Source organism: Silurus meridionalis, chromosome 24 (genome assembly GCF_014805685.1).
Source record: "Silurus meridionalis isolate SWU-2019-XX chromosome 24, ASM1480568v1, whole genome shotgun sequence".
Classification (NCBI taxonomy): domain Eukaryota; kingdom Metazoa; phylum Chordata; class Actinopteri; order Siluriformes; family Siluridae; genus Silurus; species Silurus meridionalis.
In genome coordinates, this window is record NC_060907.1 from 19,168,326 (window position 1) to 19,240,414 (window position 72,089).

The 72,089-nt window shown below is 40.7% G+C and overlaps 5 protein-coding genes across 5 annotated transcripts in view; all 5 read right to left on the reverse strand.

Moving 5' to 3' along the window:
* Window positions 1-7,197: 7,197 nt before the first annotated feature.
* LOC124377968 (GDP-L-fucose synthase-like) lies at window positions 7,198-19,555 on the reverse strand. The gene is made up of 9 exons (XM_046837390.1): window positions 19,498-19,555; window positions 11,241-11,355; window positions 11,026-11,154; window positions 10,683-10,756; window positions 9,787-9,920; window positions 9,185-9,316; window positions 8,160-8,239; window positions 7,916-8,015; window positions 7,198-7,487 (listed from the first exon to the last, which is right to left on the reverse strand). The coding sequence occupies exons 2-9, from the start codon at window positions 11,286-11,288 to the stop codon at window positions 7,432-7,434; spliced, it is 753 nt and encodes a 250-aa protein (XP_046693346.1). The 5' UTR covers window positions 11,289-11,355; window positions 19,498-19,555; the 3' UTR covers window positions 7,198-7,431.
* Window positions 14,790-19,645, reverse strand: LOC124377967 (GDP-L-fucose synthase-like). Its single transcript, XM_046837389.1, is given in 10 exon segments — window positions 14,790-15,396; window positions 15,471-15,570; window positions 15,654-15,733; window positions 16,551-16,682; window positions 17,578-17,711; window positions 17,891-17,964; window positions 18,174-18,302; window positions 18,403-18,514; window positions 19,498-19,544; window positions 19,547-19,645. Coding segments are annotated over 10 exon segments (963 nt in total). The 3' UTR covers window positions 14,790-15,340.
* A 17,615-nt stretch (window positions 19,646-37,260) lies between these two features.
* On the reverse strand, window positions 37,261-42,912 carry LOC124377964 (GDP-L-fucose synthase-like). Its single transcript, XM_046837385.1, has 10 exons — window positions 42,759-42,912; window positions 41,502-41,650; window positions 40,969-41,083; window positions 40,748-40,876; window positions 40,410-40,483; window positions 39,943-40,076; window positions 39,321-39,452; window positions 38,673-38,752; window positions 38,405-38,504; window positions 37,261-37,953 (listed from the first exon to the last, which is right to left on the reverse strand). Exons 2-10 carry the CDS (start codon window positions 41,648-41,650, stop codon window positions 37,898-37,900), a joined length of 969 nt encoding a protein of 322 aa, XP_046693341.1. The 5' UTR covers window positions 42,759-42,912; the 3' UTR covers window positions 37,261-37,897.
* Window positions 42,913-47,037: 4,125 nt separating this feature from the next.
* LOC124377899 (GDP-L-fucose synthase-like) lies at window positions 47,038-54,574 on the reverse strand. Its single transcript, XM_046837271.1, has 6 exons — window positions 54,478-54,574; window positions 53,485-53,511; window positions 52,928-53,059; window positions 47,765-47,844; window positions 47,582-47,681; window positions 47,038-47,505 (listed from the first exon to the last, which is right to left on the reverse strand). The coding sequence occupies exons 1-6, from the start codon at window positions 54,572-54,574 to the stop codon at window positions 47,450-47,452; spliced, it is 492 nt and encodes a 163-aa protein (XP_046693227.1). The 3' UTR covers window positions 47,038-47,449.
* Window positions 54,575-67,296: 12,722 nt separating this feature from the next.
* The window catches only part of klf7a (Kruppel-like factor 7a), a 19,587-nt gene continuing 14,794 nt past the window's right edge, over window positions 67,297-72,089 (reverse strand). Inside the window, exon 5 of the mRNA XM_046837019.1 lies at window positions 67,297-70,114. Coding sequence (XP_046692975.1) covers window positions 70,063-70,114 — 52 coding nt within the window. The 3' untranslated portion in view covers window positions 67,297-70,062. The remainder of the gene's footprint in view (window positions 70,115-72,089) is intronic.

Sequence of the window (72,089 nt, forward strand, 5' to 3'; positions counted from 1 at the left end):
TTATTTTTCCTCAATTTATTTTATCATTATTATTATTATTATTATTATTATTATTATTATTATATATTATTTATTTATTTAGATGGTTAGTTAGTTGGTTAGTTAGTTAGTTATCAAACAGGATATTTGAGTATTTTAAAAATATTTAAAGGGAAATCCTTTTTTTTTTTTTTTTTTACTTTTTGTGAAACCACCTACCCACCCCCCACCCCAGCCTGTCCTTCCAGTTCAACAGCTCTTTCTGCTCCAGGGCTGTAAATCACCTCGAACTTAAACAGCTGAAGTGCCAGATACCACAGATTGATCTCTTTCATGCAATAGAGCAACTAAATTGGGGGTGTGGTCTGAACAGAAAGTAAAGGCCCAACGCATATGACAGTATCAGAGGGTGAGGAATGCCTGTTTGATTGCGAGAAACTCTTGATATTGCTGTATTGACCTCCTGCACCGAGAGCGTATAGGTGATGTTCAACATCGGGCCCTCCTCCCCCTCCAGCACCTTGGACAACACGGTCCCCTCCTCCCTGGACTGGTTATGGTGCTCCCTTTTTACTGAGATCAGTCAGTGGGCTGGTGGCATATTTAGGTACAAGACTTTGATAATAGCAAGCCAGCTCCAGAAATGGTCTCAACTCCTTTTTTTTTGGTCTAGGGCAGGCTGCAATTGCTGCTTTTTAGTTTTGTGGACACACCTGCCCATGACCTAAGTGGAAGCCCAGATATCGTACTTCCACCCTTCCAACTGTACACTACTTTGGGTTTGTAATGAGTCCTGCCCACCTCAAGGTTTTTAGTACCGCTCATAGGAGTAAGTGCCACTTAGGTGTAAGCACATTGTCATGAATGCCTCACTGGTATATGGTATGTTCCAGCTATGTTGGCGTGGCCTATGCTGAGTTGGGAATCCACCGATCGATCCCTGTGTTGTGTTACAATGAAGATAGCATCCGTTTCCCTTTTTTTTTTTACAAAGATCCTCTTGCGAATATGCATCTGTTTGCTGAACCTGTTTTCCAACAAGGGCTTTTAGTTTGAGTTCATTTAATCTAAAAGTTTAATATAAAAGTTCCTAAACACTGAGCCAATTGGATATGCCTAAACCCGTTTCTGTTGCCCCAAGCATGCTATCAACAAATCCAAAAGTTCAAAAGCCCCCAGCCAGTCCTTCCAGTTCCAACAGCTATTTCACTGGCTCTACATCATTAGCTGTTCAAGGCATTCAAATTTATATGAAACATCTTAATTTATTAAAAAGAAAAAGTGAAATGTTAAATTGCTGATTCTAATTAAGTGCCAATAATGTATTTGGTTTTACTCTGTAGGAAAAAAAAAAAAAAATGTTTATACATAATTTTTAAAACAATTTGTTGAATATAAGTTTACCAGTTTTATTTCTGTTTTAAGAAAGTCTGAAGTTTTCACAAATTTATTTTAATAAACAATAGGTATCTGTGTAAATGCCTTCATTGTAGCTAGAGGTATAGGTACATTCATGCAACATATGGAAAGTACAGAACACAAAGCAGACATGTTTAACCACAGGTGATCAGCCTTTAGCCTCAGGGTGTTTCTTAAGGACCTTAAGCACCAGACATTCCCCCTATTTTTTTTTGTTTGTTTTAAAAAGCGTTTCCTATATAGGATCAGGCTATTGAAATGTATTTGCTGTGCCAGAACAATAACCAGCAGATATAAGGGGGTAAAAAGGAGAAAACTAATGTATCCAAGACAATGTATTGAACGGAAATGCACGTGTCAAATGTTTGCTATGGGATGATGCCAAACCATGTGGTGTGAGGATAATTGTGTTTACATTGTGTTACTTCTTCTTCTTCTTCTTTCGGCTGCTCCCATTAGGGGTCGCCACAGCAAATCATCCGTCTCCATACCACCCTGTCCTCTACATCTGCCTCTTTCACACCAACTACCTGCATGTCTTCCCTCACCACATCCATGAACCTCCTCCTTGGCCTTCCTCTTTTCCTCCTTCCTGGTGGCTCCATCTTCAGCATTCTTCTACCAATATAATTCATGTCCCTTCTCTGCACATGTCCAAACCATCTCAATCTCGCCTCCCTCACCTTGTCACCAAAACATCCTACATGTGCTGTCCCTCTAATAAACTCATTTCTAATCTTGTCCATCCTCGTCACTCCCAACGAAAACCTTAACATCTTCAGCTCTGCTACCTCCAGCTCCACCTCCTGTCTTTTACTCAATGCCACTGTCTCTAATCCATACAACATCGCAGGTCTCACCACAGACCTATAAACTTTCCCTTTCATTCTTGCAGATACCCTACTATCACAAATCACTCCTGTCACTCTTCTCCACCCACTCCACCCTGCCTGCACTCTTTTCTTTACTTCTCTAACACACTCTCCATTACTTTGCACTGTTGACCCCAGGTACCTGAACTCCTCCACCTTCTCCACCTCTTCTCCCTGCAACCGCATCACCCACTGCCCTCCCTCTCATTCACACACATGTACTCTGTCTTATTCCTACTGACTTTCATTCCCCTTCTCTCCAGCGCATATCTCCACCTCTCCAGGCTCTTCTCAACCTGCTCTACTCTCACCACAAATCACAATATCATCTGCAAACATCATAGTCCAGGAGACTCCTGTCTGACCTCGTCCGTCAACCTGTCCATCACCACTGCAAACAGGAAAGGGCTCAGGGCTGATCCTTGATGCAGTCCAACCTTCACCCTAAACCAGTCTGTCGTACCTACTGCACACTTAACTGCCGTGACACTGTCCTCATACATGTCCTGCACCACCCTTTACATACTTCTCTGACACACCTGACTTTCTCATACAATACCACAACTCCTCTCTTGGCACTCTGTCGACGCTTTCTAAATCCACAAATACACAATGCAATTCCTTCTGTCCTTCTCTATACTTCTCCATCAACATCCTCAAAGCAAATAAGGCATCTGTGGTGCTCTTCCTCGGCATGAAACCATACTGTTGCTCACAGATGGTCACCTCTTCTCTCAGCCTGGCTTCCACTACTCTTTCCCATAACTTCATGGTGTGACTGATCAACTTAATTCCCCTGTAGTTACTGCAGGTCTGCACATCTCCCTTATGCTTAAAGATCGGTACCAGCACACTACTCCATTCCTCAGGCATTCTCTCCTCTTCCAGAATCCTGTTAAACAATCTGGTTAAAAACTCCACTGCCATCTCTCCTAAACATCTCCACGCTTCTACCGGTATGTCATCTGGTCCAACCGACTTTCCATTCTTCATCCTCTTAATCGCTGCTCTCACTTCCTCCTTACTAATCCTATCTACATCCTGCTTCACCAACTCCACATCCTCCAACCTTCTCTCTCTGTGATTTTCCTCATTCATCAGCTGCTCAAAATACTCCTCCACCTTCTCAACACACTCTCCTCACTAGTCAACACATTTCCTCCATCCTTTATTGCTCTAACTTGCAGTACATCCTTCCCAGCTCGGTCCCTCTGCCTGGCCAATCGGTATAAATCCTTTTCTCCTTCCTTAGTGTCCAACCTCTTATACAGCTCCTCATATGCCTTTTCCTTGGCTTTCGCCACATCCCTTTTACCTGCTGCCGCATCTCCTTGTACTCCTGCCTACTTTTCTCATCACTCTGTCGATCCCACTTCTGTTTTGCCAACCTCTTTCCCCTAATGCTCTCCTGCACTTCCTCATTCCACCACCACGTCTCCTTGTCTTGCTTTCTATTTCCAGATGTCACACCAAGTACTTTTCTAGCTGCCTCCCTCATCACTCCTGCAGTAGTTGCCCAATCATCCGCACCTCTTCACCACCACCAAGCCCCTGTCTGACCTCTTCCCTGAACCTCACACTACACTCTTCCTCCTTCAGTTTCCACCATCTTATTCCTCTTTCAATCCTTACTTTCCTCCTCTTCTTCTTTGCCTCCAAAACCATCCTACAGACCACCATCCGATGCTGTCTAGCTACACTGTCCCCGCCAACACCTTACAGTCTCAATCTCCTTCAGGTTGCATCTCCTGCATAGCACATAGTCCACCTGTGTGCACCTTCCTCCACTCTTATCGTCACCCTATGATCCTCCTTCTTCTTAAAATACGTGTTCACCACTGCCATTTCCATCCTTTTAGCAAAATCTACCACCATCTGCCCTTCCACATTCCTCTCCGTAAAACCATACCTACCCATCACCTCCTCATCACCTCTGTTCCCTTCACCTACATGCCCATTAAAGTCTGCCCCAATCACCAATCGTTCTTTCCTAGGTACACCATCTACCACTTCATCTAATTCACTCCAGAATCTTTCCTTTTCCTCCATCTCACAGCCAACTTGTGGAGCATAGGCACTGATGACATTTATCATCATCCTTCAACTTCCACCTTCACGATCATCACCCTATCAGAAACTCTCTTCACCTCTACTACACTCTTACTGTACTCTTCCTTCAGAATCACCCCTACACCATTTCTCTTCCCATCCACACCATGATAAAACAGTTTAAACCCACCTCCAATGTTCCTGGCCTTACTCCCATTCCACTTGGTCTCCTGAACACACATCATATCTACTTTTCTCCTCTCCATCATATCAGCTACCTCTCTCCCTTTACCCGTCATAGTACCAACATTTAAAGTACCAACCCGAACCTCTACTCTCCTACACTGCTCCTTTTCCTGCCATCTCTGTAGATGTTTTTCCTCCTCTCCTTCTCCTCCTTAGGCCAACAGTAGCCCAATTTCCACCGGTACCCTGTCGGCTAACGATACCTGTGGCGGTCGTTGTTAACCCGGGCCTCGACCGATCCAGTATGAAATTCTCATTTGTGATCCGCATATTTGATTTGGCACATGTTTTACGCTGGATGCCCTTCCTAACGCATCCCTCCCCATTTACCTGGGCTTGGGACCGGCACTAAGAGTGCACTGGCTTGTGCCCCCCTAATGGCTGGGTTGTTTACATTGTGTTACACACATTCCATAAAAAAAACAATTGTTTGTTTACATTGTAAAGGTGAAATATAGAAGATTACCACTGTCATGATGTGTAATGTGTAAAGCAGACTCTTTGATAGCCTCAGAGAAGGAAAAAAAAAAGGAGTCAGGTGACAAGTCAACCAGAGAACCAGCTTTATTTAGCTTTTGTTTTTATTCTCTTTTCAGTGATGTCATACATGCGTGCACACACACACACACACACACACACACACACACACACACATATACATACAGCTCTTGTCATGCCCCCAGCTGCCACATACCCCCACCGACCTCATAAATGAGAAGCGTTGTGTTTTGAAGGGCATCCAGCGTAAAACATCGGGCAAAGCAAATAAGCGGACCCCAAAATAGAAATTCATACCGGATCGGTCAAAGCCCGGGTTACCAACGAACACCACAGGTATCGTTAGCCAACAGGATGGAATTTGGGCTACTGTTGGCTAAAGAAGGAGAAGGAGAGGAGGAAGACATCTACAGAGACAGCAGGGAAAGGAGAAGTGTAGGAGAGTGGAGGTTTGGGTGGGTACTTTAAATGTTGGGACTATGACTGGTAAAGGGAGAGAGGTAGCTGATATGATGGAGATGAGAAAGGTAGCTATGTTGTGTGTTTAGGAGAACAAGTGGAAATGGAGTATGTGGTGAAAGCCAAGGAAAAGGCATATGAAGAGCTTGTATAAAAATTTGGATACTAAGGAAGAAGAAAAGGATTTATACCGATTAGCCAGGCGGCGGGACCAAGCTGGGAAGGATGTGCTACATAAAGAATGGAGATGGAAATGTGTTGACTAGTGAGGAGTGTGTTGAGAAGATGAAGGTAGTATTTTAAGCAGCTGATGAACGAGGAAAATGAGACCGAGAGACGGTTGGATGATGTGGAGATGGTGAAGCAGGAAGTGGATAGGATTAGTAAGGAAGTGAGAGCAGCAATTAAGAGGATGAAAAATGGAAAGTTGGTTGGACCAGATGACATACCGGTAGAAGCATGGAGATGTTTAGGAGACATGCAGTGGAGTTTTTATCCAGGTTGTTTAGCCAGATTTTGGAAGGTGAGAGGAAGCCTGAGGAATGGAGAAGGAGTGTGCTGCTACCGATCTTTAAGAACAAGGGTGATGTGGAGACCTGCAGCAACTACAGGGGAATTACGTTGATCAGTCACACCATGAAGTCATGGGAAAGAGTAGTGGAAGCCAGGCTGAGAGAAGAGTTGACCATCTGTGAGCAACAGTATGGTTTCATACCGAGAAAGAGCAACACAGATGCCTTATTTGATTTGAGAATGTTGATGGAGAAGTATAGAGAAGATCAGAAGGATTTGCATTATGTGTTTGTGGATTTGGAGAAAGCGTATGACAGGGTGGAGAGAGGAGTTGGAGAAGCCGAAAGAAGAATTTGGATAGAATTTGAAGTAATTTTATTTCTGTTTATCTAGATGAGAATTACAGTTGTCTTTGAGTGAGTTCAGTACAACATAGTAGTATCTAAAACTGCACTGGAAATAATCATTATGGGTTTAATACTTTTGATATTACATTCCATTTTTTATGCTACTCTAATATTTTGCTGGGGGCTGGTTGATGGTGAACTGAGAGCAAGCATTTGCAGGATTGCTTCTGGATGTTTTTTCAAGTGCGTCAACCATGAGTGTATTTTTTGTAAGTTATAGATGCCAACAGTTTTTCTCCCTTATTCTGTAGGGGTTTGGTTCTCCGATATGGAAGTGATGGATTTTTGTGAAATTGGATAAATGTATCCCCATATTTTGGTTATCCAGTTCCCATTCACTAGCTAAAAGTATACAATTACCAGCCAACCTGAACTTATCTGTTTGTTTGTTTTAAAAAAAAAAAAGTTTTGTTTGTAACAGGTTTTAAAGCAACAAATGATTCCAACAATGCTAACTGCATTTGCATCTATAAAAATAGCTTGAGTATTAGAATGATTCAGGTGCTGAACTGGCCTGCTTGCTGTCTAGACCTTTCACCATTTGAAAACCTTTCGGGCATCATGAAATGAAAAATACAACAAAGAACACCCAGAACTGCTGAGCAGCTAGAATGCTGTATCAAACACACACGAGATGAGCTAAAATGGTTGATTCTCACACTCAAGAAATGTCTGTCAGTTAATAAATAGAGTTTACCCAGTCATATTTCTTCACACTTTTACCTCTTTCTATGGCAAAAAAGATGAAGCCTAGATGGCAAATAAAGGTGTTTTTTATTATTACATTAATGAGATTACAAAGCCCCATCAGATAGATTTAAAGAAAAATTTTCATATGTTTTAAATTAAATATCCTAAGATCATATGCATTTTCCCCCCTTGATTGTAAAGAATAAAACAGAAAAGTGTTTACAACCAATTTAACCCCAAGTTCTGGTAAAGTGTAAAAAGTGTAAAAAGATCATCACTTGGTGGTTTGAGCCGAATGGTCATCTACGAGCGATGTTGTAATTATCAGCAAACCAATCACATGTCTCCTTCACAGCTGAGGAAAAGCACAAGTAAAGTCAGAATCAATATCTGCCTTTGTGCATGAGTACGGGTGTGGTGTTTGTGGACGTTAGGGTTTATGTTTGGTGTCTTTATGGGTGTGTGCTTGTGTATTTGTCTAAGTTAGTGTAGATTTGTCAATGTCTCCAAAAACAATTCCGGGAAAAGCTAGGAATGAAGTGAGGATGGAGTGAGGAAATGATCTTGTTGTTTTCAACTTAATAATCAAATGTCAGCTGTGCATGTGTGTATGAAAGCAAACAGTAGCACTGAAAAGTGAAAATGTTAAAAATGATATATTTTTGAGTTAAAGCAAGCATGCCTACTGTCTCCTCATTTCCCTCATTTATTTGTCGGTGTAAATGTTTAGTGCTATTTGCATACATTGTATATTCTGTTGGTGGGTATGTGTGCAGGTTTTACCTGTATGGAATGGAGTGAAGGTGAAATTAGGAAGGTAGCGTCTCAGTTTGGTGTTACTCGCCGTTTTCTTCAGCTGACCGTCTGATTTGCTTGTGTCATACTGAACAGGTAAAGGCCAAACTGTGTTTTTCTCACTTCTGACTCACACCCACACCCACACATAAACCCACTCACACACACACTCTCTTTTTCTCTTCCACACTCCATTCTCACTTTCAGTTTGTATATGTAAATTAAAGGATACAATCACAGGTCCCGTGAAGCCGAATGCTTCTATAATTGCATTGACTGCATTCTTAATGGTTATCTCATCTTCTTCTCCAACTGCAAACAAAACGGTGTGTGTGTGTGTGTGTGTGTGTGTGAGAGAGAGAGAGACATTAAACAATCAATCAAAAAAGGTCATTAAAAGTAATTTTAAAAGACACATGCTTTAAAAAAAAAAAAAAAAGGAAATAAAAAAAAAATTTTTATTTTATTTTAAAGGTACCTAAAAATATTTTAAAGCTTGTTTAAAATAAAGTGCGGAAGCACATTGCATTCACAAAGATAAAAAAACAAACAAACAGCAAGAATCCCATAATTATGACTTACTATCTTTTAATTATGGCTTATTATGAGATAAGTGCGGCAGTCTGTGGCAGGGGAGCATTTTAGCGCTTGACATCGAATCTGACGTTATTGCATTCTTTGCTCGAAAGCGCCTCATTGCGCAACCAGTGAGATGTAGCAGCTATCATATGGTTTAGCTTTATGACTGGATATTAGTTAAATTAGCTACTGGACATTTCCCCACTGACTGCCCCTTCTGCTAATTAATTTAGTTACGGTAAATCTTGCTTCAGTTAATAGATACGGGGCGTTAACTATTATTATTATTATTATTATATTTTAATATTGACTACTAATATATGTTACACATTCTGACTGTCCACTTGATAAAATGAACTTTTATCAAGTGGACAGTCAGAATGTGTAACATTTATTACAGGAAAGGAAGGAAGTGTTCATTAGACCTGGAAGTGCTAGTATTGGGGTGAAGGCTCCCTCTGGTGAGGTGGAGGAGGAACTGCAGCTGGAACTGTTACAAAGTCTAGTACAAATGACCTTTTGACCCTTTAAAGCCTTCTAGAACCAATATTTTAGGTTTAAAATAAAAGGCAGTGATTGGAATTTTTTTTTTTGAGTGACAGTAAAAAGGTCCATATTTCTACACACACACTTTGTGTTTCTCATCTTAGTGATGTCTTGTGATTCGTGTATCAGTACCTGAGAGAATGATGGGCTCGATTTCCTCATATTCTCTCAGCACCCACACAAAAAGACGAGCCACATCGAGAGAGAAGATGAACTGACGTAGTCCTCTACCCGAACCCCAAACCTGCAGAGCTGTTCCGTCCCCTAAAAGACACAACATTACACAACAGTTTCATTACTGGGTATCCACTTATATGCTCTCATGATGACTTTTTTTTCTCAAGAATTACATGCTAATGTTGTTACTGCTACCCTTTTGTGAAGCTCCACATTACTGGTTGACTCAATATTCACACCACGTGTGAGGACACAAATGTCTTCCTATACTGTTATAACTTCCTATACCTCACCACAGACAGTGAAGCTCTACACAAGGCTCTATTCATTCCTGGCAGTGTTGTTTGTTTTAGTTTGTGCCTAACCTGACCTGGATAACCTCACATAGCTAATCTAATGTAGCCCAACCAGACCTGACTGCCACCTGTATAAAACCTGGTGATCTGCGCCTTGTAACATGACTTCTATTTCTTCTATTGGGTGCTGATACTAGATACATTCTACATATTGTTTGTTTGTGTGTGAGAGAGAGAGAGAGAGAGAGAGAGTTGTATTACTCTTTGCTTTGTAGGTTTTGTGGATGAGTGCAGATAAAACGTGACCATGCTCAAGGTGGAAGTTGTCATATGGGCCAAAGATATTTGTGGAAATAATCGCCGTGTATCGCCGTCCATACTGCTGAAAACAGGTTCTACACACACACACACATACACACACACACACACTTCCATTTTGCTGACCAACAGTATTTTCCTTCAAAGTCAGAGCTTTTTAAAAATTCCTACCAATGGAAATGAAACTACCCGCCAAATAAACATAGATAGTGAGATGCAGAGGTGGGCCGTCACCACTGGTCAAAGCCTTCTCTGCTGGCCTAAACACTATCAGAAGCACTGACCTACATTTACAACCTAAATTCTGATATTTGTTCCATGAAATTGTATAAATTTATTCCCAACAGTTTCTTCTCTTCATTTCATAGTGTTTCTCTCGGCTGCACTGCTTCCAGTACGTGTATGTGGATGTTAGATTTTTTTGTCCAATCAGATTGTGCTGCCATGTCAATCTAATCTGCCCAGAGCCTTCATAGTCAGTACTGTTGGCCCTTTTACCATAGAGAATATTATAAATTGATCTTTTTACTTTAACCAAGATTTTAAATTTGAATTATTTTTTTTATATTTTAGTCATGTTATTAGACAAATATTGATTCTGAACTGAGACTTAACTGGGTTTCTTGCTTTAGTAAAATGGTCTTCACCCTCCATATGTGAGACGCCTCTCTCTCTCTGTATTGCCATGCGTTGGTTTATTGCGCTTTTGTATAGTATTGATGGTTTCTATAATTGTGACGCAATAGTGGTGGTATTAAGAGGTGGATTAAGTCGGGTACGTCCCCACTGAAGACCCAGGTACCAAATGCACGACCCACCACTGGTGAGATGTGACAAACCTGTTATATAAATCAATTATCCTCTTGGCATAGGAGTAACCTGAGTTTGACTCATGTGGAGGACCATCATGGATCTATGAACAAAATCATTCAGTGTTAGATTTCACACTTTGTTCCTGCTGCTGCAGTCATAAAGATTTATCCAATATATCTATATCTAGAGTTTTATTGAACAGGGATCAAAATCTACATCGGCTGCTGTTGTTAAAAGCACCATATGAGTGAATATGGATTATAATAATGATTAAAGGGGAGGAAATATACATTAAAATTTTTTTTATATGACTATACTTATATAGATTCTGTACAAATCTATGTGCCAGTTGTGTGTGTATGTGTGTACCATAGTCTCATCAATCGGGTAAGAGGTTTTATCCGGGAAAATGCATGTGGACAAAGACGAGACGACTTTCTCCACGTCAAACTCGTGAGCCATGTGCAGCACGTTAATATTCATAGCCATGTTTTTCCTCTAAAACAAAAACAAAAAATATGTCAGCTAATTATGTGTATTTCTGTGTGTATATGTGTTTGTCTGTCTGTGTGTATGAGATTTACCCAGAAGTCTAGGTTCTGTTTCATGTGCATGAAGAGACTGCCCACCATTGCTGCGAGGTGAATAACATGTGTGGGCTGATATTTCTCGAAGATGGCCCTCGTCTCAGCTTCGTTTCTGGAGTAGGTGCATGAAATATTATTCATAACTCCATCACATCATCACTTTCCTTTGCATTGTATCAGTACTGCGCGATACAACAACGATAAGTCTGATTTGTGAAGAGGTTTTTGTAGAAGAGTCTCTGCCACTAGTTGGGGAAGTGATAGTTCAGTGGTTAAGATGGTTGATTTCTGCTTTAAAGGTTGTGAGCTTAAATCCCAGAATCACTAAGATGCCACTGCTGGGGCCCCACCCTCAACTGCTCAGTTGACAAATGACAAACATGTTTTTCTGGATCAGGATGTCTGCCAAATGCTGTAAATGTTATTGATCTGCAATGTTTGTGAATGCTCTTGTTCTAATATTATTCTATATTGTCAGGAATCTGCCTGCCACGCCTCCTTCAGAGGCTGCCTTTGCCGCTGCGCGCTCCCAAGCACGCAGCGCAAATCGCACACAGCTGAAGCACGTTATCCTCTCATTTCCTGCCACCATATAAACCACTCACTCACCCACATTCCGGGTCCGTTATTGTACGTTCATGCGTGGTCGTGCAGGTTCAGGCTGTGTATTCGCTTATGTGCTTCTCCCGCTGCGTGCCTTCTTCGCCCGGACTCCTCGCTCACTCCACGGCTGCGTTTGGCTTCTCCAGCGCACCTCGGACTACCGACGCTTCCCCGTCGCTTCCCTCCGTGCCGCGCCTCCTCCATAACGCACCGTGGGTAATACAAGTGAACTGCCGTTTGCCGGATTATCCCGAACTGCACGGGTGTTTTGTGTTGGCTCTGCCTTTGTTCTAATAAAGTTTCTGTTTGCCGTTACTCCGGCTTCCGCCTCTGTGCCACGCCTAACGTGTATATATATATATATATATATATATATATATATATATATACAATATAAATCCTAGTCCTGTCTATTTGCGATAAGTAAACAATAGTTACCTTTTCTAATTGAGGATGTAGAGAAAAACTCACCAGGTGTGCCAGGTGTGCTCTCAAATCCTGTGGTTGTTGTGGTTGTTATATTACACAATCCAAAATTCTCAGTCGAAGACACAATGAGTGCACTGAAGGGTGCAAAATTAATCAAACCCTGAGGAAAGATGTCAAGTCTGTTGCCTCTGGGAATTATGAGTCCAAAAGTTGGATACCTCCCAGACAATCTGTGTGGGTGTGGCTGTCGCTCACACCATTGAATACAAAGCAAGGATCTGTTTGCCAAATTAACTGGTTCATATGAATCAAACAGAAAGATCATTTGTTTGTTTCAGCAACAGACACATACAAGCTGATGTAATTTGATTAAATGTTTCTGTCATGTAAAAAAAAACAGAACAAGTACCAGTGAATACAATTTATCTTCAGTTCAGAATATGTCTGAAATATTTAAAAATGTGAATTGTATCTTTGTAGTATACAGGAGTAACCGCTAGGTGTCGTCTTATCTGTGTTGTGCTCATCGTTCAAAAGTCAGTTGAAGGCAAGAAAAGCACAATGATTAACACTAATGCTCATAAAAATAATTCATTTTATATATATATATACAATATAAATCCTAGTCCTGTCTATTTGCGATAAGTAAACAATAGTTACCTTTTCTAATTGAGGATGTAGAGCAAAACTCACCAGGTGTGCTCTCTGTGGTTGTTGTGGTTGTTATATTACACAATCCAAAATTCTCAGTCGAAGACACAATGAGTGCACTGAAGGGTGCAAAATTAATCAAACCCTGAGGAAAGATGTCAAGTCTGTTGCCTCTGGGAATTATGAGTCCAAAAGTTGGATACCTCCCAGACAATCTGTGTGGGTGTGGCTGTCGCTCACACCATTGAATACAAAGCAAGGATCTGTTTGCCAAATTAACTGGTTCATATGAATCAAACAGAAAGATCATTTGTTTGTTTCAGCAACAGACACATACAAGCTGATGTAATTTGATTAAATGTTTCTGTCATGTAAAAAAAACAGAATAAGTACCAGTGAATACAATTTATCTTCAGTTCAGAATATGTCTGAAATATTTTAAAAAATGTGAATTGTATCTTTGTAGTATACAGGAGTAACCGCTAGGTGTCGTCTTATCTGTGTTGTGCTCATCGTTCAAAAGTCAGTTGAAGGCAGGCAAGAAAAGCACAATAGACATGATTAACACTAATGCTCATAAAAAATAATTCATTTTATATATATATATATATATATATATATATATATATATATATATATATATACAATATAAATCCTAGTCCTGTCTATTTGCGATAAGTAAACAATAGTTACCTTTTCTAATTGAGGATGTAGAGAGAAAAACTCACCAGGTGTGCTCTCAAATCCTGTGGTTGTTGTGGTTGTTATATTACACAATCCAAAATTCTCAGTCGAAGACACAATGAGTGCACTGAAGGGTGCAAAAATTAATCAAACCCTGAGGAAAGATGTCAAGTCTGTTGCCTCTGGGAATTATGAGTCCAAAAGTTGGATACCTCCCAGACAATCTGTGTGGGTGGGGCTGTCACTCACACCATTGAACCAAGACAAAGCAAGGAATCCATTTGCGGAATGAACCGGTTCAAATGTACTTTTTTACTGCATGAAATCTGGCTTGAACAGTTCCTCAACCTCTGCTCCATTCACCACTTTTTTGCAGCTCGAGAAAAGGGAACTTTGGATTTAAGTAGACCATAGACATATGTTATATTAACACACACTTCACCGTTCCACTCTACTTTGTACTGTGTGATGTTGTATATTCCTTGAATTGTCCACATTGTGCATTTATGCCCTTAGGTCCTATCAACATTCATTGTTACCCCATTTTTTAGCTTCTGGTTTTGACCTGGACTACGATTATAAGTCGAGTATGTAGATAATTAGAGGTGTAGATAAAGGTCATACATCATTCTCAGATGTGTGTCTCTTACACAGACAGCTCTCAGACAGACATTGTCTATGTAAACTAATTAAAGAATTGATATATTTCTGTTACATTACTCTTATTTCTAGGATTTCCCTCTGAGTGAAACTGATAGAACGATCCTGTGCAGGACAGTGGCCACGCTTCTCCACATTATTCAATCTACTGCCACTATTATAAAAAAAGACAATCAATTCCAGGGAATAAAATGCTGAATGAAACAAATAGTAAATAGAACAAACGAATAAAATGAAAAGGCCCCCAAATGAATGTGTTTTGGTGCTAAATATTGCTCAGCATTTGCTCGCTTTTGCTAACAGCCGTCTTTGTTCTGTTGAGTGATACTCTGGTCCTTGATCTTATGTTTTAAGCTTTCTAGGATTGCCTTTGTATCAGCTGATGCGTTGGATTTTTTACCTCCACCTCTTATAAATACTACAACAAATGTATGAATGATTAAACAAAAGAACTCATTTGTACTCATGGGGAACAGTGTGTAATCTGTCATGGTGAGCACACAATATCACACTCGGTCATCGGATTTGAGGAAAGGTTTTATTAGAATCTTGTTATACAGTGTAACAAATAGTAATTGTAAAACCCACACAGGCCATTCCAGACTAAAACCTGGCACCTAAAGGCTATTGCTATGTTATCATGTATATATATATTGATATGTTACATCAGCTGCCATGTTTCTCCAAGTTCACCCCTACAGCAATTTTACAAAATAGAATATCAGTGAATATCAGTTCAGAAAATGAGACATATAGTTAAATCTGTATGAATCTGTACAAATCTGTTTGTGTATTATTTAATAATCACATAATTCCCACAGTTGTCCGATTGACTGCATTTAATTATCCAGACACCACAATGATTTATAAACAATACAATTTCTAGGGTTAATGATTTTTAGATGATATAAACAGAATAATAAGGCACACCAGTTTGAATTTAAATCAATTTGTAAAACAATATCCTGAGATTTTATGGAAAACTGTGGCTGAAGCGTGTCGACAGGTGCTTCACGTTACATGCTGTAAAGTGTGAAGAACGTGTCACTCATCAGTTTCAAGCTGGACGGTCATTTGCGAGCGATGTCGTAATTAGCAGCTAACCAATCACACGTCTCCTTCACAGCTGAGGAAAAAGCACAGGTAAGTTCAGAATATATAGCACAGGTAATATCCATTATATTGTGTGTATGTTTTTACCTATATGGAATGGAGTGAAGGTAAAATTAGGAAGGTAGCGTCTCAGTTTGGCATTGTTTGCCGTTTTCTTCAGCTGGCCATCGGGTTTGCTGGTATCATACTGAACACATCAGTCAAAGGCCATACTTGGTATTTTACTGACTCTTACACACACACAGCTTGTATACACGAAGAAAAAGATACAATCACAGGTCCTGTGAAGCCGAAAGCTTCCACAATCACATCGACTGCAGTTTTAATGGATATCTCATCTTCTTCTCCAACTGTGAACAGAACAGTGTAAGAGAAAGCCAGAGTAAGCAAACAGGGCCAAAGCTTAGTATTATACAAGCCGACTTGCAAAATTTAAAAAGAAATGATATAAATTCAATACAGGTTGGTGCATCCAAACAGGAAACTTTGGAAATAGGAGTTGGTGACCCCGGAGTGTCGGCAATTGTTTGGAACCAGTTCAAGGTCCTTAAGAACTCATTGCCGTTGGTTATAATGGAGCAGTGAAGTGGTTTTCAACTAACATTCGATGTGAAACCTTTTATAAGAATGGTGATAATGTGAGTGCTGCACAAAGGGAATTTCAGCATCCCTACCAGTTACGATGTCATGATTATGTGTCTTCTGCTAAACTCAAAGATATGGGTTCAGCCTAAAAAAAGTACCCAGGTGGTGCTCGAACGGCCCTCACACTAGAGAATATCATACCTGTTTGATCTGCAATCGTGAGGGGCCCTCGCTGCTCCATTCCACAACATGCATTACTGTGGTGTTGAGCTGTTTCTTCTAAATTATGCAACCACGTTTTTATTGGATGAGCAGACGAGACATGATCATGATGTACTCATGGCTCGTTGTGCACCACTCCACTGCTCCAAGGAGTTCTAAACGAGGTCGCACTAGAAACAATTGCTGAAACCCCAGGGTCGCCAAGTTCTAGTTCCAAAATTACCCCTTTCCCTGCGCCACTCTGAGTTTTAAACATGTTGAATCCAAAGCAAAGTATTAAACACATACGAAGCATAAGGTCTGTCATTTAAAAGAAAATTGTACTTCTTGCGTTATGTGTTCCCGAGTACACATGAGTACCTGTGAGAATGATGGGCTCAATTTCATCGTATTCTCTCAGAGCCCACACGCAAAGACGGGCCAAATCTACAGAGTAGATGAACTGACGTAGTCCTCGACCCGATCCCCAGACCTCCAGAGCTGTTCCATCTCCTACAACACACACAATAACACAACAGTTTCAGCATTACTGTGTATTCATTAATCAGCCATGGCCAGTCTACCTGTTCAAACCATGGCTGTTCATCAGGGATAAATACACATTGTTCACCTTAACTGTTAAATTCTGTAAAGCTGCTTTGAGACAATGTCTGTTGTGAAAAGCGCTATAAAAATAAACTTGACTTGTCAAGTCCACAGAGTATAAACACTGTGTACTTATGAAAAGCCCCTAACAGTGATTACGGATGGCACGATACACACAGATAAGACATCACCCGGCTTATCTTAATCTATAATCATGAATAAAACTGAAAACTGGCCATGATATCACTCACATCATCATCTTGAATGCACACAAATACATCCCTTTAAATAAAGTGACAAAAGTAAATATTGGTTTCAAATTGAGACAAATAATTAAAGGACCAGTTCTCTAAAACCTTCTCTCTTAATCTGCTTGTGTGTCATCTGATAATCACATAATTACCACAGCTTTCACTGATTGGCTGCGTTTCATTCTCTAAGGATCATAATGACTTTTCAACCAGGCAAATCTCTACTAATGTGGCCCCAGAAGAAAAAGCACAGATTGCAAATCAAAGGTTGATGGCAACCAGCAAGTGACAGCTTATTTTGCACCCACTGCTGGTTTGATACCTGATCGTGTTTTGCCTGTTCTACTTGCAACACAAAAGTTCTCACCTGACTGCAACGCTTCTACATAACTTCCACAGAACTTCCATGGAACAAGAATGATAGCTGATTGTCATTCTGAAGACAAAACAGTCCAGATGTATACATAATGAGCTAACTGTAAGTCGCTGTGGATGAGGGCGGCGTCATACATTTGTTTGTCTAATCAGTTTGTCTTGACAGTTTGTCTTACTCTTCGCCTTGTAGGCTTTGTGGATGAGTGCGGGTAAAACGTGACCATTCTCGAAGCTGAAGTTGTCATGAGGGCCATAAATGTTTGTGGGAATAACAGATGTGTACCGCCGTCCATACTGCTGAAAACAGGCCCTGCACATAAACACACAATATTAACTCAGTCACACTTCTAGAAAATAGCCTACTGCAAGGTAACCACAAAATCAACTAATGAAAACCTTTAAGGTCAAATGCTGAAACTGAAAATCCTTCCATGAATATTAAATTAACATTCTTACAGGAGGTTGTTAATACTTTGAAATTGATCAAACCTGTTATGTACATCAATCATCCTCTTGGCGTAGGCGTAGCCCGAGTTCGATTCAGGAGGAGGACCATTATGGATCTATGAACAAGATCGTTTGGTATTAGATTTTAGATCTTGACAGTGGGCTAAAAATACTATCTTCTGCACAATAGCTACAAAAGCTGCACAACCACTTTTCAAAGCTGGCAGGATGATACCCCCGAATATGGGCTCAATTATATGAGTCTACAAGTCTAAAAATATTGTAGCTACTAAACTGTTTACAGTTGTTCTGTGTTTGTGTGTACCATAGTCTCATCGATGGGGTAGGTGGTTTCTGCTGGAAAAGAGCATGTGGACAAACAGGAGATGACTTTCACCACATCAAACTCATGAGCCGTTTGTAGCACGTTATCGTTTAAGGTCAGGTTCTTCCTCTGAAAACAGTTTAAAAGTGTTGGTTCAGCTAATAAAGAAAGGTTCTTCGAGTGTGTATACAGTATATGTGTGTATTTCTGAGTCACAGTGATTAATTACCATGAAATTTAGGTTCTTTGTCACGCTCATGAAGGTGCCCACTACAGCTGCGAGGTGAATAACGTGTGTGGGTTGATGTTTCTCGAAGATGGCCCTCGTCTCGGCTGCATTTCTGAAGAAAAAAGTGCAAGAAATATTCGTTTTAATTGCCTCCATCACATAATTTTTATCTTTATGAAATTTTCTTAGAAATATAATCAATCTTGCAAATAATTCATTAAGTGTGATAATTGATTGGTCTGATTGGTCAGAATGTGTTTTTTAGCTCAGACAGTACATGTTCAGCCATGAAACTCTGTCTGTGAGCAACAGTATGGTCGGAGGAAGAGCAATACTGACATATTATTTGCTTTGTGTATGTTGATGGACAAGTATCGAGAAGGTCTGGTATGTTTGTGTATTTAGAGAAAGTGTACGACAGAGAGGAGTTTTGGTATTGTATGAGGAAGTCAGGTCTGGCAGAAAAGTATGTGAGGGTGGTGCAGGACATGTATGAAGACAGTGTAAGAGCAGTGAAGTGTGCAGTAGGAATGACAGACTGGTTTAAGGTGGGGTGGAACTGAATCAAGGATCGGCCCTGAGCCCTTACCTGTTCGCAGTGGTGAGAGCAGAGAGCAGGTTGAAAGGAGTCTAGAAAGATGGAGGTACTTGCTGGAGAGAAAGGGGAATGAAAGTCAGTAGGAGTAAGACAGAGTAAATGTGTGTGAATTAAAGAATAGATATAGAAGGTGGAGGAGTTTAGGAACCTGGGGTAAACAGTGCAAAGTATTTGTTAGAGAAGTGAAGAAAAGAGTGCAGGCAGGGTGGAGTGGGTGGAGAAGAATGATAGCAGAAGTGATTTGTGATAGAAGAGTATCTGCAAGAGTGAAAGGGAAAGTTTATAGGACTGTGGTGAAACCTGCAATGTTGTATTGTTTAGAGACAGTGGTATTGAGTAAAAGACAGGGGGCAAAGCTAGAGGTAGCAGAGCTGAACAGATGCTGAGATTTTCATTGACAAGAATAGACATTATAAATAATCCCACAGTGACGTGTGGGTTTGTGAAATGGTGATAAGATTTAAGGTGGTGTCAGCATTTTAAGGGCTTGAACTCACGTCAGGTCTGCATCTTTAGAGCTGAGGAAGATCCACTTCTCCCCTTTTCTGCTCCACCTTCCTGCTTTACCACATGCTCTATGGCTTTTCCCAGAAGCCCGCTGCCACCGGTCACCAGCACCTGCATCGTTTTCTTCTCACCTTCCATCTGACAATTATCTACAGCGATGCCCAAAGTTTCAACGTAAAAAAAAACAACAATTAACCTGTAAATATGAAACATACCAATATTTATTTGCACACTGAAAGGCCAGCTGGATATAAAGATGCATAACCCTGAGCCAATTCAAATCAGGCACATGCAAATGGGTGTCATATTACCCTGTAGAGCTGTATAACCAGCAGCTGGGATTTTTTTCATTTATAGAATCTGCCACTGTAATGGTATTGCCAGTTCATGCTGGTGGTGAAATCATACCAGGAGTGTTTTCCTTTCACACTCTAATTATCTGAATATGACTATATGGGAATGTTTTTACTGATCATGTGCAGCACACCTGGTTTCTAAATAGCAATGATTGTTTTTTTCCACATAGTGAATTCAATTCTGAGAAGACAGACATAATGGTGAGCACATGACCTGTTGGAACAAACACAGAACATTTTTTGTGTACACTGATACTGAAATCCTTCATCTAGAGCCAAAAAAACCACACAAATGAAAAGTCCAACAGTGTGTTTAACCAGGAGAATGATAATGGGTTGGATGGGTTACACCTCTTTCTTTTTCATATAGATTGTTTTCTTCTTCTGTTTTGCCAACATTGCTCTGTCCTTTGCCCTGCCCTGGGAAACATTTTTAAACAAATTAAAAGTGTCAGACAACCAAGTTTTTATTTCAAAGGGCTGCAAAATGTCTTTAACAGAACCCATTTTTTACACCTCAGAAAACCTTTTAGGAAATCTATCTATCTATCTATCTATCTATCTATCTATCTATCTATCTATCTATCTATCTATCTATCTATCTATCTATCTATCTATCTATCTATCTATCTATCTATCTATCTATCTATCTATCTATCGCTTTTTGCTGCAAATCTTTATTTATTTTTTCACCTTGGAATATATAAATATATATAAATATATATTTTGGAGCATTTCGACGCTTGACAAGAGGTTGGACATGTGATCAGATATACTACATATACTGTATATTATTATTATTATTATTATTATTATTATTATTATTAGTAGTAGTAGTAGTAGTAGTAATATATATATATATATATATATATATATATATATATATATATATATATATATATATATCTCTATCTCTCTCTCTCTCTCTCTCTCTCTCTCTCTCTCTCTATATATATATATATATATATATATATATACACTTAGCGTAAAAACTAATGTCTATCCAAACAGATAAAGAAAGAAAGCAAGAAAAAAGGCATAAACATAAAAAGTATTTGGGTGTAAATGAAGAATATAGGAAAGAAAAAATTCTGTTCTATGGTTGTAGAAAACATGCAATAACTGCGTTAAAGGAAGTCAAATTAAATCCTGGCGACAAAAAACTTGAGAGAGAAACAGTGACATCACTGAGTCACGATCACCAATTATTGTACTATTTATTTATAAATAATACTAAGGATTTTTTATTAATTCATCTATTTTAATTTACATCAATAATTTTAATTGCCACCCACAAAAACAGTTTTGATGAAAGAAGCACACATACCTGAAAAAGTCTGTTGTCCCAATACTTTTGTGAATATAGAGTGTGTAGCGGGAGCAGCTCAGGAAATAAAGATATGTGGCTCAGGGAAAAAAATGGTGAGCACACGACCTGTATGACAACTGTAGATGCTCGTTACAAGGCGGAACATAAAGTACACGAAAAAACCTTTGTGTAAATGAAGGCTAAAAATCTTTATCTAGGGCCAATAACAATAGAATGACAGTGGGTTGGATGGGTTACACCTCTATCTTTTACACATGGCTTGTTTTTTTCTTCTTTTGAAAAAGTCATTCATTTGCCATTATTACGATGATGGATCACTCAGTCTACAGTGTATTACAAAGCCAAATTCACTTTGCAGGGGCAGATTCATATGCTATACAGGGGTGTCTCAGGATGTTACCAATATCCATATTTTTATGTCCATTTTATGCAGGACCAATAGAACTTGTGCTCTGTGGTTACAAAGTTTTAACTCGAGATCCTCTGAGAAGACATTCCTCATAAAAGAGGTTTTTCTGTAAGCAATAATGATCTTGCTTTTAGTCAAAATTATGATGCCAAAAATGTCAGTGGTGAGTCCATCCATTTATGATTAGTTCATATATTCTATAATATATATAAAATATATAAAACTGGCCCAACTGGAATGATCAAAACTGGCTCAAATAATGTGTCAGACATCCAAATATTGTTCATTTCAAAGGGCTGGAGAATGTCTTTAATAATACATTTACATTTACATTTGTGGCATTTAGCAAAGTGTCCAGACCCACGTACAAATAAGCTTTGAGTCTCTAGCAATGCATAAATCTACACTGGTATGCTAGATTACAATTTAAGATAAATCAGCCCACAGCTCTGTTGGGAGGGATTTCTTCTTTTCTTTTTTACGATTTGATTTGCTGGTCTAGTGGTTAGAATGCGGCGCTCTCACCACTGCGGCCTGGGTTCGATCCCTGGTCAGGGACCCGACCCCAGCCATTAGGGTTGCACAAGCCAGTGCACTCTTAGTGCCGGTCCCAAGCCCGGATAAATGGGGAGGGTTGCGTTAGGAAGGGCATCATGAATCATGAAAGAACATGCGCATCATGAATACGGATGATCCGCTGTGGCGACCCCTAATAGGAGAAGCCGAAAGAAAGATTTGACCAAATGTTTAACCTCTTAGTCATCTGCGTTGCGCCAGTGCAACCGATATCCCATTATTCTCAGGTGTTAATGTTCAGCAATAGATTAAATAAAAAGTGAGAAAAGTAACCATGACTAACTACATCATTCTAAAGGTCTAAGCCTCAGCCATCGATTTCAGATAACTGTTTTTCAATAGAAAACGTATAACGAATGTATTTGCTGAATGTGTGTAAGAAGTACACAACAACAACATGCAAAAAAAGCACTTCTTACATTATTATTGTAATAACGAGTCACAAACACATCCACTGCTGCTAATCCCGGTTTATTAGGAAAGATAAGGGTCCAGTGAACAACATGCCGTAAAGCATTTCTGCTCCAAACAAACAATAGTGTTGTAATTTAGATGATTATTCTTTTGTTTATGTCACAGAACTTCAACTGGTGTTTCTGTTTATATATTTTGAATAACTTGGAATCTTGCTGGTTAAAAAAAACCAAAACAAATATGGCTGATAGAATACAATGTTACAAAACGTTTGAGTTTGACCACAAAATAAAAAATAATCAAATAAAAAAAAGTGAAAGAGGCGGAATCTTTGGTTGAGTCTCCACTATAGGCAGGTGCCATGACGTTTTTATTCTGCAGCACCTATCATTTCCAACCTTTTATTTCCATCCAGTAGCATTATAGAAACAAAGACTGATTGAAAATGAAGCTAATAAGTGCAGGATTCTAACGGTATATGGAAGGATTTTATTCCCCATGTGTGAGTCTTAGTTTTATTACTCTTTACAAACTCTTACTGGCCGAAGCAGCACGTGGTGTGACGAACCAGGAAGTGATGCAGCCCCCAGTTCTGCACTAACAGCTGTTTATAGCTCGTGCTAACTGAACTTTATTTACAGAAAAAAAAAGAAAACAAGGAAAAAAAAAGCGGCGACTTGGAGATCTGCATGGAGATGCTATTTTACATCTGTAAGTTACAATATATCTCTCTTTATGATTGGTTCATGCTGGTAGGATTCCACCACCAGCATGAACTGGCAATACCATTACGGTGGCAGATTCTATGAATGAAAAAATATCCCAGCTGCTGGTTATACAGCTCTTCAGGGTGATATGACACCCATTTGCATGTGCCTGGCTCAGGGTTCTGCATCTTTATATCCAGTTGCCCTTTCAGTGTGCAAATAAATATTGGTATGTTTTATATTTACAGGTTAATTGTTGTTTTTTTGACGTTAGAACATTGGGCATCGCTGTTGTGAATAATTGTCAGATTGATGGTGAGAAGAAGCCGATGCGGGTGCTGGTGATAGGTGGCAGCATACTTCGGGGGAAAGCCATAGAGCGTGTGGTAAAGCAGGAACAAGGATCTTCCTCAGCTTTAAAGACGCAGACTGTTTAATTTCGCTCGTTCCTGCTCTGTAACACACATTCCATGACCCCAACTTTGGAACTCAGGGTATCACCCACATTTACCATCTCATACCTGCTAGATACCATCAAAGCAAGAATTCACTCTTTTGGCTAAAAGCTGTTAACATGCAAATACTTTTACACATGCTAACTGAAGCGTCTCGAGTGTGAGCAGCCAGCCAGTGTGAGAGTCATGCAGGCTTGTTCTCTGCTCTCCGCCAGACAGACTGTATATGTGTGTGTGTGTGTGTGTCTGCTTGTGTCTATTCTTAAACTTTATCATTTTCTATCTTTTTGTTCCACATTACATTCTTTTCTCTTCTCTGTGTGCATAAGATTTACTTTATCCATGTTAGCAGACATAGTCAGAGTTTGTGCATGTCAATATGAGGTCAAAGATCAGAAAGTAATTTTTTTCTGAGATTTCTTTCTGACTTTTTTAGAGATTGTCACTGCATACATTATGTCGTATCTGCTCATGCTGTCCTTAACATTTCACACACTATGTTGTGAAATGTTATATAGTATTCTTTGGGTTTTTACTGGGTTGGAAGGGGCGTATCAAAAGGTCGCGAAAGCTCCGAGGTTCCACTGTATATATATTCACTGCCCATCCAAAAAAAAAAGTCACCACCAGGATTTAACTAAGCAAATATCTAATGGATGATTATGTTTCAGCTATCAACAGGATATTTAACTCTAACTGATGCAGTGAGTAGCTTCTAAGTTCCCCTTCAGGAACTCGAGCTGCGTCGAAACGCTATGGGAGCGCCCCTGTGTGACCACGCTCTGAACCACGTGTGAAATCTAGCCAATAGGCAAGCCGTGACGTCATAGACAGGCGACGTCGCGTAAACCAGGAAGCTACAAGATGGCTGTGCGGTGGTAGCGACATTAGCTTCTGCTCGTTCAGGTAAGCACTTTGAGTGTGTTATCTGTGCAGTCATGAGCTTTTATGCAGGCAGAATTCCGTCTCCATGTTTCCTGCTTGCCCCGATTCATTTTGGGGGGGGTGACACGCAGCCAACGTGTTGTTTGCTTATCTTAGGAGTGTGCTTATTCGGCTCTCGAGGGTATCGGTTGTTAGCATTTTAGCCGTGCGGCTATGCGCTCCCGGCTGCTAGCCGAGCTCCCGCTCCCGGTGTATGTGACGCGGTGCTCCGTATTTCTTCCTCCGAGGTGGATGAAATTTCGGGAGATTAGGGGAAGCATGCCTGGCGGCTGCTTCTTCTCCCGGTGCGGGCAGTGCAGCATTGCATGTCTCTCTCTCCAAGGAGGATGAGATGATGCCTGTGCTGTATGTGGAGCTCCTTGAGGTCGTGGCGCGGGCCGTCCGGGCTGGATTTAGCTTGGCCGGTCGTGTGGCAGAAGCAGCTCGTACCCAGTGAGCTGGTTGAGCGTTTCCTGCGCCCTGTGTCACAGCCTCAGCGCCTTCCCTGATCTGCGCACCGAGGTGTCTGGGTCCTGGGAGGCCCGTGTGCGCGTGCTTTTCCGATGTTCTTTCGCTGTGTGCGAATGTTGTTAGAGCTAAGTGGCATGGCTACGGGACGATGCCACTTGTGGTAGAGACGCTAGCTATCTCTTCCCGAGTGTTGCGTCTGTGACGGCTATCGGTTTGCCTACGAAGAGACGCTTGGCTCTGGTGGGTAGGGCTACGCGGCAGGTCAGGCTACAGGTTGCTTCCACACGATGAGTGTGTTGCAGGCATACCAGGCTGGCCTGCTATGGAGGATGATGCGAGCATCCTTCTGAGTGCCATGGTGTACCCTCCTGGCCTGACCTGGTAACGCTGTAGGTAAGGGCGATTGCTGGCGGGTTCAGGAGACCGCGGTGGCGTTTCAGTGGTAGTTCCTCGTTGCTCTAATGGAGCTGCTCGGCAGCAGCCTCGCCCTGGTACGTCCAGGCACAGCGAAATAGCCCGATGTGAGAGTGTTGCCACCCGATTCCCGCGGCCTAGGGGCCCCTGGCGACAGTCTGTCGGCCCTGCCACAGGGTGTTCAGGATGCTGCCTCCCTCTAGCGGTTAACTCCCTTATTTCCGCCCGAAAGTTCATTGCGGATGGGGTCATCCGCTGCCTCTCAGGGGGCTTCAATGGCCGCAGTACGCTGCTCCTGCCGTTCGGGTTCAGGAGGACTGTCTGCTAGCCCTGCCGCGGGTCGTGTTCAGGGCGCAGTGGTCCAGCGGTTTGCTCCCCGTATTTCGCCCGTATGATCGCTGCGGATGGGGGGATCTGCCGCCTCTCAGGAGGTGTAGTCGGCTGCAGAGCACCGCTCCAGCCGCTCTGAGTGGGTCAGGGGCCAGCCCCGAGGGGTTGGTTCTCCCTGTGGAGACTTTCTGTCAGTCTGGAGGGCTGCCTGGAGTCTCTCAGGGGTCCTGCGTACTGTGGAGAAGGGCTACGCGATTCAGTTCCCGTCTTCTCCTCCCCGGTTCAACGGGGTGTGTCCCACCCTGGTGGGACCCGTGCAGGCTCTGGTCCTGGGACAGGAAGTGCGTGGTCTCCTGGGTAAACGGACCTCTGGGTGGTTCCTCCTCCTTGTTCAGAGAGTCAGGCTGCTACAGCCCGTGCTTCATTGTTCGAAGAAGGATGGTGGGTTGCATCCCATTCTGGATCTCCACTCCTTGAACCACTCACTTTTGAGGCTCGGGTTCAGGAGGACTGTCTGCTAGCCCTGCCGCTGGTCGTGTTCAGGCGCAGTGGTCCAGCGGTTTGCTCCCGTATTCCGCCCGTATGATCGCTGCGGATGGGGATCTGCCGCCTCTCAGGAGGTGTAGTCGGCTGCAGAGCACCGCTCCAGCCGCTCTGAGTGGGTCAGGGGCCAGCCCGAGGGGTTGGTTCTCCTGTGGAGACTTTCTGTCAGTCTGGAGGGCTGCCTGGAGTCTCTCGGGGGTCCTGCGTACTGTGGAGAAGGGCTGCACGATTCAGTTCCGTCTTCTCCTCCCGGTTCAACGGGTGTGTCCCACCCTGGTGGAACCCGTGCAGGCTCTGGTCCTGGGACAGGAAGTGCGTGGTCTCCTGGGTAAACGGACCTCTGGGTGGTTCCTCCTCCTTGTTCAGAGAGTCAGGCTGCTACAGCCCGTGCTTCATTGTTCCGAAGAAGGATGGTGGGTTGTATCCCATTTTGGATCTCCACTCCTTGAACCACTCACTTTTGAGGCTCGGGTTCAGGAGGACTGTCTGCTAGCCCTGCCGCGGGTCGTGTTCAGGGCGCAGCTTTCTCCAGCGGTTTGCTCCCCGTATTCCGCCCGTATGATCGCTGCGGATGGGGGGATCTGCCGCCTCTCAGGAGGTGTAGTCGGCTGCAGAGCACCGCTCCAGCCGCTCTGAGTGGGTCAGGGGCCAGCCCGAGGGGTTGGTTCTCCCTGTGGAGACTTTCTGTCAGTCTGGAGGGCTGCCTGGAGTCTCTCGGGGGTCCTGCGTACTGTGGAGAAGGGCTGCACGATTCAGTTCGCGTCTTCTCCTCCCCGGTTCAACGGGGTGTGTCCCACCCTGGTGGAACCCGTGCAGGCTCTGGTCCTGGGACAGGAAGTGCGTGGTCTCCTGGGTAAACGGACCCTCTGGGTGGTTCCCTCCTCCTTGTTCAGAGAGTCAGGCTGCTACAGCCCGTGCTTCGTTGTTCCGAAGAAGGATGGTGGGTTGCATCCCATTCTGGATCTCCACTCCTTGAACCACTCACTTTTGAGGCTCGGGTTCAGGTTTCTCGTTTAGAGAGGTCGTGTCTCAGGTCAAGTCCGAGGACTGATTTGTCATACGCTAGATCTGGAGGTTGCATGCTTCCATGCAGCCGTCCTTCACCGCACACGGGGGGTTCCTGAGGTTGCTTTCGGGGCGAAGCTTACCAATATCGGTCCTTCCGTTCGGCCTAGCGCTCTCACCCCGTGCCTTCACAGAGTGCGTGATCGTGGCACTGACCCCGCTGCGGCTTCAGGGCATCCGCATTTTGTATTATATCGACGATTGGTTGATGGTGGCTCGTTAGAGCACCAGGCAGTTCGGCATTGAGATGGTGGTCTCGCCTGCATGAAGGTACTGGGGTTCAGACTGAAACGCCAGGTAGAGTGTACTTTTCCCCAGCGCGGAGAACCACTTTCTTGGCGTGGTGTGGGACTTGGCCGGGTTGCGGGCACGGTTGTCTCCCGCCCGGTTTGTAGTCATCCTCACTGCAGTCAGGAGGGTAGGAGCAGGCCAGCCAGTCACTGTGAGGCAGTTCCAGAGGCTGCTGGGTCTCATGTCGGCAGCGTCCAGTGTATTTCCACTCGGCCTTCTCCGCATGTGGCCCCTCCAGTGGTGGCTCCGGGGCAGGAGGGTTCTCCCCCTGGGGGAGTCTGTATCGTACCATCAAGGTCTCGCGGTGTGCCCTTTGAGCCTTGGTTGCATGGTAGGACCCTACGTTCTGTCCCGAGGCCCCGTTTTAGGGACTCCTTGTCGTCGCGTAACGCTAACGATGGACGCTTCCCTCACGGGGTGGGCAGCGGTCATGAGTGGCCACTCCGCCCAGGGTCTGTGGAGCGGCCCACGTCTCTTGTGGCACATAGGTTGCCGGGAGATGCTGGCAGTGTTGTTGGGGTTACAACTCTTCCTCCCAGTCCTTAGAGATCGCTATGTGTTGGTCCGCACGGACAATACTACGGAGGTCTCATACATCGACCACCAGGGGGGCCTCTGGTCTTGCCCTTGCAGGACAACTGGCGCGGGAGGTCCTCTTGTGGACCCGGGATGAACTCCTCTCATTTAGAGCCATTTACATCCCGGGACGGTTGGATGTCTGAGCAGACGCCCTGTCGAGACAGTGGCTGCCATGGGACGGTCTTGGCCGAGGCTACGCCTGTACGCCTTTTCCCCGATCGCGCTGCTCTCGGGAGTTCTGGAATTTGTTCGCTGGGAGGGAGTCTGTCTCCTCCTGGTAGCACCTCGATGGCGGGCGGAACCCTGGGTCACCCCCGAGGGGTCAAATTATTGGCAATGCATTAAGCAAAGAAACATCTAAGGAGATCGCTGAAACTGCTAAAATTGAGTTAAGAACTGTTCAACGCATTAATAAGAACTGGAAGGATAGTTGGGAACCATCGTCTTCGAGGAAAAAATGTGGTCGGAAAAAAAAATCCTGAATGATTGTGAATGGCGATTGCTTTACCATCTGGTGAAATCAAATAACAAAAAACAACAGTAGAACTCACGACTGTGTTTAAAAGTTAAAGGAGGAACATTTCCACATGCACAAGGTGAAGGAAACTAAAGGGATTGGGACTAAACAGCTGTAGCCTTAAGAAAACTACTTATCAGTGAGGCTAATTGGGAGAAAAAAGGCTTCAATTTGCTAGGAAACATAAAGATTGAGATCTAGGGTGATATAATTATATATTATATCAGTATTTTGGTAGAAATCCCCGCTGTTGCCATCTCTACTCATGCAGCGCAATGTGTGCTAGAGAACTTTGATGCAGTCACTTTGGTGGACCTCAAAAAAGCTGTCCACGAGTTCCACCTGCCCTCTAGACGCTGTTCCTGACAGGATTTTGAAGGAGGCTGTTGACACCATAGGTCCCATCCTTGTCTCTTACATAAACAACTGTTTTAGCATGGGTACTGTTCCCGCTGCTTTCAAACACACTATTGTTAGACTGCTACTCAAGAAACCCAATCTTGATCCCTCCACACTATCCAACTTTCGCCCTATATCATTTCTGTCGAAGTTGATGGAGAAGCTTGTTTTCACTCAGCTTCAGTCTCACCTTTGACTGCACGACATTGGTGATATATTTCAGTCTGGCTTCAGGTCGAGACATAGCACTGAATCAGCGTTATTGAGGGTCCACAATGACATCCTTGGAGCCCTGGATGGAAAAAGCTCTGTGGTTCTGGTGTTACTGGACCTGACCGCTGCATTTGACACCGTGGATCATGCCATCCTCATCTCTCATCTTCAGTATGTTGTTGGTCTGCAGGGTGCAGTGCTAAATTGGCTTTCATCATACCTCACTAACAGAACTTTCTAAGTTGTACTTAATGATCATTCTTCATTGGTTGCTCCTCTGTCATCTGGTGTGCCTCAGGGATCTATTATTGGTCCCATTCTGTTTTCTCTCTATATGCTGCCACTTGGTCAACTCATTTCCAATCACAAAGTTCAATTTCATTTTTATGCTGATGACCTCCAGATCATCTGAATGAAGAAAAGACTGAGCACATCCTTTTTAACCCGGACTCACCCAGCAATTCTCTGAGTTTTGGTCCTTTTACTCCTCAGTTTGCACCTACCGTGCGTAACCTGGGTGTTATTTTTGACCAAAGTATGCAATTCTAAAAACAGATCAGTGCAGTAGTGAAGGCGAGCTTTTACCAGCTAAGACTCCTTAGCAAGGTCAAGCCATTTTTGTCCCAAGCTGACCTTGAAAAAGCTATACATGCCTTCATCAGCTCAAGGATTGACTACTGCAACGCTCTCTACATTGGACTTAATCATTCTCTTCTCAGTCGGCTCCAAATGGTGCAAAACGCAGCAGCACGTCTTCTCACCAACACCACAAAACGCTCACACATCACCCCGGTCCTCCGCACGCTTCACTGGCTTCCGGTGCGGTATAGGGTGGAGTATAAGCTCCTGCTATTCGTATTCAAGGCCATCAATGGTCTTGCCCCGGCCTACCTCACGGAATTAATAACAGTTTACCATCCAGCCAGAACTCTCCGTTCCTCTGGACATACCTCTCTAGTCACTCCTAAGTACAGATGTAAAAGGTTTAGTGGCCGGTCATTCACCGTCCAGGGACCAAAGCTGTGGAACGCTCTTTCAGCTCACATTCGATCCATCACCATGCTTTTTTTAAATCGCAGTTAAAAACTTTTTTATTTATACAAGCTTTTAACACGTAGCCCTGTTTCAACTGCTTTTTTTACATATATATTGTGCTCTTATATATATTTTTATATTTTTTATATTTCTTATATTTTATTGTCTACTGTGTAGTTATATTTTTATATTTTTTATATATTTCTTATATTTTATTGTCTACTGTCTATTTTTTATTTTTGTTATTTTTTCTGGAAAGTGCCTTGTGCTCCTTTTGGTTGCTATAAGGCGCTATATAAATAAAATTTGACTTGACTTGACTTGAGAAAAATCTACTCAAAACAAAATGCATATATGACTTTAATAATAAAAAAAAATAATAATAATAATAATAATAATAAAATATTTTTAAAAACATTTTTTATTTTATTCTTTACAAAAAAAATGCATAGTGCTGGTCAGTCACATAAAAATTGGGACGCGGACACAAATGGGGGACTTAATTATTATAATTTAATTATTTTATTATTATTTTTTTTTTTGCAAAAACACATACTAACACACAAAGCAAAGCACTAAAAGACTGAAGACAAAAACAAAGAAAAAACCTGAGCATGATCGAAGGTAACCAGGAATGATATTTGGGTATTTAATCAGCAGAAAAAAAACAAGTAGCACAAAGTAGTAAATGAGACCTTCACAACCAACTAGACATTACTGAACCATAACGATATAAAATCAATGTTCGGCCAATGTGAATGCATAAATTCATGAACCCCTTCCATACTGGGACACGGTGTGAAATCAAACGCAAAACAAACGCATTACCCACTGTAACCGGCAGATGGCAACATTAATCCTATTTTAAAAGAACTACCAGACGCTTCTCTCATTCCACTTCTTATACAGGCATGGGCGTAAATTTCATTTAACAGTAGGGGGGGACAATAAATATAAAATTTCTCATGAGCAATTTTTTGAAGGGGACACAAATAATACAGTCAAATTGTACTTATAAAGACAGTGTCCCCACAGTGTCCCCACAGTGTCCCCACAGTGAAAAACTTTGCTTTTATAATTATTATTGTAGCATGGAGACTGCGTCATTATGGTTATTTTCAAAGATTTTCTCAGGTTTAATGACAAAGCAAAACAAGGAATTACATTTTTAAAAATTTTATTTACAAATTAATTAAGACACTTAAGAACAGAATAGAAATTGATTATACAAAAAATACAGTGGGGTCAGTTTTAGATGTAGAACAGTGCTCATTTAGTAAATGCACAGCTAAACAATATGCTAATTGTGATCTTTAATGTTAAATTAACATTATACCAAGTCGTCCCAAATAAAACACTGCATGGGAAACGGCTTTGGTGTAAGTGTCAGTGCACTATGCTACAAGCTATTGTAAACAAGCTAACGTTCACTAGATAAGTCATATTTTAATCACTAATAGAGCAAATTCATGGAAAATTACATTGGTAATCAGCATTTTTGACGCAACTAATTTATGAATGAGTCTGCATCAACTACATTAAAGAGAATTGCTTTATTTAAAGTAAATAAAATACCCTAGTTAATGAAGTTGAACATTAATTGAGTCGCAGACACACACCTGACTCGTGTGTGTAGAGAAGGTGAGATGAACTGGGAATGCAGGCAGTGGATCAAACCACTGTGAGGAAGGGGAGGAGGGGAACTCAACTGTTTCTAAATGTATTTTTTGTGGGTTTTTTTCTACTTACACAATTATTTAGGTATGCATACATATATTTCTCACAATAGAGAGTGCAATATATTTTACAATTTTTTGGGGGGATTTACGCCCATGTATACAGGGCCAGCTGTAATCCACATAATTAAAGTTATGCTACACCTAATTATTATAATAACCTCAACCTCTGTTTACTTTTTATTTTTAAATAAATGATTTAGTGCAAAAATACTTGTACTGATAATTGGCCCACAAGCTCAGATACTAATATTTTTGGTGCTCCACAGTAATATAACAACATTCCCAGACACAGCTCAGCATAGTTTTAATCTCAATTAAATAATTAATTTACATTTAAATTCTATAAAATACAGCAGATGAGAACTTAACCTGGAATAAGGAAGTATTTCCTTAGCTTAAGTTGTTGAAAAAAGAATACAGCTATAATTAAAAAACAAGAGCATTACACCATTTAATGTTTTTTTTTTTTAACCTAAACGATATAATATCAATGTTTTGCTACTCTGAAAGCTTGAATTCATGAACACGTGTCTTTTTGGCAAACGGTGTGAAATCAAACGCAAACCAAACGCAATACCTTTCGTAGCCAGCGGATGGCAGCATTTATCCTATTTACAAAAACCAGTGTTGATTTATTCATTGATAGAGACTGAAAGCACTTTTGTAGTTCGCTCTGGATAAGGGCATCTGCCGTATGTGTATGAATGTTCAGTTTGTATGTGCATGTGTGTGTTACACTTAGCATGTAAAATAGCAAATAAGTATTAAATAAATATAAATATATATATATATAAATAAATATTTTAATATTCTGTTACCTTTTAATTTGATTGAATTTAATTTTCTGTTTTATTTTTAAACATTCCATTTTATTCGATTGGCAAAGGACTACGATTCCAATCAGCCACTGCACCATCACATGACTTGTCACATGTCACTAAGCGGTCATACCTGTTCCTTGTCACTTGATTGGCATGTGTATATAAGTCCCACATTTCACCACACTTTGTCTCATGTTTGTCTTTCTATGCTTCATGCTGGTTTTTTTTTTTTTGTGCTCATGCTCAGATTTAATGTTCATGGTTCACACTTTTTATTCTTTGTATTATTTTAGATTAGAGTCAACTTTGTCACTGCACATCTTATGCTACAAGGCAACGAAATGAAGTTAGCATCTAACCAGAAGTTCATTGGTAGCAGTGTAAAATATTTACAAATGTAGAGCTTGGTATGGCTATGCTATATATGAATAAATAATCACTAAATAATATATACAAAGCTATATTATTAGATTTATTTCTTTGTTGTTGCATTTTTATTAAAGGGATCTGCACTGGCATCTGCCTATCTGCCACCACGTGACCTCTAGGCCTTTAAACCTTTGTTCTCCAGGGGCACTGTATCATGGCTGATCACAGTTTCCTAAAATCACTGAGATATGTGAAGAAAGAATTTTACAGTAATAAACAAGTGACAAGTATAAAGCACTTTTACCTTTTACTAAAATGGGTGCAGCACAAATTTGTTGGTCAAGCAAGAGGCTCTTTTTGGGAGTAACCGCAGGCTTTGGGAATGTTTGGAGAGGAGTGGCATGTTGCCATGCTGCTGCTCATGTGTCTAATATGGGCAACCCAATAGCCACTTTGTCCCCTGGTTTTAAAGAGGATCATTATAAGAGTATTTTCCTTGTTGAGGACTTCTTTATACCTCTGTGCCCTGTTGAGTATGTCATCATGCTTCCATGCCCTGTCGAGGATGCCGCTGTCAGATTCAGTGGTTTGTTACAAGCAAACCATTTGATAACCGTTTGGTAAAATGTATCTTATACAGTGTGTTGGACTCATCTCGATGCAGGGAATCCGGGGTGTATGGATAGAGTTTAAATTCTAAACACGTTTAATATAATGGTCATAAACATACAGATTAGTATCTTCTGTGCTTGGCCCCCTAATGACCATGCATAATTCAGTCTGACTTGTGATGAACTTACAAAAATTAAATACTCGGAATGATAAATTATAGACATTATCATACTTTTTTTCTTGTTTTTGTTTCAAAAGAAACATTGTGGAGAAAGAGTTATGCAATGAAATACCGTTATTTAAAAAGAAAACCTAGTGTGTAGGAGTCAAGAAGCAAAAACATCTAGCCACAAAACACAACATAGATATTTGTCATAATGATGTAAATAAAAATGTTAATTCCAAACAATATGTGACAGTGAAAAAATACACATTTTTAACAAAGGGTATCTTCTAATGATTTGTGTGTCTTTACTTAGTAATGTCTTGTGAGAGCATCATTAGCATTTACCTGAAAGAATGATGGGCTCGATTTCATCATATTCTCTCAGCACTCGCACACAAAGACGAGCCAAATCTACAGAAAGGATGAACTGCCGTAGTCCTCGACCTGAACCCCAGACCTCCAGAGCTGTTCCATCCCCTAAAACACACATTTTCATACACCTTTACCAGGCTTTACCAGGCGTTTATAAATTAACCACTGATGCACCCTTTGCACACAGATATGACATCACCCGGCTTATCTCATTGTGTGGGTCATGACTGCTTCTGCTTTTGTACCTGCAGAAAGTTGGCTTGATCGTAGGTCATGCTGCCAGACAACATACGTCTCGGCTTTTACAATCTCCCAAACCCAGTAAAATTTCTGGTCTTAACCAAGAACTCTACATATACTTCTGCTTCCATTGCTTTTTATTTGTCTTTAGCTTTTAAACCATTTCAAACTTGCACTCATAACTTTTTCCTTCCAAAATTACATGCTAATGTCACAACTGCAACCCTTTGTGAAGCATTGCTATAAAAACAACCTGAGAGACCATGTATTCTACAGAGATTTCGACATTGCAGCCACTAAAGCTGTACATAGACGCTGTATCCTTGCCTCACAGTTCCCATAGTGACAAATGTTTGTTCCTTGTCTGTCTAGTTCTACCGGTGCATGTTGCTCATTTGTTACTCAATCATGTTCTGTTTTTCTGTTAACAGAACATGGTTCTTATTGACTGCCATCTATAAGTGAGGGAACTGGTAACCTGACTCTTCCCTGGATCAATGAATATCTATGACTTCTCTTCGCCTTGTAGGTTTTGTGGATGAGTGCAGGTAAGACGTGACCGTCCTCGATGCTGAAGTTGTCATGCGTGCAAAAAATGTTTGTTGGAATGACAGATGTGTATCGCCGTCCGTACTGCTGAAAACATGCCCTGCACACATACACAATATTAACTCAATCGCACACACTCCAGAACATGCAAAAAAATGTCAAAAGCACATTAAAACAGTGCTTTAAAGCTTTTCGTCTGACTGCTTCCAACTGCTGAAACTGGAGACTTCTTCTATAAATGTTGATTGATCAAAAGTTCTGCAGTGTTTCTTTCTATTTTCAAGGTTGTGAGATGTGACAAACCTGTTGTATACGTCAACAATCCTCTTGGCGTAGGCGTACCCCGAGTTCGACTCATGAGGACGCTTCAAGGAATCGGTTCTTTTAAGCAAACGGGAACGATGAGAGTTGATTTAGCAAACTGTATCGGGAGAAGGAACCGAAATGAATCAAATTAATTTTTCTATTTTATGTGAGGGATGGAAATGATCTTGAGTTACATTTCTGCATTTTAACCAGTCAGTTCGCTAATTTAATAATAAAGGCAGATTTTTATTATTTCTGAGCACGCACACAAAGAAAAATGAAGTTTTTCCTTTTTATTTTTCGATTCGTTTAATTACACAAAGTGTAGGAATCTTTCAAATTTCACACTATCAAATCTAAACATATTTACTCCAATTGCCCTTCCTCCTCTACTTTAGGCTGCTCCCATTAGGGGTCGCCACAGCGGATCCTCACTCTCTATACAACTCTGTCCTCTACATCTGCCTCTTTCAAACCAACTACCTGCATGTCTTCCCTCACCACATCCATAAACCTCCTCCTTGGTCTTCATATTTTACTCCTTTCTGGTGGCTCCATCCTCAGCATTCTCCTATTGATATACCCCATGGCCCTCCTCTGCTCATGTCCAAACCATCTCAATCGGGCATCTCTCACTTGGTCTCTAAAATGTCCTACATGTCCCTGTAATAAAGTAATTTTTAATCCTGTCCATCCATGACATTTTTGTATAAGAAGTTTGGCATGGATAATAAGATGCTCTGTGTGTGTGTGTGTGTGTGTGTGTGTGTGTGTGTGTGTGTGTGTGTGTGTGTGTGTTTATTTATTTATTTATTTATTTATTTATTCCATGTGGCTTCTGTAAGCAACCCAGGTACTTCTATACCTACACTGCTGCCATCTACAGGTGATAATACGAATAACAACTGTTCGCCACATTTATTTTGAAAAGTACCAGATTGTAATAGTCTTTTAATATGTAATTTTCTGTTATATGGATTGCGGTATTTCCATTCTTTCTTTTGAAGCACCAATGTACCTTGCCCCCTGGGCAGGTTATGGTGCTCCCTTTTTACTGAGATCAGTCAGTGGACACAATAGAACGTAAAAAACATATGCAAGCATAATTTTAAATAATTTATTTTGATGGCTGCAACACATCTTTAAAAAGTTGCGACAAGGCAACAAAAGTCTGAAAAACAAAAGGTGTTATAAAAATAAACAGTTGGAGAAACATTTTGCAACTAATGAGTTTGACAACAGGTCAGTAAGATGACTGAGTTAAAATGGTGCTTCTTAGAGAGGCAGAGTCTCTCAGAAGTAAAGATGGGCGGGGCTTCACCAATCAGTGAAATACGTTTGTTTCCAAATTGTGGAACAATTTCAGAATAATTTTCCTCAAGATAAAATTGTGAAACAGTTGAATATCTTGCATTTACAGCAGATATTATCATGAAAAGTTTCAAAAGATTCTAGAGAAATCTCAATGTCATCCATAAATGCAGGTTAAATCTCACAAAAAATAAGTCATGCATTATCATGACCCTCATTTAAAATGAAGTAGAAAAACTGTTTTGTGGTCAAACTTTAATTTCTTTTTGGAAACCAAGGATAGCACATCTGTACTAAAGAGGAGAAGGACTATTAGTTAAAAAAAGCAGCATCTCTGAAAGTATGTGGAATGGCCAGCTTGCATCAATGCTAAATGGTTTTACAGGTTTTAAAGCAACAAATGATTCCAACAAAGCTAACTGCATTTGCATCTTTTAAAATAGCATGAGTATAAGAATGGTTCAGTTGCTGAACTGGCCTGCTTGCTGTCTAGACCTTTCACCATTTCATGCATCATGAAATGGAAAATACAACAAAGAGCAAGAAAAGTCAAGAAATGTCTGTCAGGTAATAAATGAAGTTTAACCAGTCGAATTCTTTCACACTTTTACCTCTTTCTATGGCAGAAAAGACAAAGCCTAGATGGCAAATAAAGGTGTTTTTTTTATTATTACTGTAATGAAATTACAAAGCCACATCAGATATATTTAAAGAATATTTATTAAATGAGATATCCTGAGATCATATGCATTTTTCCCCCTTGATTGTAAAGAATAAAACTAACAGAAAAGTGTTTACAACCAGTTTAACCCCAAAGTGTACAGGTGAAGTTCAAAGAGTGTAAAAAGATCATCACTTGGTGGTTTGAGCCGAATGGTCATCTACGAGCGATGTTGTAATTATCAGCAAACCAATCACATGTCTCCTTCACAGCTGAGGAAAAGCACAAGTAAAGCCAGAATCAATATCTGCCTTTGTGCATGAGTACGGGTGTGGTGTTTGTGGATGTTAGGGTTTATGTTTGGTGTCTTTGGGTGTGTGTGCTTGTGTATTTGTCTAAGTAATTGTAGATTTGTCAATGTCTCAAAAAACAATTCCGGGACAAGCTAGAAATGAAGTGAGGATGGAGTGAGAAATGATCTTAGTTGTTTCCAACTCAATAATCAAATGTCAGCCGTGCATGTGTGTATGAAAGCAAACAGTAGCACTGAAAATGAAAATATAAAAATATATATTTTTGAGTTAAAGCTGGATGACTGCTCAGAAAGTACATGTGGTCAGTATTTATTTTACTACTGCTTGCAGTCTTGTTCACATACTGTGGCTGCACATATTCTACACATACAGTGTATATGCTGTTGGTGGGTATGTGTGCAGGTTTTACCTGTATGGAATGGAGTGAAGGTGAAATTAGGAAGGTAGCGTCTCAGTTTGGCGTTACTCGCCGTTTTCTTCAGCTGACCGTCTGATTTGCTTGTGTCATACTGAACAGGTAAAGGCCAAACTGTGTTTTTCTCACTCCTGACTCACACACACACACACACACACACACACACACACACACACACACACACACACACACACACACACACACACTCTCTCTTCCACACTCCATTCTCACTTTCAGTTTGTATATGTAAATTAAAGGATACAATCACAGGTCCCGTGAAGCCGAATGCTTCTACAATTGCATTGACTGCATTCTTAATGGTTATCTCATCTTCTTCTCCAACTGCAAACAAAACAGTGTGTGTGTGTGTGTGTGTGAGAGAGAGAGAGAGAGAGAGAGAGAGAGAGAGAGAGAGAGAGAGAGAGACATTAAACATTCCAGCAAAAAAGGTCATTTTTAAAAGTAATTTTAAAAGACACATACTTTCAAAAAGATGATTAAAAATAAGTCAAAATGTAAAAAATGTACAATGCCGTGGCGAATAAAAACTTCGTTTTAAAAGGTAAAAAAATTAAAGGCTGTTTAACATGAAGAATTACTTAAATAAATATTTAATATATTATTATATATTATATATTTAATATACTTATATGAAGTAATTGCAAACAGGAAGCTTTCATTAGACCTGGAAGTGCTAGTATTGGGGTGAAGGCTCCCCTGGTGAGGTGGAAGAGGAACTGCAGCTGGAACTGTTAAAAAGTCTAGTACAATTGACCTTTTGACTTTTTAAAACCTTTCAAAACCAATATTTTTATTTTAAATGAAGACAGTGATTTAAAAAATTAATTTTGAGTGACAGTGAAAAGGTCCATGTTTCCACACACACAGTTTGTGATACGTGTATCAGTACCTGAGAGAATGATGGGCTCGATTTCCTCATATTCTCTCAGCACCCACACAAAAAGACGAGCCACATCGAGAGAGAAGATGAACTGACGTAGTCCTCTACCCGAACCCCAGACCTGCAGAGCAGTTCCGTCCCCTAAAAGACACAACATTACACAATAGTTACACAACATTACACTACAGTTACACAACATTACACAACAGCTTCATTATTGTACGCTCTCATGATAACCTTTTTCCTCAAGAATTGCATGCTAATGTTGTTACTGCTACCCTTTTGTGAAGCTCCACATTACTTCCTGGTTGACTCAATATCCACACCACGTGTGAGGACACAAATGTCTTCCTTTATTGTTATAACTTCCTATACCTCACCACAGACAGTGAAGCTCTACACAAGGCTCTATTCATTCCTGGCAGTGTTGTTTGTTTTAGTTTGTGCCTAACCTGACCTGGATAACCTCACATAGCTAATCTAATGTAGCCCAACCAGACCTGACTGCCACCTGTATAAAACCGCCTTATAACATGACTTCTATTTCCTTTATTGGGTGCTGATACTAGATATTTTTTACATATTGTTTATTTGTGTGTGAAAAAGAGAGAGAGAGAGAGAGATGTATTACTCTTTGCTTTGTAGGTTTTGTGGATGAGTGCAGATAAAACGTGACCATGCTCAAGGTGGAAGTTGTCATATGGGCCAAAGATATTTGTGGAAATGATCGCCGTGTATCGCCGTCCATACTGCTGAAAACAGGTTCTACACACACACACACACACACACACACACACACACACACACACACACACACACAAAATTACCTTTTTTTAAATGGATCTATTTATTGATTGATTAATTGATTGATTGATTGATTGATTGATTTATGTACAGGTTAAATGGACAATGTGAATGTGTTCAGTTTGCAAAAACAAAATATATTTATAGAAATGCAGCACTTTTGATTACTTTTGATTTCCATTTTGCAGACCAACAGTACTTTCCTTCAAAGTCAGAGCTTTTAAAAATTCCTACCTATGAAGATGAAACCACCCATCAAATAAACAAGTGTATAGATAGTGAGATGTAACAAACCTGTTATATAAATCAATTATCCTCTTGGCATAGGAGTAACCTGAGTTCGACTCATGTGGAGGACCATCATGGATCTATGAACAAGATCATTCAGTGTTAGATTTCACACTTTGTCCCTGCTGCTGCAGTCATAAAGATTTATCCCGGGATAGTTTTATTCAACAGGGATCAAAATCTACATCGGCTGCTGTTGTTAAAAGCACCATATGAGTAAATATGGATTATAATAATGATTAAAGAGGAGGAAATATACATCTTTATTTTTTATACTGTATGACTATACTTATATAGATTCTAAAGTACAAATCTATGTGCCAGTTGTGTGTGTATGTGTGTACCATAGTCTCATCAATCGGGTAAGTGGTTTTATCCGGGAAAATGCACGTGGACAAAGACGAGACGACTTTCTCCACGTCAAACTCGTGAGCCATGTGCAGCACGTTAATATTCATAGCCATGTTTTTCCTCTAAAACAAAAACAAAAATTATTTCAGCTAATTATGTGTATTTCTGTGTGTGTATATGTGTTTGTCTGTCTTTCTGTGTGTATGAGATTTACCCAGAAGTCTAGGTTCTGTTTCATGTGCATGAAGAGACTGCCCACCATTGCTGCGAGGTGAATAACATGTGTGGGCTGATATTTCTCGAAGATGGCCCTCGTCTCAGCTTCGTTTCTGGAGTAGGTGCATGAAATATTATTCATAACTCCATCACATCATCACTTTCCTTTGCATTATATCAGTACCGCGCGATACAACAACGATAAGTCTGATTTGTGAAGAGGTTTTTGTAGAAGAGTCTCTGCCACTAGTTGGGGAAGTGATAGTTCAGTGGTTAAGATGGTTGATTTCTGCTTTAAAGGTTGTGAGCTTAAATCCCAGAATCACTAAGATGCCACTGCTGGGGCCCCACCCTCAACTGCTTAGTTGTAAAATGACAAAAATGTTTTTCTGGATCAGGATGTCTGCCAAATGATGTAAATGTTAATGCTCTTGTTCTAATATTATTCTTTATATAGTGGAAAAAACAAAAACGTGGTGACAAGACAATAATAATGATGATAACGTGTTTAGGGCTGGGTTTGAAGCTCACGTCAGGTCTGCATCTTTGGAGCTGATGAAGATCCATTCTTCCCCTTCCTTCGCTCCTCCTTCCTGCTTTACCACACGCTCTATAGCTTTCCCCACGAGGCCACTGCCACCTGTCACCAGCACCCGCATCGGCTTCTTCTTACCATCCATCTGCCAAAACAAATATTAGGAATGTGAATATAAATTCATACACTAAAAGCCCAGCTTGATTTACACACAGATGATGTGTAAATAATGACAATTCATATCAAGTTCATGCAAATCAGTGTTGGGTAGCCACTATACTGCACTGGCTTAATCCAATCTAACCCGCATTAGAAACCAATTCATTTAACTAATCTAACAAACTCATTTAACATGAAAAAGACCCTGGACCCATTCTTATTGTATTACAGTTGCTGATTATACAAGTTGAGAGAACAAGAACAATGAGTGCAAACATTCCCATCATAGAATCAATGTTTTCATGGCACACATTGACTTCCTTGACTTCACAACTCAACATCGTTAAGTGGCTCAAACAACCTGAGCATTAATCATGAATATCAATTTATTTGCAATGAAAATATTAAGTTAAGAAAACAACAGCTTGTGATTGGGTGGCATTTATAGATGTTAGCAATAAATGAAAAGTTTAAAACACCTAGTCTTTTATTGTTTTTCTGAGGAAAAAACTTTATTTCCATTGAAACATCCTCTTAGCATGAATAAAAGCTTTACACACACTCGCCTGTTCAGTGGGCTCTAGTTGTGTCACCACTGACCAATTGGCGATTTTATGCAGTCGTTCATTGACAGGCGACTTGCGTTGACAAAATCATTACTTGTATGAAAGCACTTGAATGCCTGGCATGTGTGGAATTACGAGATTAACTGGAAACACATTTAACTGCAGTCTCTGTCCCATGTGTTCCTCACTACCTCGCAAACCTGTAATGTCATTTCCTGGAGATGCAAATGTCATGTAAATGCTGCAGGTGACCAAAATAATATCAAAAAGCTCTAATACACTGGTAAGGATAGAACAAAAATCCAAGACCATAAAAGAAGCACAATCCATTAGTGTTGTCTTACGTTGAGCATATTGAGTATAGAGTCACATCCTGAATTATGACCAAGGTGGCAGAAGTGATTTTTATGGTGCCACTTGATAATAAAGCACAACACACATGATTACACTAACACTTATTAAAAAATAAATTAGACAAAAGAAAGGCATCCTGGTACTGTCTATTTGTGATAAGTAAACAATAGTTACCTTTTCTAAGTTCTGATGTAGAGAGAAAAACTCGCAAGGTGTTGCATGGAAGGGTGCAAAAAGTCTGTTGCCTCTGGGAATTATGAGTCCAAATGTTAGATACCTGTCTGACAATCTGTGTGGGTGTGGGTGTGGCCCGTTCGCAAGGAATCTATTTGCCAAATGAACCGGTTCATTTAAATCAAACAGAAAGATCATTTGTTTGTTTAAGCAACAGACACATACAAGCTGATGTAATTTGATGAAATGTTTCTGTGATGTAAAAAAAAACAATGAATACAATTTATCTTCAGTTCAGAATATATTGGAAATAAAATATGTTAAAAAAATATGAAAAGATGAAAAAAAGGTGAATTGTTTCTTTGTTGTATCCTAAAGTTTCCACTAGGTGTCGTATTACCCGTGTTGTCCTCATCGTTTAAAAGTCAATTGAAGGTAATTTCATGCTGGAGGCCTGCAATGTTTGTATTTGTCATTATGCATTCTTCAGCAGTAGGTAAAGGGTTGACTTCCTTTCAGTACAGGTGGCAGTGTGATTTATACACTAACATTTATACTAAATGTCTATCTATGTCTAGACATGTCTATCTGAATCTATTTTTACACTTGATGTCTTTATGTATTCATTATTTTTAATAATCAATTTCTAATAATTATCAAGTCATTAAGTGATATCATTGCTCCTACTATTTTTGTGTTTTTAAATGTGCAATAATAACAACAAAAACATTTTGTGCACTAACTGTGCAATATGTTTTAAAACTTTATTAGTATTCTCTTTTCTCTTCTCTTCTCTTCTTCTCTTCTCTTCTCTTCTCTTCTCTTCTCTTCTCTTCTCTGGATTTTCCTCTTATAAAAATCATGTCAACCAAAAGCAAAAAAACAACGTCTTGATAAAAAGGTTGAAGTTCCATGATTTATTAAAAAGAAAGTCTGCAAACACAAAAATTAAGAAAGGCAGAAAACAGAATCAAACAGTCTGAAGTCCAGAAATATACAAGGCCATAAGACAAAAAAGAAAAAACTTTTTAACGAAAAACTCAACAGACAAGAGGAGAACAACATGGAGAAAGAATTGGCACATTTAATCAACCAAAAAGGAAATCTTGAAAGTCAGTGGCCAAATTTGACTGACAGTTGAATATGTAGATAATTAGAGGTGTAGATAAAGGTCATATATCATTCTTGGTTGTGTGTCTCTTACACATACAGCTTTTAAACAGACACTGTCTATGTAAACTAATTAAAGTATTTATATATTTCAATTAACATTACTCTAATTTCTAGGAATTCCCTCTGGGTGAAACTGATCCTGTGCAAGACAGTGGACAATCTGATCAGAAAACAATTCCAGGGAATAAAATGCTGAATGAAATAAATAGTAAAATGAATCGAACGAATGAAATGAAAACGCCACCAAATTAATGTGTTTTGGAGCAAAGTATTGCTCAGCATTTACTAACTGAGCCGTCTTTGTTCTGTTTAGTGATACTCTGGTCCTTGATCTTATGTTTTAAGCTTTCTAAGATTGCCTGTAGAATTGGATTTATTTACCTCCACCTCCTATAAATATTACAGTTTTTCTCGATTGCTAAGACACATTTCTTGAAAGCTGGTCTCCTTTTCTCTAAACTGTAAACACAAAACCCAATTATCAAGCTACATTCACAAAACCTCAGACTCTTCTTGCAAAACCAAACTTTCACCTCAAAACAGTTCAATCTGTGCTCAAAACTGAACTATGTTGTCAAATCGTGCCCCGAGTCAATCAAAATTAAAATCACTACGGAACAGTCACTAAACACTACGTAGAAAAATAGAAAACACAATGCTCAGGACATGAAGCTGGAGAAATAAATGTTTATTGTTCACTGTAGGCTAAACCCCTGGTGGTCTAGTGGTTAAGACGCAGCGCTCTCACCGCTGCGACCCGGGTTCGTTTCCCGGTCAGGGAACCATCCCCAGCCACTCTCAGTGCCGGTCCCAAGCCCGGATAAATTGGGGAGGGTTGCGTTAGGAAGGGCATCCAGCGTAAAACATGTGCCAAATCAAACATGCGGAGGATCCGCTGTGGCGACCCCTAACGGGAGAAGCCGAAAGAAAGTTTGTTTGTTTGTTTGTTCACTGTAGGCTAAATGCATGTTGCAAAACAAAAAAACCTGTGCATTTAGCACTTGTACAAAAAGACAAAACAAAAATCTTGTGCATTTACTTGTAAAAACAAACAGAAATCTTATGCGGTTGCCACTTGTGTACAGTAAGCCCATGTAAAAATAAAGTACAAAAATATACAAATAAGTGCATTACTCAGCCACAGCATCATGTCTCCATACTAAGTCCCATGGCTTGCAGGAGATTTACCCTGGTGTAAGGTTGGCGTTCATGTACCTTTCATCGCCATGAGGAGAAGAATTCCTCAATGGGGTTTAGGAAAGGGGAGTATGGTGAAAGGCAAAGATTGATAAAACCTTGGTTTATATTGAACCACTCTCTAACCTGGAGGGCTCTGTGAAAACTCACATTGTCCCAAACAACAACATAGATGGGAGGCTCATCCTGCTGCCCTAACACAGCATCTTGCGTGTGATTAAGGAAAATGAGGAGCTGGTGAGTGTTGTAGGGCCCCCGGTTGGCATGATGGTGGACAACCCCATGATTGCTGATGGCAGCACATAATGTGACATTGCCACCACGCTGCCCAGGAACACCAACAATGGCCCGATGGCCAATCACATTACGGCCGCTCCTTCTCCTTTTGGGGAGATTAAACCCAGCTTCATTCATGTACAAATATTCATGGGGTCTTTCTATTGCATCCAGTTGAAGAACCCTCTGTAGAAATAGATATAGTTTTGTAAGTGATACGGAAAAAGTGATTTAGGCCACTACAGTAAATCACTACTTAGATTAATCAACATTGAATGTGTCTGGATAAATGCCAACCTGTACATACTGGAATCTTTGCTCTTTGACTCTGTCTGAGTTGCGATCAAAGGGCACTCTGTATAGCTGTTTTATGCGCAGTCTGTTGCGCTTGAGGACACGATCAACAGTAGAGAGGCTGACACTGATGATACCCTCATAATTTACATGGTCCTCAATGATCTTCTACTGAATTTTACTCAGTTTAATGGCATTGTTCTCACGGACCATATCTCTTGGTGGGGGGAGAACATAAATGTACATGCACATGTACATGTACATACATGTCCTTCCACCCCTATGTGGCAGTCATTCAATTTTACAAAAAGAGAACATGGAGTTACAAAAAATATACATGGAATACTAGGCCTACAAACAGTTAGACCAACCCTCCATTACAATACTACAGTACATTGGTACAGTGATGTACTTAAACATATATTTACTTATATAGTATGTCATACAGTAATTGCTGTCAACATTTACATACTGTACTATAATGTCAAAAAAAGGTAATTACCTGTTCTCTTCTCTAAATCTTTGGATTATGGTGAACACAGTGAATCTACTGATGTTTGGTTGTACCCTTTTTCCAGCCTCCATCATGCTCATACAATGAACAAGAACAACAATGAACAAGAACATGGTCAATCACAGTAGCTCTGATTTCATCAGATATTACTGTTCTTTGTCTTTGCTGACCACCTTGACCTTCTCTTACACAAACTCTTCCTCTTAGATTTCTATCCATTGTAGGGTCTCACAAACCAGTGCTCTCTTACTTACTTTATTTGTTCCCTCACATCATTAGCCACAAGTGTAAGCCATTTTGAGTTGTTGTGTTCAAGTGGTGACACTTGTGCTTTAATTGTGTTTGACTTTTGTCACCTGTGCTCACCATTATGCAGCACGGGTGCATCACAATGAAAATGTGTTGGCAAGTTGTGTCCACACAGGTGAAAAGTGCTTATGGTTTTGCCAAAAGAGTGATTGATTCAATCAGTGGATTCAGGCAACTGAGCATTTGGTTCAGACAATAGGGTTTAGTGTTTTAGAAATTGAGAAAAACTGTAAAGCAAATGTTTGTATGAATGATTTAACAAAAGAATTCATTTGTACTCATGGGGAACAGTGTGTAATCTGTTATGGTGAGCACACAACATCACACTCGGTCATCGGATTTGAGGAAAGGTTTTATTAGAATCTTGTTATACAGTGTAACAAATAGTAATTGTAAAACCCACACAGGCCATTCCAGACTAAAACCTGGCACCTAAAGGTTTTTTTACCTGCCCAACATCACATTTTTGTATATATATATATATATATATATATATATATATATATATATATATATATATATATTGATTTGTTACATCAGCAGCCATGTTTCCACAAGGTCACCCCTACAGCAATAATATCAGTGAATATCATTTAGAAAATAAGACATAGTTAAAGGGCCTAAAGAATCTGTATAAATCTGTTTGTGTATTATTTAATAATCACATAATTCTCACAGTTGTCACCGATTGACTGCATTTAATTCTCCAGACACCACAGTGATTTTTAAACAATCTAATTTCTATTGTTAATAATTTTAGATGATTTAATCAGAATAATAAGGCACACCAGTTTGATTTTAAATCAATTTGTAAACCGATATCCTGAGATTTTATGGAAAACTGTGGCTGAAGAGCGTTGACAGGTGCTTCACATTACATGCTGCAAAGTGTGAAGAACGTGTCACTCATCAGTTTCAAGCTGGACGGTCATTTGCGAGCGATGTCATAATTAGCAGCTAACCAATCACACGTCTCCTTCACAGCTGAGGAAAAAGCACAGGTAAGTCCAGAATATATAGCACAGGTAATATCCATTATATTGTGTGTGTATGTTTTTACCTATATGGAATGGAGTTAAGGTAAAATTAGGAAGGTAGCGTCTCAGTTTGGCGTTGTTTGCCATTTTCTTCAGCTGGCCATCGGGTTTGCTGGTATCATACTGAACACATCAGTCAAAGGCCATACTTTGTATTTTACTGACTTTTACACACACACAGCTTGTATACGTGAAGAAAAGGATACAATCACAGGTCCTGTGAAGCCGAAAGCTTCCACAATCACATCGACTGCAGTTTTATTGGATATCTCATCTTCTTCTCCAACTGTGAACAGAACAGTGTGAGAGAAAGCCAGAGTAAGCAAACAGTGCCAAAGCTCAGTATTTTACAAGCCGACTTGCAAAATTTAAAAAGAAATAATAAAAATTCAGTACTTTTGTATTTTAAACGTTGTATTTTAAGATCAAAAGATCAACACTATGAATTCGAAGCAAAGTATTAACACTAGAATTACTGACTTCTATTTTCTGGTGCACGTCTTGAGGTGTTATTCACCCCTGCTGAGATTTTCACAGTTCTTCAGCTCGATTCTCCTCCTGCTTTTGTTGTGCAAACCACCCAACACCTGTGAGGCCTGGCACATTTGCGTTTGTTTACTGAGACTGAGAGAGCCTAGTGAGTTCAGGAGACCCACGAGAGCTTGAATTTAGAGCTTGAACTAGCAGAGTTGCCTTCAGCTTTACTGTTAAATTCTGCATATCCTTGTAAAGGACCCTAAGTTGTCGGAGTTCCTCCAGAATGGCCGCCTTATCTTCACGGAGTTGCCAAATCTCCTGAGATGTCCTAGGCAGCTTGTCATTGTGTGGTAAACTGTGTGTCTGCCTCTAGTGTAGCCTGGAGATACAGCCAGTTTTGATCTGTTCTCCCTCGAAATGCAAGCTCTCGTGGGTCTCCCAAACTCATTAGACTCTGAGGGAGATGGTGAACTACAGTGTGAACTACCAGTGGCCATTCGACATCGTGCAACCTGTCACTCAGCAATGACCATTTAGCAGTGGTCACTCAGCAGTGGCCTTTCAGCATGCATTCTGCATCACGCAACCTACTGAAGAGCAGCTAAGATAGCAAAAATCACCTCATATACGATCAGTTCTATACCCAGTAAAGTTGAGTGTTCTGAATCCTGTACTGTGTTTTGACTGACACTCTGGGGCGAGTACAATCCCCTGATCAGCGCACACCAGATAGTGAAAATCCTAACATCTTGTCCTTCGAGCTGGATAGGAAAACTTCCTAACAATTGGTCGTAATTCTGTCCATTGTGACTGTGTATGTAAGGGAGTGGCATTGCATGATTACAGCACAGTGCTGTGCATAAAAGCAGACCGACCCAGGCGGGACAATAATTTTTTCTTCGCATTTTTGAGAACACACATCAGGATGGCCTCCGTATCACTGCCATGCAGGAAGAACCTCTCCGCACAACAGGCTTTGGCCTGGCTTCAGAAAATGGACAAAGCTGGTGGAGGAGAGATTTCATTTGTCCAGCAGGCCACTGATACCTCCTCAGAAGAATCCTAAAAGGAGACGGAACAAGAACCCAACATGCCTCCACGGAAGATGCACCGTGGTACTGGGAAGCCCTGTCTGAGCCAGATGGCAAAAGACGGCACTGTGTGGGTAGAGGAGGACATTGGAATGCCCCGTGCAGTAGCAAATCACTTGTGTTTCACTGTGCACGTGAGTTTGCTAAGGTTTGTCATTGCCATAGTACATATGATATTTATATAAACCCATTTAGAGTGAGGTTCATGTAAATTTACCATTTTCTATTTGTTTATCTTCCGACAGCGTAAAATTACAAGTGTGCTCCAAATCTTCCTTTGCCTGTTAGACGTGGGAATGCTGCAGACCATCAGGGAGTCCATCAAGCCTGCAGAACAGAGCCGGACTGGAATTTGGCAATTCATGAACTGATAGCATTCATTTCAATTTTATTTGTAAGAGCAATCATGTGTCCTGTTGGTGCCATTGTGGATTGCTGGTCAGAAAGCTTTCTGGTGCCAGTAATCAAATTGTTTTATATAGCACCTGGGTTCAGGAGGAACGTTGTTTCATTTCACTGTGTATTGCATCAGCTATACATGTCAAAAAGTTCAGATTATAGGATCCAAGGCAGATGCAAAAGGAGCAGGGGAGAAAAGCTGTGCAGAGCTGAATCAGGAAGCCGATTCAGGGAGCTGATTCAGGGAGCCGATTCAGGGAGCCGATGTGCGCGGAGGGTGAGGATTCTGAGCCGGAAACCATAGCGTGTTTAGCGCGAGCCGAGCCGAGCCGGAAACCGGAGCACGTTCAGCGTGAGCATAGCAGAGCCGAGCCAGAAACGGGAGCGCGTCCAGCGCGAGCAGAGCAGAGCAGAGCCGAGCCGGAAACCGGAGCACGTTCAGCGTGAGCAGAGCAGAGCCGAGTCAGAAACTGGAGTGCGTTCAGCGCGAGCAGAGCAGAGCCGAGCCGGAAACCGGAGCGCGTTAAGCGCGAGCCGAGCCGAGCCGAGCCGGAAACCGGAGGACAGAATGGTTAGGTCAGAAACAAAAGAACAAACAAAACAGAGAATACGCTGGGGAGTAATCAGGGCAAGCCTAAAGACAATCTGGCACTGTCTGGAGGATTCAGGCATCCTTATAAGTGCCAGAAAATTAGACGCCATATCCGTGCAGCTGTTTGGGAGTGGGCGTTTCCTTGGTGATTGAGGCGGTAATGCCTGAAGTGCTCAAGCGGGCTGACAGTACCCCCCCGTCTAGGGCGGCCCCGGACGCCCCAACAGGCTTCCCCGGGTGGGCCTGATGAAAGCCAGCAATCAGGTCAGGGTCCAGGATAAAGCGGGAGGGGACCCAGGAGCGTTCCTCAGGACCATAGCCCTCCCAATCCACAAGGTACTGAAGGCCCCGACCACGACGACGGGAGCGGAGCAGGCGGCGCACGGTGTAGGCAGGGCCCCCAGCAATGACCCGGGCGGGCGGAGGGGTTCTGGCGGAGGGCACCAGGGAGCAGGCCTGAACGGGTCGAACCCTAGACACATGAAACGTAGGGTGGACCCGGAGCGCCCTGGGGAGCCTGAGTCGGAGGGCCACGGGATTGACGACCTTGGAAATGGGGAAGGGGCCGATGAAGCGCGGGGCGAGCTTCCGACAGGTGGCCTTAAGGGGAAGGTCCTGAGTAGAGAGCCACACATGTTGCCCGGCACGGTAGCGGGGGGCTAGGCGCCGCCTACGGTTGGCCCCCTGGCAAAGCCTTATGCCATTCTTGAGCAGGGCTTCTCGGGCCACTCTCCAGCCTCAACGGCAGCGTCGGAAGAAAAGGGCGGCAGAAGGAACGGCGGAACGGGGTTCCTGTTTGGAGAAAATTGGCGGCAGGAAACCGTGGACCACAGTGGGAAGAGTGTTATGGGCATACTCAATCCATAAAAGTTTGTCCGACCAGGAGGAGGGTTCCCGACTGCAAAGGAGGTGGAGACCGGTTTCAAGATCCTGGTTGAGTCTCTCGGTCTGTCCGTTCGTCTGGGGGTGAAACCCAGATGAGAGGCTGGTCGAGATGCCCAGGAGGCGGCAGAACTCCCTCCAAAACTGCGCCGAGAATTGGGGTCCGCGGTCCGAGACGATATCTCTGGGGAAACCATGGAGGCGGAATATGTGCTGGAGGGCCAGCTTGGCGGGTTCCTTGGCAGATGGCAGCTTGGGTAGAGCGATGAAGTGGCCCATCTTAGAAAACCGATCAATGACCGTCATGACAACCGTGTTGCCACTGGAAACGGGCAGCCCGGTAACGAAGTCCATGGCGATGTGCGACCACGGGCGTTTCGGAATAGGAAGGGGCCGAAGAAGACCTTGGGGGCGGCCACGAGGGTTCTTGTGTTGGGCACAGTCGCGGCAGGCTGCGACAAAGTCCCGGGTGTCCTTTACCACGGAAGGCCACCAGAAGCGTGCCTTGACCAGAGACAAGGTGCGTGGCTGACCGGGGTGACAGAAGAACAGGAAGTTGTGACACCATTGAAGAACGAAAGCTGGTACGAAAGAGAGAACTGGAAGCGGCCAAAGAAGCCCCATCTAGCCTGTCGGGGGTTGAGCCGTTTAGCCAATTGGAGGTACTCAAGGTTCCGATGATCCGTCCAGACCAGAAAGGGGACCTCCGCACCCTCCAACCAATGGCGCCATTTCTCCAAGGCCAGTTTGACAGCCAGGAGCTCCCTCTCACCCACCGGGTAGTTACTTTCTGAGGAGCTAAGGCGCCTGGAAAAAAAAGCGCAAGGATGCAGGCGGTTATCCTCAGGGCAGACCTGGGAGAGCACCGCCCCCACTCCCACGCCGGAGGCGTCAACTTCAACAACGAACTGCCGAGCCGGGTCAGGAAAGATGAGGACAGAATGGTCAGGTCAGAAACAAAAGAACAAACAAAACAGAGAATACGCTGGAGAGTGATCAGGGCAAGCCTAAAGACAATCTGGCACTGTCTGGAGGATTCAGGCGTCCTTATAAGTGCCAGAAAATTAGACGCCATATCCGTGCAGCTGGTTGGGAGTGGGCGTTTCCTCGGTGATTGAGGCGGTAATGCCTGAAGTGCTCAAGCGGGCTGACAATATATGGTTGAAATGACAATAAAAGCTTCTTGACTTTACTTGACTTGAAATATGTCTGCAATTCATCTCCTTACTTGGAAAAGGACCTCAGTCGTCAGAAGGGAGAGAGGCTGGCAGAGAACGTGGTCATGAATCTGATTGAGCCATGTTTGGATGATGGGAGAAATGTCACGATGGACAATTTCTTTACTTCACTGTTACTGTCGCACAGACTGCTGCAGCGCAAAACAACGCTACTGGGCACGGCGAATAAAGTCCGGTCGTGAACTTCCTCAACTTGCAAAAAACACTGCACAGCGAGAGGCGAGAGGTATTCTCCACTTCAGTGCTTAGAAGTGGCAGTGTCTGCTTGACAATTTATTCACCTAAAAAAAACAAGACTGTGTGTGTTCTAAGTTCCATGCACCAAGACGTCACGTGACGATTGGTGACGGCAGAAAGAGGAAACCCAACACGATAACAGACTATAACCACATGAACATATGTGAATGTGTGTATAATTTTACACCAGTGCTACAATGTTTTCTGATGTGTACTATACAGGCCTATAGAAAAAAGCACATATACTCATGACTCTCTCTCTCTCTGCAAATGTGCCAGGCCTCACAGGTAATTGGTGTGTTTGCACAACAAAAGCAGGAGAACAATGGAGCTGCGGGCCTGTGAAAATCTCAGCTGGGGTGCTACTAGGTGTAAGGTCCAGGGAATTTATGCAAATTTGCGCAGGTAAAATTGTACTTCTTCCGTTTTGTGTACCCGAGTACACATGAGTACCTGTAAGAATGATGGGCTTAATTTCATCGTATTCTCTCAGAGCCCACACGTAAATACGAGCTAAATCTACAGAGTAGATGAACTGACGTAGTCCTCGACCCGATCCCCAGACCTCCAGAGCTGTTTCATCCCCTAAAACACACAATTACACACCTGTTTCAGCATTACTTTGTATTTATTAATCAGCCATGGCCAGTCTACCTGTTCAAGCCATGGCTGTTCATCGTGTTCAGTTTATTTTGCAACCACTGCTGGTTTGGTACCTGATCGTGTTTTGCCTGTTCTACTTGCAACACAAAAGTTCTCACCTGACTGCAACTCATACATAACTTCCACAGCACATGCATGGAACAAGAATGATAGCAGATTGTCACTTTGAAGACAAAACAGTCCAGATGTATGTATAATGAGATAACCTTAAGTCGCTGTGGATGAGGGCGCCATCATACATGTCATACATTTGTTTGTCTAATCAGTTTGTCTCGACAGTTTGACTGTTTTCGAAGCTGAAGTTGTCATGAGGGCCAAAAATATTTGTGGGAATACCAGATGTGTACCGCCGCCCATACTGCTGAAAACAGGCCCTGCACATAAACACACAATATTAACTTAGTCACACTTCTTTGTTTACTGGTTATATGTGTATGTCTCAGCAAGCTAAACTGATTTGTTTGCAGTGCCTCCACCTGAAATACTTACACACACACACACACACACACACACACACACACCTCTGCTCAGCCAGATTTATTGTAAATGTCACACACCAACATAATGACAGAAATTTACTCCTACAGTTTTAAAACCACAGGACAGTCATTTTCAACAATGAACATTGTGTGCACTCTCACACACACAAACTCTGTTTAACCAAGTCCACAAACAAAAATATAATAATTTACAATAGCGTTTTTCTTTTACTATGCAAGTTACTTAGTGGGACTTTTGGCATTCCTTGCCTTGAACAATCCCTTTCAAATCTGGCTCGTATTCCGTTGTTGCCACTCAAGCAATTCTTTCACGTGTGTGTCAGTCAGAACAGATCGATGCTTTGATTTCACGTGTTTCAGGGTAGAAAACAAGGACTTTGTGTTTTTTTTCTTATGTGCGTGTTCACTACGCTTGAGTGTAATACGGTATTTTCGTCAAATGCGCATGTGCGTGAGATGAATATACAGCAGGGGTGGGCAATTAATTTTTACAAGGGGCCACATGAGAAACCTGAATTGTGTCAGAGGGCCACACCAACGATAATATTTTTGGTATGCACTGAAATGAAAATTCAATTCAATTGGCAATGAAATCCATAATTTTTGTGTTATGCCTTTTGCCTTGGCACCATCACTGGAAAACTTTCCTGCCTTTTCAAAAACGTCCTCTACAGACGGAGTGCGCATGCTCGGATTGACTTTACTTTTCTGTGCCCGTTTTGTATGTCTGATGTTTGTATTTCAGGTGATACATTAAACCCGACTTGGAGAAACTCTCTGCAGATACACGCCCTCTTGAAATTTCAGCATTGCATGTTTTGCAAATCGCTCTCCACACACCGCAGACATGTTGGCTCCACCCCTGCTCTATGGCTTTTCCCAGAAGCCCGCTGCCACCCGTCACCAGCACCCGCATCGGCTTCTTCTCAGCTTCCATCTGACAATTATTCTGAATCTGAATAAAATAATATAGACATGTTTTTACTGATCATGTGCAGCACACATCATTTCTTAATAGCAATCTTTTTTTTCCCCCACGTACTGAATTCAATTCTGAGAAGACAGAAATTATTTGATTGATGTTTTTTTTAAATGAATTTTTTATACAAGCCCTAGTGTGGATTTAATTTAGTATTGTAGCCACATAGCGACTTTGGATTTAATTTGAATATGTCTATCTATCTATCTCTGCAAATCTTTATTTCTTTTTTCACCTAGGAGAATTTTGGAGCATTTCAACGCTTGACATGAGGTTGGACATGTGATCAGATACATTACATATACTGCATACATGAAATATTATTCTTAGTAGTAGTGGTAATTGTATAAATCAAAGCATATATATATATATATATATATATATATATATATATATATATATATATATATATATATATATATATATATGCCTGCCCACATTTTGCAGAAGCTACCAAAAAGTGTGCTACTGTAGACTGTAGATAAATTACTAAACAAATTGTCCTGGGTGATTTAGTCAGTGAGTCTATGTGAGATTATTTATAATAACATTATAATCTAAAACCTACTAAAGCAAGCATTTTTAATGGCAGTGTACGTGTGGTAGGGTATAATGGGTTGAGGTGCTAAGTGTTAGGGATATTCCCTAATATGGCATCTGACATGTTCACTGTGTGACTCCTGCAAGCCCAAGCATTACTACCCCTCCAAACCCCTCCCCCAGGCTCTGCTGCTGCTGGTTCTCTGCTGTCCTACTATATTTTAAATAACATAAATAATTTTATTTGCCACCCTCAATAACAGTTTTGAGGAAATAAGCACACATTCCTGAAAAAGGTTTGTTGTCGCAATACTTTTGTGCATATAGTGTGTGTGTAGTGGGAGCAGGAAATAATTCATTCAATGTGGCCCTGTGAAAAAATGGTTAGCACATGACGTGTATGACAACTGAACATGGCAATTATAAGGTGGAACCTAAAGTACACAATGAACCTTTTGTGTAAACAAAGGCTAAAAATCTTTATCTAGAGCCAAATACAATAGAATGACAATGGGTTGAATGGGTTACACCTCTACCTTTTTCACATTGCTTGTTTTTTTTTCCTTCTTTTGAAAAAGTCATTCATTTGCCATTATTACGATCATAGATCACTCAGTCTACAGTGTATTACAAAGCCAAATCTCTGTTTCACTTTGAGGGAGCAGATTCATTTGCTGTTACTAATATCCATATTTTGATGTCCTTTTATGCAGGGACAATAGAACTTTTTTTCTGAGAAGCACAGTAAAAAACAGGCCATGCCTTGTGGGTTACAACGTTTTCAACTGAAGAGCTAGTTCCTCTGAGAAGACATTTCTCATAAAAGAGGTTCTCCTGTAAGCAATAATAATCTTCCTTTTAGTCAGAATTATGGTGCTATAAATGTGTTTAATTTATGATTAGTTCCCATATCATTGACGTGCCAAACTGACTCAACTGAAATGATCAAAACTGACTCAACTGAGAAAAACAAATTCAACAAATGCATGTGTGCCAACATTGCTCTGCCCTTTGATGTGGGCAGGGCAAACATTTTCAAATGAAGTTCATTTCAAAGTGCTGAAGAATGTCTTTAATAGTACATTTACATTTACATTTGTGGCATTCAGCAGACACCCGTGTCCAGAAAGACGTACAAATAAGCTATGAGTCTCTAGAAATTAATACATTGGTTACTGGTACTCTGTTTAGAGAGCTTTTTTTTGTTTAAAACAAAGCAAACTTGGAAAGGATTTTCACCCGTCAGAGACTCCACTGTTCGGACATCTAGGGCAAGTTCACTCCACAACCTCAGTGCCAGAACAGAAAAAACCCTTGAAGTACCCACCTTTACACCTCACTGCCATTCGTGAATTTGATTTGTGAAAAAGTGATGTCAAGCGACCAACAAATTAAAAATAACTCTTGACAGGGCATTATGTTTCTTCATGTTACTTACTTGTTTTTAAATATTTCTTATTTATTTATATTTGTATTTTTTTGCATTTTTTTAATTCCCAAACTCAGGTATTGGGTAGTGTATGTGGAACTGATCCAAATGGCAGTGTAATGGGGTGAGGTGCTAAGTGGTAGGGATATTCCCCAATATGGCATCTGACATGTTCACTGCATGACTTATGCCTCAAAGTTACTTTCTCATGAATAGCAGTAGTACATTTCTCCTGCAAGCCCAAGCAGTACTACCCCTCTTACAAACCCCTCCCCCAGGCTCTGCTGCTGCTGGTTCCCTGCTGTCCCACTACAGGGGAGCCCCCTGTCAATCATCATTAAATGTTGGTTAGAAATTAAACAATCAAGAGCAAGAACCCGACCTAGAGTCAAGCAGCATGTTGAAGTACTTGCTTAGGCAGTTTGTTAGAGGCCTTTTTGGTTCTTGCTCTTGCTTGCCTGTAGTTTGAGAACAGGCCAGACTGTGTGCACACCTACAGTGGCAATCAAAATTTGAGAACAATGTATAAACAATTGAACAATTCTGAAATAATATCATCTTCACTGCTCAACAGTTGAGAGTTTTTGTCCTGTCTATACCATGCTACCAGAACACCTTTTCCACAAAATAACTAAGGCATTTAGAGAACACTTTTAGATACCTCCCAGGAATTCTGCACATGGGACAGGGCGACTGCACTGTATTAAGGAGAGGATGACCGGGGCTATGTATTGCGAGATTTTGGGGAACAACCTCCTTCCCTCAGTTAGAGCATTGAAGATGGGTTGAGGCTGGGTCTTCAAACATGACAATGACCCGAAGCACACAGCCAGGATAACCAAGGAGTGGCTCTGTAAGAAGCATATCAAGGTTCTGGCATGGCCTAGCCAGTCTCCAGACCTGAACCCAATAGAGAATCTTTGGAGGGAGTTCAAACTCCGTGTTTCTCAGCGACAGGCCAGAAACCTGACTGATCTAGAGAAGATCTGTGTAAAGGAGTGGCCCAAAATCCCTCCTGCAGTGTGTGCAAACCTGGTGAAAAACTACAGGAAAAGTTTGACCTCTGTAATTGCAAACAAAAGGCTACTGTTCCAAATATTAACATTAACAAATACTTATTTGCAGCTGTATCATACAAATAAATAGTTAAAAAAATCATACATTGTGATTTCTTTGATTTTTTTTTTTTATTAAAAAATGATTTCTAAGTGGGATAACTTGCAAAATAGCAGGGTGTTCAAATACTTATTTTCCTCACTGTACGTCTGATCCTTATGGTTTTCAGGGACTTGTGAGAAACGCATTCATGTACATCATCACAGTACATTACTACAGTAATGTACAATACAAAGTTCTTTGTGTGTAGAGTATAACTATTATCCGAGGTGTAAAGTGTACCTGAAAATCCTTCTTGAGGAAAAGTATAGATTCCTTACTGTAAAACGTTCTCCATTATAAGCTAGAAGTCACCAATTCCGATATGACTTGATTAAAAATCTTAAAGTATCTCATTTTAACAGTGCTTGAGTATTTTACTCATATTGAACATTGATGCACTCATCCTCAACACCAAGAAACAGGCTTTTACAGTGCAAAGAAAAAAGATTAAATAAAACCAGATGTTCTTTTCCTGTTCTGTGTGCAGGAAGACGCAGCTCTACCTCTGCCATGTTAATCTGTATTCTATGTGACTGTCAGGATGCGCCTCGGTCTCCGTAGTGTCGTGATATGTCATATTTACGTAGCAGCAGCGGTCGCATAAAACTTGGGAAGCGGACACAAATGGGGGGATTTAATAATTGTATTTAATTATTTTGCACAAACACATACTAACACACAAAGCAAAGCACCAAAAGACTAAAGACAAGAAAAAAGAAAAAAAAACCTGAGCATGATCTAAGGTACACTGAAAAAACGAACTTGAAAAATTTACTAAAAAAAAAATCCTCGTCACAATTTGCACGAACTTTTTAAAAGTAAAATTTACTGCCTAATTTCAAGTATTAATTATCCAGAAAAATCAATCAAAATCTACTTAATAATCCATGAAATGTTTGGTAAAAAAATAAGTAAATGTTACTTAATTATTTTTATTTTAGAAGTTAGATTTATTTGAATTATTTAGGTAAATTCTATTAGATATTTTCAAAGTGTGTAGCATTGCTGTACTAGAAATATTTAATAAATCTTATTTACTTTTTTAGGGTAAATTGCATTTACTGTTTTTTATTTTCTTTTGTAGTAATAATTAAGTAAACATTATTAATAATAATGATATTACCAAATAAATGTAATCACTTTGTGTATGCTTTCAACACAAATCACAGTGGTTAATACAATTCAATTGTTTATTTTTTCCCAACGGTATCAAAACATTTAGCATAAAACAGATGTTAAATATGTTTATTAAAGATGTTAAACGCACTAGATGAAAGTAAATGATAAAAATTATAACTTTAACAAAACATATTCCCACCTCTATTTGCCTTGAATAAAGTAAATTCAAAACACGCAGGATAAACACATCGATGCTTCTAAAGTCTGGTCTCTCTTGGTGACAGTAAGACCAGGTGGTTATAAGGCATAAAACTGAAAACGCTACTAAAGATCAATTTAGTACAAATGGCAAAAGTACAAATTATGTACCAAAGTGCGGGAAACAATTTCAAAACAACAAAACAACTGAAAATAATTATTTATAAAAAAGGGTTCACCAGAACATGCAGGATGAAACACTGAGTTGAGGTGTTGTAATTTCATCCAATAATGTGCAGAACTTGCTATCACAAACACACTTTAAGTCAGCAGCTTGGCCTTTAAAGTTTGAACTTTAGAGGACAACTTAATCCCATCCAGTTCTAGAAATTATTTTTGAAACACCTCAAAAGTATAGCGCAGGGCTTTGGGGTATGCAAGCTTGAGGGCATAAATCAACCCCATATGTAGTGCACAAGCTTTAGCCACGTTGTGATACATAATAGAATAATAGATACATCCACTGAATCCTCTACACCAGCTCCATAGACCACCAGAATCTTAAGGATGTGTTGCATGGTGTCACTGCGACTGTCCTCCTGCATATAATTAACAAGAAATATTACTTGGTTTGTACTGGTAAAACAACCCTCAAATAGTTTAGTAGAACATGGCATTAGATTAAGAATTGATGTGCCTCTTATTTCAGTCCAGGCTTAACTTTATGGTAACACAATTTAAAAATTTTATATTACAAAAAAGCTTTACCAGGCATTCTTCAAAAAGCTCCTTTTCTTTTTCGCCAAGGTACAGTATGAGGTTTCGGATAATAGCTTCATGCCTCACCTCAATGCTTTGGTTCTGTGAAGAGAATAATGTTGTCAACACATACTGAACTGTGCAAAAGTCTTAGGCATGCTAGTATTTTTACCCCCAAAAGAGGTTTTAAGCCAGTTACATTCTTCTGAATTTAGTTTGTCTCAGTTTTCATGTAATAATACTAATAATAATTTGATGATGATGAGATCAGGTGTGTAGCACCGGCTGTTGTCAGACTCCTTGTGCATAAAAAACCTAACTGGATTATTACAAATAATGACAAAATGAATGTTTAAAAATGTAAGCTGAAAATTCTTACTGGTACAATACAGCAAAGGAAAAACTTAACTGGCTTAAAACCTCTTTTGGAGGTAAAATACTAGCACATGTTGTTCAGCATGCAGACTTAAGACATTTTTTATACTGCAATAATTATACTGCAAGGTCAATCACATAATGAGACATCAAGTACTTTGTTCCATCGAAAGATGAATATTTCCTTTCCTACACTGTACTGTTATGGATTGCTTACCAGACGACGTGCAGTCTTTTTTGTGCAAGGCTATTTTAACTTCACGACTCGCGCAGCATGATATCCGCGCTAACTTCACGACTCGTCCAGCATGATATCCGCGCTAACTTCATGACTCGCGCAGCATGATATCCGCGCTAACTTCATGACTCGCGCAGCATGATATCCGCGCTAACTTTTATCCGCAAATTTTTAACACAGCACTGAACATGGCTAATGTGTCGTGTTATCTATTCATGTCTAATATCAAATTCATGTACTTTATATTATTTTCTATCATGGTAATGATATTTAGTTAAGTTTTTCAGTGAATATATTTATATTACGTATTTATATGTAACGAATTGGATCACAGCATCCAAGTATTTCTATAGGAATCTGCCTGATTAGTAAGTTAATTGCATAACGTGTAACGTTAAGAAAAACGGAATGCAAATTTCACATCAAATATTTTTCTGTTTTGTCATGAAATCACCATCGACCCACAGAAATGTGTTTGGTTTTAAACAAACTTCTCTATGAGCCTCGATGCTTGGTAAAAAAAAAAGCTAAATAATACGATAAAATATCTAATAAAACTTACTATTTACACACAGTTTATTTTGTACATGAATTGTGTATTTATTTACAATTCTATTTAGGAAAAACTAGTATTCAATAAATGTTAATATTACTATGTAGAAATTATTAGGGTTAATCTAATATATTTTACTACACCAAAAAGTTTGTTTTTTCGGTGTAACCAGGAATGATATTTGGGTATTTAATCAGCAGTGGAAAAAAGGAGTGAATGAGACCTTCACAACCAGCTAGACTTCATTGAACCTTAACGATATAAAATCAATGTTTGTCCATTGTGAATGCATGAATTCGTGAACCCCTTCCTCACTGGGACACGGTGTGAAATCAAACGCAAAACAAACGCAATACGCATTGTAACCGGCAGATGGCAACGTTACGTTGTTAGTGCGCCACAGTAATATACCAACATGCCCAGACACAGCTCAGCATACTTTTGGGCTCAATTAGATCATTAGTTTCCAGTTTAATTACATGAAATACAGCAGATGAGAACTTAACCGGAATAAGGAGTGAAGCCATAAAGTGCATGTGTGCAACTGGTGCAAACAGTGCAAAAGACAACACAAGAGAGTGCAAGACAGTGCAGGACAATACACAATATACAAAATATAAAAAAAAGAATAGCAGTAGCTCCGCCAGTAAAACCTGTCGTGACAGAATAAGGTGCACAGTAGCAGAAAAAATGTAAACAGAAGAATGTAAACAGAATTGTGCAATTCAACAATAGCAGCAATCAAAATAAACTGAAACGTGACCAAAGGATTTGGACAGAATATTGTGCAAAAAGAGCAAGTCCCGGAAGATCAGCAACAAACGGCATGTAAACATTTTGCTTTAATGAAAAGTGTGAATGGTGCTGAAACCTGGGTGTGCGAAGTGTATGATGTGTGTTGAGTCCGGTTGTACAGATCAGTCACACAGTTGTGTGTAAGTGTGTGTGTGAGAGTTCAGTTCAGATGTTTGTTGAGGAGCCTGATGGCTTGCGGGAAGAAACTGTTGCACAGTCTTGATGTGACAGCCCGAATGCTTCAGAACCGTTTCCCTGATGGTAGGAGGGTGAAGTGTGTGTGACGGGTGTTTGTGGTCATCCACAATGCTGTGTGCTTTGCGGATGCAGCGTGTGGTGTAAATGTCCATGATAGAGGGAAGAGACTCCAATGATCTTCTCAGCTGTCCTCACTATCCTCTGTAGGGTCTTGCGATCCGAGACGGTGCAATTCCCAAACCAGGCAGTGATGCAGCTGCTCAAGATGCTCTCGATGGTCCCTCTGTAGAACATGGTCAGGATGGGGGCAGGGAGATGAGCTTTCCTCAGCCTTCTCAGGAAGTAGAGACGCTGCTGGACTTTCTTGGTGATGGAGCTGGTGTTAAGTGACCAGGTGAGGTTGTTCGCCAGATGAACACCAAGGAATTTGGTGCTCTTGACGATCTCCACTGAGGATCCATCGATGATCCTCAGTGGAATCATCACTGTGTTGAATAAAGAATAATGCTATAATTAAAAAACATGAGCATTACACCATTAAAAGGTTTTTTTTTTTTTTTTTTTAACGATATAATTGTAATGATTTGCGATTCTGAATGCTCAAATTCATTAACACGTTTCTGATTGGGAAACGGTGTGAAATCAAACGCAAGCCAAACGCAATACCTATCGTAGCCAGCAGATGGCAGCATTAATCCTATTTAAAAAAAAAACCTGCCAGACGCTTTTTTAACTCCACATCGTATACTTATAAGGGCCAGCTGTAGTCCACACAATTAGTTATACTACACCTGAATCTTATCATAACCTCAACCTGTGTTTCTTTTTTTTTCTTTTTTAATAAATTATTTAGTGCAAAAATACTTGTACTGATAATTGGCCCACAGGGTCAGATACTAATATCTTTTGGTGCTCCTCAGTAATATAACATGCCCAGACACAGCTCAGCATACTTTTAGTCGCAATTAGATCATTCATTTACATTTTAATTAAATAAAATACAGCAGATGAGAACTTAACCAGAATAAGGAGTGAAGCCACTTTGGAATGTTAACTAAGCTTAAGTTGTTAAATAAAGAATGAATTTATAATTACATGAGCATTACACCATAAAAGTTTTTTTTTTTTTTTTTTTTTTTTAAACCTTAACTATATAACTTTAATGTTTTTTTTATTCTGAATGATAAAAACTCATTAATTAATTACCTTTTAAGTCTCAATTAGATAATTGATTTATATTTTAATTCTATAATATACAGCAGATGAGAACTTAACCAGAATAAGGAGTGACGCCATTTCGAAAACATTTCCATAGTTCAAGTTGTTGAATAAAGAATAAAGCTAAAATTAAAATACATAAGCATTACACCATTCAAATGTTTTTTATTTTATTATTATAATTTTTTTTAAACCATAACGATATAATTTCAATATAATGAAATCATAAACACGTTTCTGATTGGGAAACGGTGTGAAATCAAACGCAAACCAAACGCAATACCTATTATAGCCAGCAGATGGGAGCAAATATCCAATTTTTAAAAGAACTGCCAGCCGCTTTTCTTATTTCACTTCGTATACAGGGCCAGCTGTAATCTACATCATTAAAGTTATACTACACCTGAATCTTATAATAACCTCAACCTCTCTTTACTTTTTTTTTATTTTTATAACTTTAGTGCAAAAATACTTGTGCTGATAATTTGATAATTGGCTAAATGTGCCCACAAACTCAGATTATATTCGAATGATATTATTATAAATTATATGATCAGATGACGACTTTTGTCTCTCTTTCTGTAAAGAAGAATGTGTGAATGTGTCATGTTTAAGGCAACAATTGTTCATCTGTGTTTGAATGTTGAATTTTGGAATGATAGGTGGTAGTAACTTTAGGAATTGAAACATCTTACCACCCGTTGCAGCATGAGCACGTTTCTCTAAATGATGCAGCCTAGAAAGGGGGCATGTTAAGGACTTGACCGGAATATTAAGTGGAGCCATTTTGAAATATTAACTAATATTAAGTTGTTAAATAAAGAATGAAAACTATCATTCAGTAAAATGAGTGTTACAGTAGGAAGCGGTTGTGAAAGGATTATGCACGGATGAGTAAAGACGAATCCGTCCCCCCACAGCAATGATTCATTATATTAGAATGCTGCTTGGTGCGAGACTCGATCCAGCCGAGGCTTGTCTGTCCGCGAGACTGAGGTGTGGCTTAACCTTTGCTTTGCTCTAATGATCTGTGAGCACAAGCGATAGAACCGGTAAAGGAGGGTGTAACATTCAGATCACATCAGGCGCTTAAATAGAGGACTAATTCTATTAGGTCTGAGAAGAATTCGGTGCACCGGGCTGATGCCTGGCTGGATTCAAGCCTTAATGGCCTGGATACGCTCCGTCAGAACTGATTAGAAAACAACAATGTGAAACAGAGGTAGAGAGGAAAAGAGATCCAGAAAATGAGATCCAGAGAGAGAGACACACAGGAAGAAAGCTAGAGATACAGAAAGGAAGAGATTCAGAGAGGGACAGGAAGAGAGATACAGAGAAAGACATCGAGAGAGATGCAGGAAGAGATATCAGGAGAAAGATAGAGAGAAAGAGAGAGAGAGAGGAATGGATAGCCACAAAGAGGGAGATACAGGAAGAGAGGTACACAAAGCAAAATACATGAAGAGAGAGATGCTGAAAAAAAGATAGAGTTAATGAGTTATGGGAAGGGAGAGATGCAGGTAGAGAGATACAGAGGTAAATAAGAAAAGAGGTATCAAAAGAGCAGTAGAGATATCGGACAAGAGACACAGGAAAAGAGATACCTGTACTGAGAGTGACGAAGGATGAGAGATACAATGACCAAAATAGAGGATAGAAAGAGATACAAGAAGAGAGAGAATGAGTGAGAGATACACGAAGAGACACATATAAAAATATTTAGAGAAAGGAACAAAGAGGATACCGGAGGACAGACAGACAGACAGACAGACAGACAGACAGACAGACAGACAGACAGACAGACTGATTGATTGATAAGACACTGGAAGAGATGAACAGAGAGAACACATTCATTCTCCTTTCAATGAAAATATATGATGAAGAATAATTGAATTCTGGATTGTGATTCGTCAGAAGTTGTTTATTTATTTTTTTTTTTTAGAACAGCAGCTCTGACAGTAGTGTAGCTGTACAGGCCAATTTGATTGGTTTAATATAACACACCCTAAATGTAATCTAAAAAATTCAATTCAGTATGTAGAAGTTTAATTTACAGGAAATGAATCTCCAGGAGTCCATCCACACTTTTGTTGCAGACGTTTTTCTTCCACTGGAGAGTCTTTAGGACGTACGGGTTCATAATTTGTGGTTTCTTTGCAGTGTTTCTTCTGTTTGTCTTATCTTCACAAAAATGAATAATTTATGATGTTCTGCGACACTAAATGTAACTAGAAACACCATTACAGGAACAGGACAAGACAATTCTGTTTTTCCGCTACACATTCCAGACTGTGGCTGCATTAAAAAAAGTTTGAACAAATCACTGTGGCCGATTAAACACCAAATCACTCATGAAGACCTTTTCCATCGGGATGAGGATTTATGCAGCCTTATCGGGTCTGTGTATAATTGCATAACAATCAGACAATAAGTTGGAGCAATAGCGGCGAGCTAGAGGAGAGATGAGACGAGATGAGAAGATGCCCGTTTCAATTACGTACATTAGTTATAGATGAGCGAGCTTCAGAGGTTCATCCTCCAGTACATAATTGCACACTGATTATCCGTAACTTATTGAATTAGGCATTTCATCTGTTTGTCTCTGGAAAATCCTGGACCGAATGCTCATCTCCGCGGCTATCAAAGGTCCCAACTGCAACATAACACAGACCGAGTAAGAGAGAACGTGGAATATGTGAGGATCATCGGTTTTGTAATAAAGCTTCAAACTGCGTATTTATACGAAACCTTCAAAACAATTCCACTCCAAATGCTCCATCTTATCTGTTATTAATCAGTGATGGATTGTTACTACTGTTGCTGCTAGAAATATTGTATGTTGCTCGTAAGTTCAAGAGGTCATCTTGTATTAGTGGTTAAAGCGAAATATTGATATAGTGTATGAGGATGGATAAGCCGAGCGCACACATCTATAAAGAGCAGACGGTCGTCAATGAACAGGGATAAAATTAAGACCCACTGCCTAATATTGTGTTGGTCCCCCTTTTGCTGCCAAAACAATCCGGACCTGTTGGGGCATAGACACCACTAGAAGATGTGCTGTGGTATCTGGCACCAAGATGTTAAGTCCTGTAAGTTGTGAGGTGGGGCCTCCATGGATCAGACTTGTTTGTCCAGCACATCCCATAAGTGCTCAATTGGATTGAGATGCAAGGAATTTGAAGGTCCACACCTCAAACCTGTTGTGCTCCTCAAATCATTCCTGACCTATTTCTTCTTTGTGGTAGTATGCATTATCCTGCTGAAAGAGGCCACAGTTATGAGGGAATACTCTTTCCATGAAATGGTATACATGCAACAAAGCTTAGGTAGGTGCTACGTGTCAAAGTAACATCCACATGGATGGCCAGACCCAAGGTTTCCCAGTAGAACATTGCCCAAAGCATTACCCTGCTTTCACCAACTTGCCTTCTTCTCATAGTGTGTCCTGGTGCATTGTGTTCCCCATGAAAGGAGGCTTGATTTACCAGACCACATTTCTGGTGCTTACATGGCCATTGCTGGCACTTTTGGCGGTGGGCAGGAGTCAGCATGGGCACAGTCTGTGGCGATAATGCCCCATACTCAACAAACTGCAATGCACTTTCCATTCTGACACCTTTCTATCAGAACCAGCATTCATTTCTTCAGCAATGTGAGCTACTGTAGCTGTTGAATCAGACCACATGGACCAGCCTTTGCTCCCCACGTGCATCAATGAGCCTCAGCTGCCCACGTCCCTGTTGCCGGTTCACCACCGTTCTGTCCTTGGAGCACTTTTGATAGATACTGACCACTGCACACCAGGAACATCCCACAAGAGCTGCCATTTTGGAGATGCTCTGACTAGGTCATCTAGACGTCACAATCTGACAAACTCACGAGTTCTTACGCTTGCTCATTTTTCCTGCTCCCAACAATCAACTTTGAGGACACAATGTTCACTTGTTGCCTAACAAATATATCCACCTGGTGGATATAACAGGTGACATGATAAAGAGATAATCAGTGTTCTTTACCACTCGGTGGACATAATGCTATGCGTGGTATCGCTATGTGATATCGTTATGTCTCAGGGCAGGACACAGATGACACGTATGTTTGTAAGTTTCTACTGTTTATTACACATGATGACATTCTTAAATCAAATTGCTTCACTTTAACGGTTCTTGCATAGATATATTACAATACCGAATTTTTATTTAATAAAAAGAATTACGAAACAAACCGGTAACAAAAATAAACTCTTGATCTTTTTCTCGTTTTTTTTTTTTTTTTTTGTCTTCTTCAATATAGAACATCGTCATACTAACATCAGGTGATACAAATCATATTCGGAAACGCTTCTGTACAGCAAATTGAGCAAACATCCGGATGGAGCGAGAGAGCGAGACGAGAGAGAGACGTAAGGACAAAATGGGAGTGAGAAATACATTTTCTCAGCAGAACCTCAGGCTGAGAACGAAGGTAGGTTACGCGAAAACACTAGTGTGTACATGTTTCAAACACCAGCCTTATGTTAAAAGAATTACACAAATGCTGTGATTAGAGTTTGGTTTTCCACTCATGGAGATGTTATACCTTATACAGTATATTCCTAGAAGGTTTGTGGACACCTGACGATCACAGATATATGTTGGCCTTTTGTAGCAGTTGTACTGTAGCATTACAAATTCCCTTCACTGGAATTTAGAAGCCTGAACACTGTTTCCAGAATGAAAATGCCCCTGAGCTTCATCAAGATATAATGTTGGAAGGATGTGCTGGAAGAACTCCTGCACACAGGCCTAACCTCCTCTGAAAACCTTTTGGATGAACCGGACCACCGACTGCCCCCCCTGTCTCCGGAAACTGGAGGTTTATTCTAAAGGCGAATGGAGAATACATTTGAAATGACATGTCTTAAATGCACATGGTGTGATTGTCAGGTGTCTACAAACTTTTGTCACATACAGTGTTATTGTGGAATGTGTAACAAGTTGGATTCGTTCATTAAAAGATTGGTTGGTTTTTCTTTCGCGATTGAACTGATTCATTTCGCGACATTTCTTTAAAATATTCCTTTAGATTTTATACTTTTCAGCAACCCGATTGATGGGAAATTGATGGCTCATTATCTTTCTGAACAGCTGAACATTTAAAGAGTGTAAAGTGTGATGAAGCGAAAAGAGAGAATGGAGAGAGTCAGGTGAGGGAACGATCTTCTTCTACAGTGTATGTTGAATAAATCTCTTAAGAGTGGTTATTGGAAAACGTTCCTCTCACGCAGAAAATGCATTCTGCCATTTTCTTTTTTCCAAAACCTGTTCTGAAAGGTGTACTCTTCTATACAGGATGATGTGATTTAAAAACTTTACATTATATGGACAAAGGTTTTGGTACACCTGATTTTTCCAGCCATATGCAGGAGTCATATGCTTTTGGATGGAGTAGCATGACATTTTCACTTCCTTAAAGACCCAAACCTTTTCCAGCATGACAATACCCCTGTGCACAACTCCATGAAGATCTGCTTGACATATTTTAAAGTGGAGAATCTCCTGCTATAGAGCTTTAAAACCTCTATTGAACACCTTTGGAATGAATTGAAGAGCTGGCCTTCTGCACCCCACACCTACATCAGTGCTGGCATCCCTTTATTTGAATAAGTAAAAATCTCCACAAAATAGAGTGGAACATCTTCCAGAAGAGTAGAGCTCATTAGAAGAGCAAATGGGAACTCAATGTGAAATGGGATGTTCGAAAAGAAAAAATTTTTTTAGATATCCACAAACTTTGTCCATATTAAATATCTCCTTTCAGGTCAGGATGAAAGCATGATAAAATTCGGATTAGAATGCATTTAGTTTCTAAGGAAACTGTGTGTGTGTGTGTTTTGGGATGACCTTGTGGCTTTGTTATTTTGTTGGGGTGAGATGGGCTGTGACCGCGCTGGCCTGATGCCAGGAGGAGCCTGACGCCGGAGAGCTCTGGAGTCAGATGGCTCTCATTTTAGTTCATTAGAAAGGCTAGAGTCCATGATAGCGACAGATGAGCGAACAGCAGGAGCCCAGGATTAAATATCGCAGTATCACACACCCTCTCTGTTGCTTTATTTATTCTTTTATTCAGAAAGGATGCGAGAGGGCTCAGCATACCTCCGATTACAAACGTTAGCGAACGGAAAAGCTTGGTGTGGTTCACGTGTGAAAGTGTGATATAGTGTTCATAAACGTCTCAACATTTACAAGGCTCCGGCTCGATGCGCTAACCAAAAACATAACGATGCGTCGTCGTTCTTGTTCATGCTAGTCCTGGAGGAAGGCTTGCAGGTTTGGAGAAAAAAGAAATAAAACAATACCCAAGAAGCATAAAGAAACAGTGCTGTTTTAGACGTGTGCAATAACATGAACAATATCAAATCGGACATTCCGTCCCTGGTTATATACGGAGTAATAAAACTGTCTTTCTGCTTTTGATCCTCGACTGCACTTGTGCAAACCTTTCTCAATTGTGCCTGTAAATCACGACGAGTCTCATCGCTTCGAAACAAAAGGTATCTTTTTTATTTTTTTTTATTTACATCCTTCGGAAAAAAAAAGAGCTCCGGAAGTGTTTATCGATCCGGTGGTCCCCCCGGTGGCGTGCACTACGCAATATCAAATGAGCATACATTCCACACTGTGTGGTGTTCAGTTCAGGAGAAAACACTTCACGATTCAGTGTGTTGCCCAGGTTTACATTTCCTAATGAGGTTCTCCAGTCCAAATCAGAACCGAGATCCAGTGCGACTTGTGTTTGCTCCACTTGTAGCCGGGTTAGGTTTGGTCTATACCTTCGTTTTTCAATGTCTGTCCAGTTTCCTCTTGGACACAACCTCCTTTGAATTAAACGTGCCTTTTCATGTGGAGGGCCAGGTGATCCGACCTTGAGAAGCACCTGCAAGAGGAACAAGATAAACCTAGATATGGTTAGTTATAAGACAGATTCAGATACTTGTTTCTCCATCTAAAAGTTGAGGTGAAGCAGCGATATTTGAGACAGTGGAACACTTTACAGATTGATCACCAACATTCAGAAGCATAGCATTGAGCTAGACTAGCTAGTCGGTATGTAGACGTTTTCATTTTGGTAGCTAATGACTCATAACTAGCTTAAAAAAAACTAGCACTGTACTGAAACCAAACCAGGATTTGGCAAATATTCAAATATGCACCATTTTCAGATTATGTCAGAGACTTTACCCCCTCGAGCTGTTCAGTGATTGTCTAGCCATTTCGTGTGTCTTTGTTTTGATGTCTTGTCATGTTCCTTAGCGTGACAAGCCTCTTGAGTTTTCTCCTTGTATGTGTAATGTTACTACGTGTTATTAATCTGTTTGGGTTCTCAATTTCGCGCTTAATCTTTGATCTCGTTTCTGACTCTTGTAAATCTCATCCTTGTTTTGCCCACGTAGTGTCGTTTGCTTTTTTTTTTTTTGTTACCCTGTTTCACATTTTGTTTCTCTCTGGTGATTTAGATTTGTTTTTCTTCAGCACTTGTATTTGCTTGAAAGCCCTAGCTCAGTGGTTAAGGCTTTAGGTTACTGATTGGAAAATCAGCGGTTCAAGCCACAATATCGCCAAGATGTTACTTTTGGGCCCTTGAGCAAGGCCCTTAACCCTCTGTTAACCCTCTGCCGCAGCTTCCTAACATCACAAGAACTAATTCCACTGTGCTGTAAGGTACATGTGACTAGTAAATGCATCGACTCTATTTGATTCTCATTAAGAGTTTGTGGACTCAAATACCAGTGGCAGGTGGGCCCCTGAGCAAGGCCCTTAATCTGTCAAGTGTAATATTCAAATAATGTTAACGTACAGTAATATTTAAATACGTTTAGGAACGACTTTGAATTGAATTTAAGATAAGGTAATTTTGGAATGAATGAATAAATGAATGAATTTATTTGGGAGATCAAGAACAACAGATGGTGCTGCCGAACAGCTTCATCCCAGCTGGTCTAGAAGGTTCTACAGGTTCTGTGTGTCACTGTGCTTTATTTAAAGCTCAGTTTAGGCAGGCGGAGACTCTGTGGATACCCCATTATAATGATAATCTGTGCCTCTCTGACAGAAGTGGATTCCCGAAGGTGTCCAAAGAAACACACATAGGTGTAAAAAGGCGTGAAGGACTTATTTACATCAGAGAGGGGTTGAGCTTGATTGGCCCTCAGGGGTCCATACGGAGGGGCTGGTTATTTGCCTTTGTTTGCAGGTGCCGAGCCAAAATGAACAAAAGGGCCCTGTTTTACCCTTCATCTACACAAGAGCACTGTACACTTCTGTTCTCTTTAAGAGGAAGTTCATCACAGTCTCTTCATATGTCATGTGATCTTTAGCGTTCAGGACACTTACATAGGTGTCAATCATTCTAGATGTACATGTTTATTGTCTCATCTGTCTGTGAGTGTGTTTGACGTCCTTTTAGGATTCTTCTGTGTCAATTCGGACTGATTCTCTTCCTCTCTCTCTCTCTATTTCAACCTCTATTTTAGTCTCATGCACCTGGTCTGTCTTTCTGTCACTCTTTCTGTCCTCATTTCTCTATCTACCATCCTGTATTTCTGTACCTCTTTGTCTCTCATGCAGTCTGTCTGTCTTGCTGTCCTCTATTTCTGTATTTTCCTCTCTCTTACTCACTTTGTCTTTCTTCTTGTCTCACTCTCTATTCCTGTATCTCTTCCTGTCTCACATGCACCCAGGTTTGTCTTCCTCTATCTCTCTATTTTGGTCTCTCTCTCGCACCCCGTGTCTCTCTTTATTTCTCTTTCTCATGCACCTTGTCTATATTCTTTGCCTGGGTCTGTCACTTACGTACCGTGTCACATCCTTTTTTCCCATTCTGCCTGCTTGTCATTGTCTCTTTTTCTATT

Bases quoted from the DNA above. Each gene is read 5' to 3' on its own strand.
- LOC124377968 (XM_046837390.1), bottom strand. From the start codon at position 11,288: ATGGTGGGCAGTCTCTTCATGCACATGAAACAGAACCTAGACTTCTGG. The intron at 11,155-11,240 runs GTAAATCTCATA...TTTTTGTTTTAG, and splicing joins AACAGAACCTAGACTTCTGG to AGGAAAAACATGGCTATGAA. The intron at 8,016-8,159 runs GTATCCTTTAAT...TTACCTGTTCAG, and splicing joins GCTTCACGGGACCTGTGATT to TATGACACAAGCAAATCAGA.
- LOC124377964 (XM_046837385.1), bottom strand. From the start codon at position 41,650: ATGGATGGTAAGAAGAAGCCGATGCGGGTGCTGGTGACAGGTGGCAGT. The intron at 40,877-40,968 runs GTAAATCTCATA...TTTTTGTTTTAG, and splicing joins AACAGAACCTAGACTTCTGG to AGGAAAAACATGGCTATGAA. The intron at 40,484-40,747 runs GTACACACATAC...TCTTGTTCATAG, and splicing joins ACCCGATTGATGAGACTATG to ATCCATGATGGTCCTCCACA.
- LOC124377899 (XM_046837271.1), bottom strand. From the start codon at position 54,574: ATGGAAGCTGAGAAGAAGCCGATGCGGGTGCTGGTGACGGGTGGCAGC. The intron at 47,682-47,764 runs GTATCCTTTTCT...TGATGTGTTCAG, and splicing joins GCTTCACAGGACCTGTGATT to TATGATACCAGCAAACCCGA. The intron at 47,506-47,581 runs GTAAAAACATAC...CTTTTTCCTCAG, and splicing joins CTTAACTCCATTCCATATAG to CTGTGAAGGAGACGTGTGAT.